The sequence below is a fragment of the Gigantopelta aegis genome, chromosome 8 (genome assembly GCF_016097555.1).
Source record: "Gigantopelta aegis isolate Gae_Host chromosome 8, Gae_host_genome, whole genome shotgun sequence".
Taxonomy (NCBI): domain Eukaryota; kingdom Metazoa; phylum Mollusca; class Gastropoda; order Neomphalida; family Peltospiridae; genus Gigantopelta; species Gigantopelta aegis.
In genome coordinates, this window is record NC_054706.1 from 74,804,350 (window position 1) to 74,876,438 (window position 72,089).

The 72,089-nt window shown below is 40.5% G+C and overlaps 1 protein-coding gene across 1 annotated transcript; it reads right to left on the reverse strand.

Annotated features, from left to right (window-relative positions):
• Positions 1–28,886: 28,886 nt before the first annotated feature.
• LOC121379253 (bone morphogenetic protein 3-like) lies at positions 28,887–45,471 on the reverse strand. Its single transcript, XM_041507775.1, has 2 exons — positions 44,510–45,471; positions 28,887–31,732 (listed from the first exon to the last, which is right to left on the reverse strand). The coding sequence occupies exons 1-2, from the start codon at positions 45,467–45,469 to the stop codon at positions 31,541–31,543; spliced, it is 1,152 nt and encodes a 383-aa protein (XP_041363709.1). The 5' UTR covers positions 45,470–45,471; the 3' UTR covers positions 28,887–31,540.
• Positions 45,472–72,089: the final 26,618 nt, after the last annotated feature.

Consider the following 72,089-nt stretch of genomic DNA (forward strand, 5'->3'; position numbering starts at 1 on the left):
TTGGTAACAAGATCCTGTCATAGTATATAAATCTTGAATTCAAAAATATTCTTTATGAAAACAAAAACTCATATTGTACATAATTACGAAAACAACGATTGAAGGTATTCTAAATTATGGTACTGAAAGCATAAATGATTTTATGTATAATTAATAATTTTCTCTCTCTCTCTCTCTCTCTCTTTCTCTCTCTCGCGCACACACACACACAAACACAAACACACATTCTATTTTCCTCCCTCTCTCTCTCTCTCTTCTATCTCTCTATCTTCTGTTTTTCTCTTTTTTCTTTTCGTTTTCCGATGACGTGACGATTGACATAGCCTAACTGAGCGGCGGTCACGGTTTACGTAACGCTCATTAACTGTGAGGAGGTCCTCATTGCCTCCCAGAAGAGAGAGAAAAATAATCTATTATGGGTTGTTTTGAGAGCCACGCTTTCCATCATCAATACACACCGAAACCGTGGTCTCACTCCATAATTACACGACAGCTATATTCACGTAAACGCTGACGAAGAATGTCAGACAATGATTGTCATAAAAGATGAATTATCCGGCAATGAAATCGCCCAGCATGAAATACAAAACAACCTGGATTGTCGTAGGTCGATACATTCTGCTGCCAGCACGCTTTCCCCGTCAATATAAGAAACAATTAAATAATGATGGCGATGATGTAAACACTTTCTCTCATTGGGGGGGTGACAACTACGGGTTGTTTTGTTTTGTCGTACTAAAGGCAAGTTCTCACGACAGTTTAATTACTAAAAGGCTCAACAAAGTATTATCTAAAAATACACACATTTAATTTGTCCATAAAAAGTATTTTATTCAATCAATTACGTAGTTATCATATCCTGCTTGTTATTTATCCGTTAATGTTTAACTGAATTATGGCTACGTAGCGATAAATCCGGGGGAAAAACTTCGTTAATTTTTAGCTTAAGCTAAGTCTTTACAAAACGACTCCTGGCTGCGAGCGTTAGCTGAAGAGAAACGTACACGTGTACTCAATGCAACTCTGATTTTAACAGTGAGCTGCCGTGGTGACGAATCTAAAATTATAACGCGTGATACGGAATGTATAGTTATAACGCGTGGTGCGGAATCTAAAGTTATAACGCATGGTGTGCAATCTAAAGTTATAACACACGTAATGTGCAATCTAAAGTTATAACACGAATAAAGCGCAGTCTACATTTATAACACGAGTGATGCACAGTCTGAAGTGTGATGTGCAATCTCATGTTATACCATGCATGATGCGCAGTCCAAAATTATAACACTCAAGATATGTCCCGGATTGGATATCTGGCTATCCAGATGCCGAACCCGGGACAGACGTGCTCGAAACTTTCGTTGTATATGAGCATGGTAAAAGTCACACACACACACACGCACACACGCACGCACGCACGCACGCGCATACAAACACTCAAGATACGTAATATTTACATTTCGTGTGTTACTCAAGCCTGGATCTAAGCAACAGAATCTGCCTTACATCAACAAACATCATTAAATCGCTTCTGTTCTAATCAAGCCCGGTTCTATCACTCGTATACTATTTTTTAATCAGAGTCTGTTAACTGCAACTATCCGATGTTAACGTGATTAATCAAAATTGAATTTTCTTGACGGTTGCTTCTTTTTTAACAATCATCATATTGGGCAATGTAACATGCATTGATTTACTTGTTTTTTCTAGTAGACTTTGATAAGAATGCAATCATGCTACACCCAACATGTATCTGCTGCAATTTGATCAGTGGGCGGGGTGATGGTATTAGTGTTTGAAAGTCAGCACCGAGGTTCACTTTGATTGTTTAGCTGTTCATAACACGGGAGGACTTCAAAGACTTCATTTGGCGGAGGCCGATTGTTGAGCAAATTCGACTGAGTGTATTTTATTGTAAAATCGATGGCGCTTAGCGAGAAATTTGGTTAAAAGAGATAAAATTCTGATTGATACAAGAAAAAAATACAAATAGCAAGCGAACTAGCTTGACACTAGACTGGTACTCAATGGGGTAACCAGGAATTGCTCACATTTTTTTTTTTTTTTTTTTTTAAATATACTGAACAGCAAAAGAAATGCATATTAATACATATGGTGGGTTTTCATGAAGCAATTAATTTGGTAAAGAGTCTTTCAAAATGGGCCCAAAATGTTCTCAATACATTGCTAATGTTGACAGACACAAACCTAATGGGATTCCAGCTAAATAATTTAAAATAAAATGAAAGAAAACTAAATTAATATTTGCGTTTCTCTTTCTTTTTTTTTTTATCAGTATACATAATACAGTAAAACATCTCTGGTGGTGAACGATTAAAATCCGGGACATGGTAAAGCTTCACCGGGGTGTGCTGGCCTCGGTGGCGTCGTGGTTAAGCCATCGGACTACAGACTGGTAGGTACAGGGTTCGCAGCCCGGTACCGGCTCCAACCCAGAGCGAGTTCTTAAGGGCTCAGTGGGTAGGTGTAAGGCCACTACACCCTCTTGTCTCTCTCACTAACCTACTAACAACTAACCCACTGTCCTGGACAGACAAACCATATAGCTGAGGTGTGTGCCGAAACTAAGTTGAAATGAAATGAATGAAATGCTGAGCACTGGGCGTTAGGTATTTTGGAGCGCTGTATTTCGTGTGCTTATATCCAATTAAGGTTCAAACACACACACACACACACACACACACACACACACACACACACACACACACACCTCAGCTATCTGCATTGTCCGTCAAGGTAATTGAGTTAGTATGTCACGGTCACTGAGTTAGTAGTTAGTTGTTAGTGGTTAGTGAGAGAGAAGTCGGTGTAGTGGCCTTGCTCTGGGTGGGAGCCAGTACTGGGCTGCGAACCCAGTACCTACCAGTATTAAGTCAGATAGTTCTACTACTACACCACTGAGGCTGTATGCATAGACACGTTCACACCCACGACACCACAGGCAGTAATATCTGCTATTCAGTCTTTCAGAAGATCATGTATACTTTGTTTAACAACACCACTAGAACACATTGGTTAATTTATCGCGTGCTGTCGGATGTCGAACATTTGGTAATGTATACTTTGTTTAACAACACCACTAGAACACATTGGTTAATTTATCGCGTGCTGTCGGATGTCGAACATTTGGTAATGTATACTTTGTTTAACAACACCACTAGAACACATTGGTTAATTTATCGCGTGCTGTCGGATGTCGAACATTTGGTAATGTATACTTTGTTTAACAACACCACTAGAACGCATTGGTTAATTTATCGCGTGCTGTCGGATGTCGAACATTTGGTAATGTATACTTTGTTTAACAACACCACTAGAACGCATTGGTTAATTTATCGCGTGCTGTCGGATGTCGAACATTTGGTAATGTATACTTTGTTTAACAACACCACTAGAACGCATTGGTTAATTTATCGCGTGCTGTCGGATGTCGAACATTTGGTAATGTATACTTTGTTTAACAACACCACTAGAACGCATTGGTTAATTTATCGCGTGCTATTGGATGTCGAACATTTGGTAATGCTCACATGTAGTGTCCAGAGGAAATCATTTACATTTTGCAATCAGCAGCAAGGGATCTTTTATATGCACATTCACATACACAGGACTCGTATACTAAAATACCCTGTACTCCTGATTGGCAAGAGTGACTTGTGTGGCAGAATCGTGTTTCTTCTCTCATTCTCTCGACCAAATGTTACAGTTACAAGTCAAACACACAACAGCCTGATTAGATGCTGGTACAGCGATGACGTCGTTTTCCACCGTGTTGTTTCGTTCTGTGTTGACAGTTCGGTGTAATGGTGCAATATTGATTGGTTTACCGCAGCTCTACACTCTGTTTCCATGCTGTTTTCGTCTTTTTGAAGATTTTGTTTTTGTTTTGGTATGTTGTGTTGATATGGGTCATTGTGTCCTTCATGAATGTCACTCTTTCACACCTGTTTACACTGGGCTTTATTGATTGCTTTATAATATACTTTTTTTTTATTGATATTCATTATCATATTCCTTTGTCTGACACCCAACACTGTTATTCTATGTGCTGGAGCTAGTTAAACATCCATTCATTCATTCATTCGTTTATTCGTTCGTTCGTTCGTTCGTCTGTCCGTCCGTTCGTGCGTTCGTTCATTCATTGCTTTTTTACTACGTCAGCTTAAATGTTATATCGCACAACCCTTATACATGTACATGTACTAGCAATATCACAGTTCTTTTCCTCACTCAATATATTTCAACTATATAAATATATTTAAAATAAACTATTCGGATTTATTATTATTACAAAATAACAACAAACAAACACATAAAAAACCCAACAACAACAACAACAAAAAACACCACCCAAAAATCCCACCAAAACAAAACAAAACAAAACAAACACCCTTCCCCCGACTTCTAGTACATAAAGAACTAAAAATAATTATTTTATTCTGTCATTATTATTGAAAGACGCAGTCAAAATCACTTAAAAAGCTGTAAATTCAAGATCCTTTATGGTTTATATCTAATCCAGTTGTGGTGGCGTATATTTCACAATGCTCGCATGGAAAGCTGGTTTTCACAAAAATCTGACGCAGATCGGCGACCGACGCAGACTGATTTTGACCAAAGAAATACGAAAGAGATCACAGTCGCACACCTTGTGTGTCAGACCATCTAATGTTAGCAAAGACAATTAGGATTTAAATAGATGAACAAGGTAGGAAGGTAGTGGTGGTTTATCTAACGACGAACTCAACACATTGTAATTAAGGTTATATTGTGGCGTTGGACACATACAGACATACAGACAGACAGACGGACAGACTGACAGACACAATCTTTATTTACGTCTCACCTTGTGTATAGATTCTTAAAAACAAGGCACATGGTCAAGGACCACACAGATATTAATAAACAAGATAAAAAAACTTGCCCAATGGGACCACCGACGGCAAACGACCCCACACTGATCGCGCATCACGCGAACGCCTTACCGCTGAGCTACGTACGTCCCGCCAACCAGACGCAAAGCAATGCAGATCTCTACGATAAAGGTGGAAACTAAAAGGAAATAACTCATCTTCCTCATATGAAGTGGTTTGCCGTTTTGTGTTGAAGTATTAGTTTTCTTGTCACTGTTCTCTGGGAGTCTACATAGCGCGGGCTGTGAGATGCTGCTAGGCACTGTCATCACGTATTGATTTTACACAATGTCGAGAACATATTTCATAGAGGTTACGGCGTATCGGTCCGGTCATAGCAATGGAATGCTGTCATATCTGTTCTACTCATTTGGCCGGGGTCATGTTTTATTCTTCTTAGATTAGAATAGCGTCTTAAGTCTTCTTAAGACACACTTGATGGTGGTAGGCAAGAGGTCAAACGTATATGATATATGACGCAATAAACTACATCATAAGAGATATCGTTAGAAAAAGTGATATTTCCGGACAAAAAGATATGGTTACAGTAAAGATTGGAGCACATTATCCTTGGCACACACTTCAGCTATATGGATTGTCTGTACAGGTTTTATTATTTAAAAAAAAATCAATATATTTTCGTGCTTATATCCAATTTAGGTTTCGAGCACGCTGTCCTTGGCACACACCTCAGCTATCTGAGTTGTCTGTACAGGACGGGGGGGGGGGGGGGGGGGGGGGTTAGTGAGAGAAAAGTCGGTGTGGTGGCCCTACACTGAGTCGTAAAGAAACGCTCTCTGGGTGAGAGCCGGTACCGGGGTGTGAACCCAATACCCACCAGCTTTAATTCCGGTGGCTTAGCCACTATGTTATCGAGGCCGATCTAAATGTCCTCAACAAAGGATAATGGTTACTGGTAACTAAAATAAAAAGATTTAAAAAGCCCAAATCAGAGAATGTGTCCGTCGAGGGGATTCGATCCTTCGACAGAAGCACTTCAGGCAATCGTTTTACCGACTGAGCTAGATCCTGCCCCCGGTAGCGGTATAGAGTGGTATAGCGAAGGAAGTCACCATCTACCAGCACTGAGCTCTATAACAGAGTTGGTTTAAGGTGCTTCTGTTCACGGTAGTTAGTGGGAATCCCCCCATCAGATCAGTTTCCAGAGCGCCGTGCATATGAGGGGCAATAAAAAGGGTTGTAGAACTAGGTACTGAAAGTGATGACAGACCAAATGTCTCAACGTTACATTTCAATAAAATCATCCTTGACCTCAATGTATTTGCCCCATTTATCTTTCAAGCCACTGATGCCAACAAAACAAAACTCATTGAGTTGGTCCATTAACCACCATTTTGCAGTCTTCAGACTTTCATAATCTTCAAAAAGGCAACCACGAAGGAAGGCTTCTAAATTGTCAACCAGAAAATAATCACTAGCCTTACGATTGTGAACTTCAGTGACGTTTTCACCTTCTTTGGTGAGAATCTAGAATACGACTCCTTTAATTCAAGGTTTCATGTGGGGTTGGGGTGGGGGTGTTAGACAATAATGTGTAATATAAAAACTAGAAGAGTAATGTTATTGCTTGGACAATTGTATGAAAGATCACGTTTTAAAAAAAAAACACCTCAAAGATGTGATGGTGTACCAAAGTGTCTAGTTCAACGAATGTTTTGACCGTCTCTCAGTAGAGAAAGATCTATGCATTAAAACTCGATAGCTAAACCTCTGTGGAATTAACACAGGACATCAACATCTCCATTGTTCTTTCTTTGTTTGTTTATACATGTACTGATTTCCGTACTTCTAAATCCAGTTAAGCTTTAAGCACGCTATTCTGGGCACACCTTAGTTGTCTGGACTTCACTGCTCTGGAGAGAGGGTTAGTGATGAGAGAGAGAGAGAGAGAGAGAGAGAGAGAGAGAGTCGGTGTAGTGGCCTTACATCTACCCACTGGGTTATTAAACTCGCTCTGGATGGGAGTCGGTATCAGGATACGAACCCAGTACCTGCCAGCCTTAAGTCCGGTGGCTTAACCACTACACCACTGAGGCCAGTTTCTCCATTGTAGCACCCTGGTCGTTCATGTATAAAACTCAACCTATGTACTGTTTCTCGCTTAGAATTATGATCATCAACTTACTGAAAGAGGAAAATCCTCCATTTGTGTGATAAGAACCAATGGAATTACGTATTTAGTGTAATCGGTTTATCTATCGCTGTAACAAACTTGGCAAACAGACACCGCACAACCCTTGTCGATTGACGCCAAGCCTGTCGTACAAGTTTGTCATCCTTGCACTTGTTTTATCTTTCAATTATGTTGGTCTGGAGAGGACAGAATGTCTTTCTTACGTCAGAATTACATCCTAAATCTTCTTACGACCCTCTTGATTGAGGTGAGCTAGATTGGATATTGATCCGCGCTCTCTCCTCAAGTGCTGCTAACGAAGCAGTGATGAAAAGGCGCACTCTGAACGACTCTATCACGTCTTTTCGGCCTCGGCAAATAACCCACAGTGTGGAAACAGTTACAATTTCTTTATCACAGGCAGGACGAATTTCCGGAGATAGGGTAGTAAATATTGGACTCAAGATTGCAGCTCGGGGGCGCTTCCAATACAAAATGGAGAGAGACAAGCCAACCGCACGCGAAATCTACCCCCAGGAGGAGAAACTCATATAATATTAGGAAATTGTTTGCTAACTTGGTTATATAGTTTCGTGCTTTTAATTACATATTCTAGCGTCATGTAGTCATGATGTAGACTGGTAGTGCCGTACTACCTGGTTTCAAAGTTCTGTTGCGCTCCATGCTGAGCAGAAGTACCATCTTGGTTTGAGTGTCAACTATTTATGTACCTATATGCAATTAAGGTTCAGGCTCGTCCATCCCAAGCCAAATTTCCGGCAAGGCCTGTGGTTGGGCTTAGGACAGAAGATTATTTACCGTTAAGGGACAATTTTGATTTTATTAACCCCAAAAATTAAGGGAAATCATTTAGAGTGTCAGCCAAAACATATAAGCTATAGTTGAATATAAACCTTGATGGTTATGATTTCAGAGGCATACCTAGCATGGCGTAGTGGTTAAGCCATCCGACAAAAAAGGCTGGTAGGTACTAAGTTCGCAGACCGGTACCGGCTCTCACCCAGAGCGAGTTTTAACGACTTAATAGTTAATTGTAAGACCACTACACCCTCTTCTCCCTCACTAACCACTAACAACTAACTCACTATCCTGGATATCTGAGGTGTGTGCCTAGGACAGCATGCTTTAAAAAAAAAACCAAAACAACACCATACACTTGGGGAACACCTTTATTACATATATGCCCCAATTCTTTTTATGCACCACCTCTCCCACCCCGACCCTTCAGTTATTTTACCCTAGGTAAGGACCTGAATTTACAATATGATGAAGAAAAAATTAAAGTGGTAATAACTGTATCGCGTTTTGTCGATATTGATCTTCCAGCAGCAGCCTTCGGCGTCATCAGTTGACGATAGACTAAAATGTTGATCTATTATTGTCCTCAGCCGATCAAGTATAGGGACCAATTAATCAGCCGGTTATATAAGTGTAATTAATTTATCATGAAGTAACCCCATCCCCAGCCACATGACAGCCTGGTGAAACATGTCAGCCAGTCCCATCGATGGCGATCCGGATATAGAACGTGATATTGGTAAACAGCGCTGCGGGAATATGTTAATTATGTCACCAGTGATTGGAAATATAACTTACGGGGCGCCAGTCAATTACAGAATTAACTCAATCATTTCCACCAGTCTACTATTCAGTGAGCGTGTCGAACTCAGTGATTAAGTATAGGTTTTCGGGTTCTGTTGGACCCAATGGATTCCCATTGCCGACAATGTTAACATGTTCTAATAAAACTGATAGCGGGACAGTGATTCGTGAGTGCATGTCATCGCAGCTGTACGTTCTCTAGTGCTAGTTTCCATTTAGTGGACTAGTCTGGGATTGACAGTCCGCTTTATGGCGATGCAAGAGGGGTGGAATCTCCAGTAAAGAATCTCCTCGGGAGTGGCTGTCCTCCTATAGACAAGGCACTAGATAGAGATTCATGGAGTGAACCACTATTTTGCCAAGCACCCATTCGACTCTGTATTGTGCAGAGATTACGGTTTTGTCGTTCAGATTCAGTGGCAAAACAAACTTTAGTGAAGAGTTTCGCGCTGTATTATATGTGTACTGTTTAGGCAGGTCACTATGCAGCTTGTATAGCAGGTTTATTAACGATATTATCAGTGGAAAATGAAAGCCAGAAACCCATACTGTCATCAATAATTGAATTTGTGCAGTGAATCCAGGAACGTAACCATCATTATCCTATAACGATTAGTATTTTTCTCCTGCAGAACAGTGTACACGGGTAATGTAATCGTTACTATCGTCGGAATTAATACCTGGCATGATGTGCTTCACATACACATCTACAAACACAATGATGGTGTTAATGGTGATGATGATGATCATCATCATGATGTTGATTTTGATGATAATGTTGATGTTGATGATGATGATGATCATGTTGATGATAATATTGATGATGATCATAATGACGACGATGGCGGCGACGACGATGATTTAATTAGTGTGTTTTTATTTCATTAAGGTGGTGGTTGTGGTGGTGGTGGTGGTGGTGGTGATGATGATGATGATGATGATGATAATGGTTGTGGTGGTGGTGGTGGTGGTGGTGGTGGTTGTGGTGGTGATGGCCGCGCGGGTGTAGTTTCTCCATGTATAGGACAGCATATATTTCCAGTAGTAAAACGCTTGCCTGATGCGCTGTCGGTCTAGGATCGATCCCGGTCGGTGGGCCCATTAGGCTATTTCTTATTCCAGCCAGTGCGCCTCGACTGGTATTTCAAAGGTCGTGGTGTATGTATCATTTCTGTGGGATGGTGGATATAAATATATAATATAAATTTAAATTAATATTGTCATAACTGGCAGGGACGGATGCAGGATGTTTTAAGGTAGAGGGTTCAACGATTTAAAAAAGGCATCTACAGTATTCAGCATGTATTATCTGTATAGTAATCATCCTCAGAAATATTAAGCTGAACATTGTAAACATGTTCCCCGCTAAAAACCTGTGACGGTACATGCTCTTAATTTCTTTTCGCCTGTGGCGATATTAATTGTTTTAGAAGGCCGTGTGCAGTTCCAAATACACTTAGTCCAGGTGGGCAACTTGTTACGTGATACCTTTGCGCGACGGTCATCGAGCTTTTCTAATACACACCCAGCGCAGGCGTGGAGGCCATGTGGCTAGTAGTTACGTAATATCTCCGGTAGTGCTGTTTATGGCCAGGGGATTGCTCGCGGTATGGCGACAGCCAGTCTGACGATCAGAGAAAAATATGCCGGCATGGTGGCTGTGGAAAATCCACATGATACGTGAGGTACCGCCTTGTACCCCCAGGCGATATTCGCTGTCTCTGAGAGTTTTGAATAAATAGCTAGGATTTTAGATATATCGACGAGAAACATTAGGAAGGCTCCAGGGGATCGCTGTCCGTCCACTGAACGATCTATATTAGTTCAGACGGGACTTTGGTAAATATATATTTTCTGCTTTGTGTATAACCTTGATGTGATTGATGTGACTTTAAATATTTTAATACTGTATTATACCAATATTATTTAGACGGTGCTGCCGGTCATCTAACGTAGTATTCTGTAGGCTCACCGTTCTGATATATATATATATAAAGCTTAGCCAGTCATCCTAGAGGACCTAGGTAAACTGTAGGTTATTGTCTTTATTGTGATAGGTACCAGTATTAATTCTGTATTACAAGGTTATTGAATGAGTAGTTAGGGTTAATTAAAAATTAACCAGTTAGGAATAGTGTTGTAATTCCTTTATTAATTGAGTTCCCCTGGAAGCGTTTCTCCATTATCGCACGTGTGTGTGTTAGCGTTTCTCAATTATCACACGTGAGGGTGTTGTGTCACGGTGAAGTGATTAGCATATTGTGTAAACTAGACACCTAGAGATTAACTAATTAAGTGATCAGTTCTGGGTTGTTATTATTGTTGTTATTAATTAACTACTGCGGCAGTACATTTGTCAGCGTAGGTTAATACAGATTCCAAAGTGTATTGTGTTTTTTTGTGTTTTCTAGTGAACTAAACGTGCTATAATAATATATACTTTATATAAGATCGTATCTCTGATCATACCTAGACGAGCCACACAGCGGGTAATACTGCTCGTTACAGAGATCTAATAGATATACAGTTAGGAGAGATATTTGGACAATCGTGTTTTATTCAATCAATGCAATATTATTTTCATCTGTTAAACACTGGACTTTTCGGGACACTTCGAATTTCGTTTGGGGGGTGGGGGGTGGGGGGTCCCTTCCAACACCTTCCTCTTGGATTAACGCTTGCAGTCCTTCAGGACAACATCTTATGCTTAAATTGATGCAACAAATTAAATTGAAATGAACTTAATTAATATAGCGAATATTTCTTTTATTCTTTATTAATATGTCTTTACCATAGTTTGACACCCAATAGCCGATGTAGCCTATTTTTCGTGCTTGGGTGTCGTTAAACTTTCATTCATTCATTATTAATATGTATTAGTATAGCCGGGGTGGGGTGGATGGGGACAATCACCCCTCTTTTTTCCCCAACATCTTTTATATTTACCTGTCGCCCCATAACACGACTCATACCCAGTGTGTGTTCTTCCTCCCAATGTGGGTGCCCCCCCCCCCCCCCCACACACACACATTAAAAAAAATACCTGCTACGCTAAAACCTACGCCCCCCACCCCACCCCCTACTTCATCATCAGTCCTGATAATGAAACAATAAAAACAATCAAACAATCACTTACCTCTATCGATATATCCATCAACATTTGCAGGAAATATTGGAACAGTAGTTAGATGTCATCATTAGGTAGTATTAGATCCATGCAGAGATATTTTACATTTATACACATTTAAAATAAATATGATTATAAATGTCAAACAGCGATCTTTTCGCACATTTCTGAAGTTAAACAAGATTCCGACGAATGTGCGTAGTATCGCTTTGACATCAATAAGCATAGTAAAACGTAAAAGCATTGTTGACGTCACGTCAAAGGAATGTTGACGTTTTTATGGTAACGTCTTCGGCAATTTTCGTAACTTAACGGAGCACCCTCTCACTGGATCCAATCCGCGCCAATCTAATTAAAATTAGCTCCACTATTACATGTGGATCTAAGACAAGCCAGTTGGAGCTCATGTCCACCAATCAAAACCTTACTTGCAGAATCCTGCCAGTGATTTAAAAATAATTGGAAAACATTCCGAATTATCCTGAGGGTATACGACATGTTTCGCGTGAATTACGAATGCCTTAAAACATGTTTTATTTTATAAAATAAATAATTTGTAATGTAAAACTGAAGACTGATTTAGTTTGGGTTTTTTTTATAAATAAATAAATAATTTTTAATGTAAAACTGAAGACTGATAACCCACCCCGTACGTATTGGTATGGTTCGCTGTACTGAGGCCACTAAAATAGACTCGCCCGATATTTTTAGAATTTGTATGCTCCCAAATAACGTTATAAAAGGCGAAGTGTGATTGGTCAATATTTAAATTATTATTTACAGACGAAATGTTACCTGGACATTGGGGACTACGCAGTGTTGTTAGCAATCCGATTAAAATTAGTTCTACTGGTCTAAATAAGGCATTCGTAATTCACATGAAACATATCGTATACCCTCAGGATAATTCGGAATGTTTTCCAATTATTTTTAAATCACTGGCAGGATTCTGCAAGTAAGGTTTTGATTGGTGGACATGAGCTCCAACTGGCTGGTGTTAGATCCACATGTAATAGTGGAGCTAATTTTAATTAGATTGAATCCGCGCCTGACAAGGAATAGAAGTAGCGAAGAACAATGTACAGTAATAATCCACTGCCCGTCACCGGCATGATTGAAGATGCAACAAATATTAAGTACAGTGGACTCTGTCCAAACCGGAATCTATCTAAACCGGATTTCTGTGTAAACCGGAACAGTTTTAAAGTCTCGGCCAGCTAGGCAGCTACCAATAATTTATTATGAATAAAACTCTGCCTAAATCGGATTCTGTCTATTCCGGATTTCAGATGTAAATTCAAGAACAAACGATGTTTATGTAGTAATTAGCTCTGTCTACACCGGCACGCGATCTTACCTCTGCTGTCTGCCTGTGGTCACCTCTTAAACAATGACGTGATGTGATGTCATATCTTAACCTGTCGGCCATCCTTATTGGAGGATTTAAAGGGACACACCCTAGTTACGGCTAGTCGTTAACCATTACGTCGTTGTTTTTCGCTATTAAACCCATTTTTTTCACAAATAAAATTGCACTTTACTTACCGTTTATTATTTAGAATATACATTTCCATTCACCTGAAGTGTTTTTTGGTAATCCTGGTTTTTGTAATACCACAAAATGCATTTTTCGTATTTCATAAAATGGCACGTGCCTCTGAGAAAAAACCGTTGAGCAGACAAGGTCTAATCTATTTTTAGAGGGGATATTTCCATTTCAATGTCACAGACGTTGGTATACCACGTGACGTTTGTCATTTTGGTTCGGTTTGTTTTCTCGTGCACGGTTCGCGCAATCAACATCCGATTTGTTGTTGTTCATTTGTGAGATTTTTCTTCACAGTTCGTGAACATTTTCAGTAACAATAAAGTTCAGACAAGTAAGTGTCTCAATACAAAACGTTACAAACCCTTAAAACCAATAATTTTGCTAAGTCTTACGATATCTGGAGAGGGGATACAACCAGGACAGAACAGTTGGAACATGTCCAGGAGAGGTGAAAGAAACGCACCCCAAGTCTGTGAAATTTGTCGTGACGTAGGCATTATTGTGCTTCGAGCGACATCTACCGGTGACATCAGAATACTAACTTTCAAAATTATTTCAAGCAATTGGGACATTGGGATTCCCATGGTATTTATCGATATAAAACCTGCTTTTTCACGTCATTTGATAAAAACGTGATCTAAGTGTGTTACAGGTTTGTAGATTAACCAAATTATAATTTATTTCCGCTGGATGGAACTAGGGTGTGCGGCTTTAATGATATATATATATATATATATATATATATATATATATATATAATAGTTGTACATAAAATTATTGAGATGTATTTTTATTTCTGTGTGTAGGATTGGGGTATTCACAAGAAAAATGAATAGCTTGGTCATTATGCAGCGCTAAGTGAATGTATTGTGAAGCTGCAATCTCTGGGTTTATATAGGCTATATATTATTCAACCATTTAAAATAGAGCTAGCTTTTCGTCCATATCGGCGAGATTATTTCTTATGAAATATACAAAGAAACAAACAGTAGATTTACCATAATTGTATGGTGGTGTTTGCTCAATTTGTTAAGCTTTGAAGGAAGGAAATGTTTTGTTTAACGACGCACTCAACAGATTTTTTTTTTTTACGATTATATGGCGTTATATGATTATAAGGACCACACAGATATTGAGAGGAAACCCGCTGTCGCCACTTCATGGGCTACTCTTTTCGATTAGCAGCAAGGGATCTTTTATATGCACCATCCCACGGACAGGATAGTACATACCACGGCCTTTGTTACACCAGTTGTGGAGCACTGGTTGTGTTAAGCTTTGAATAACGTACAGCATTTGTTTTAATGCAATATAATATTATATCGCTGCTGTGCAACACGAATGAAAAATATTTAGGGGTCACAAGCTTGTGACCTTTAACTTTCTCCAAAGGAGGGGACACGGGACCCCTGTGACACCTCCCCCCCCCCCCCAACCCGTTGGATCCGCCTCTGCAATGAATCTGGATGAAAATGGTGTACCACGTTGCATTTAAGAGATTTAAGGAATGTTTTGTTAGCCATCTTCATTTATGTAAACAAAAAATTAAATAATTTAAAAAAAAAACATTATTCGCAGGAACATTTTTTGCTATAGCAATATTGAATTCAATCTTTATACTAAATGACCGGCCTCGGTGGCGTCGTGGTAGGCCATCGGTCTACAGGCTGGTAGGTACTGGGTTCGGATCTCAGTCGAGGCATGGGATTTTTAATCCAGATACCGACTCCAAACCCTGAGTGAGTGCTCCACAAGGCTCAATGGGTAGGTGTAAACCACTTGCACCAACCAGTGATCCATAACTGGTTCAACAAAGGCCATGGTTTGTGCTATCCTGCCTGTGGGAAGCGCAAATAAAAGATCCCTTGCTGCTAATCGGAAGAGTAGCCCATATAGTGGCGACAGCGGGTTTCCTCTCAAAAAAATCTGTGTGGTCCTTAACCATATGTCTGACGCCATATAACCGTAAATAAAATGTGTTGAGTGCGTCGTTAAATAAAACATTTCTTTCTTTTTATACTAAATGATGTATAAATGTATTGGGAATAGATAATGGTAGCTGCACAAATAAAAACTGTCGCATATTACTACTAAGCAGAGTTAATCAGTGGCTTGTACCCTGTATACAGTGGACAGTGCACCTGCAACCATAACGTGTAAGTCCCTGATTTGATGCTAGGAAACTGGAAAACTGAGAACAGTACATGTTTTGACTTCTCTTGTATTTTATGTGAATGCATAGTTATCTCCCATGCATTGCATTGCTATCGGTTATATCCTTTGAATTCTGCATTATCGTGCTCGTTCCAAACAGTCCCCTCACCACCACCCCCAACTGATGATGAATTATTGATATATATAATATATATTTATACATTTAATAGACGAATAAAAGCAGCACAACTTTCCAGACAGTCAATACACCAGCCATATGAGAATAATGAAATGTGGTTGAAAATAATATAATATTTACAATTTTAATACCAAATAAACCGTTTGTGCGTTCAGGCACGGATGCAGGATTTCTGAAAGGGGGGGGGGGGGGGGGGGTGTCCAAATGTGAAGACTGATCTCTACTTTTACACAGCACACCTCTTACAGCTGAACAAATCATGCTCGAATTTACAAAGGGGGGGGGGGGGGGGTCTGGACCCCTGACCCACCCCACCCCCCGGATCCGCTACTGGCGTTACTCAGATCAGTATAGAGTACCCCGAAAATGGAAAGGAGATTATCATTAAAAATGATGCTTGCTGATTAAAAACATTGATTAAATGTTTTAAATGTCATGTGACACCCCCCCCCCCCCCCCCCCCCACCCCCATTTCCTTGCAGGTATAACAAATGTGAGGTTCTACATTTGTAACTGGTGTACTTCCTGCGTATGTTGATACGCTAGTTATATCAGCTTTATTAGTAAATGTTAACATTATCGGCAATAGAAATTGATTGGTCTAATTGAACTAATATTCCAACACAATTTGGGAATAACAAGGGATGTAAATCCTGCTGTTATAAATCGTTCACAGTTACGTCCCTTATACAAATTGTAGTAATAATCGGAAGATTTCGATTTGAATCGATATCGAAGAAAATATAAAATATTTTCGATTATTTCGGCTTGTAATATAGTTACGATTTTTTAATAATACAAATCACACAAATCACATAATCTGTTCCACTGAGCATTTACAGGACAAACTGCCGTCAAGGTTATATTTGGAAACTAGAAATAACTACCCGGACGGGATTTATCTCAATCGGTTGAGTGCTCGCTTGAGGTGCTTGCGTCGCAGGATCGAACCACCTCGGTGGAGCCATTCAACTGACTGGGTTTTTTTTCGTTCCAACCAGTGCACCACAACTACAACTGGTTAAACTCCGTGGTATGTGCTTTTCTGTCTGTGAGAAAGTGCATATAAAAGATCCCCTGTAGCGGGTTTCCTCAAATGACTACGTGCCAGAATTACAAAATGTTTGACATCCAATAGCCGATAATTTATTAATCAATGTGTTCTAGTGGTGTCGTTAAACAAAACAAACTTTAACTTGTCCCAGGGTAAAATGGTAGTTATTGTTCCGGAGAAAATGGTCTGTATGTAACGTCTGCGCCGAACAGAGGTAGATAGCTAACGAACATTCTTCCTATTCCATCAGATAATCTTTGTTTATGATTTTGGCGAGTTATTTCCGCCAACAGACAATATATCCCCAGCGATTGGCTCCCTAACACCTTCGGAGCAAATTACTAAAATTGCCAGACGAGTAATCCCTCCACATGTCGATAATTGTGAAAGTTTGAAATAAATACACATTTTAAAATCCGTATAAAGCCGTGGATGGACAATTAGGGTTTCACTGAGGGAGTCACTGACCTAACATTATCCACCTCTCTTCGAGGCGACAGAAAAACAGATTTAAATTATTTCAGAATGCATCTAAGAGCATTTATAATTAAAACATTTTAGAACGCAGCAACTTAAAAACAAATAAAAAGAGTTAACATTTTATAATGATGCGGATTTGTGCATATTTTCGTGCATCAGTTTGTAAGATGAGCTGGGGGCATGGCCCCCAAGACTTTCTCCCGGCCCCAGTGGCTTTCAAATAGTACGAATTAAACAAATGTATAAATGTGTTGCTTGTGTGGTACAAAATGTATGAAGGGCAATTACTGGAGTTTGGGAATCATTACTGTGTAGTTGAAAATCAAAGTCTGTCATCTCCATATTGGCATTATTAACCTTCTGGTAAAGAAAACGGCAGACCTTGGTGCTCTCTTGAGGTCGGATATATTCCTTCGTTTCCAGATCATTGATTCAAATTGTGAAAGACGACATAATGAAATAAACTCACTTTTGTGAGCTCCATTGAAAATCTATTTTTGTTTTTATACCGCGAGATTTAATTCCCGGCATGCAATGCTCCACGAATAAAAAGATCAGGATATCTGGCAGTACCGTGTGAAAACAAGGTCAGTTTTCTTTTCCAAACAGAGCGTAATTTGTTTTCCTCGTTTTAATTCCCCGTGGGTCTAGCTTTTATTTACTAATGTAATGAACTTCCGCGCTAACCTGGTTACCCTGCACTGTTCATGTTGAATGTGATGCGCATCGTAACGTGTCTTGAAATGCCACTCCATAGACTGGAGCTCGTGTGGATTGTAGGAGAGAGTATCATTAATACAGATGTCTCTCTGTGTGTGTGCGTGCGTGTGTGTGTGTGTGTGTGTGTGTGTGTGTGTGTGTAACATATATACATATGTATGTGTGTGTCCGTTATATATATATATATATATATATATATGTGTGTGTGTGTGTGTGTGTGTGTGTGTGTGTCCGTTATGTATGCATGTGCGTGTATATACACATAATTATGTGTGTTCGATATGTATGTGTGTGGTGGTGGTCATGGTGTGTGCGTGTGTGCAGATAAAAAAGGTTAGTTTGTTTTGTTTAACGACATCACTAGAGCACATTGATTGATTCATCATCGGCCATTGGATGTGAAATATTTTGTAATTCTAACATATAGAGAGGAAACCCGCCACATTTCCCCATTAGTAGCAAGGGATCTTTTATAACCACCATCCCACAGACAGAATACTACATACCACGACTATCAATACACAAGTCATGGTGCACGGGCTGGAACGAGAAATAGCCCAATGGGCCCACCGACAGGGATCGATATAGAGCAAGCGTGAATCAGGCGAGCTCTTTACCACTGGGATACGTCCCGCCCCAAACAACAACCCCCCCCCCCCCCACCAAAAAAAAACCAAGAAAAAAACAAAAAAAAAAACAAAACAAAAAACAATGAAACAAACAAAACAAACAAACAAACAAAAACATACAAACAAATTCAAACAAACAAACAAAAACAAGCAAAACAAAACCCCATTTTCTTCAAAAACAAAATACATCGAGGTAATGTATGGAAGTGTGGTAAAGAATACAATAATAATAATAATAATAATAATAATAATAATAATTAAAAGAAACCCATGCTGTGACCCTTGTACCACGATGAGAAACAGCACACGCAGGTCATGGTCCGGTGGGTTGGACTCAAGATAGACTGGGGTAGGTTTAGAGTGGGTGGAGGTATTATAGGTAGATTTTAGGATTCGTCAGGTGCACTGTTTAAAAGTCATACAGTTAACAGACAAGACAAACAGCCTTCTTTAGGTAGCGTTATTCCAAATAACACTTCGCCGGGTCCAAGTTCGCAGTGCCGTGAACTTTCATTACAGTATTTAATACTGGCATGCCTACTATTAGCGATATATAATATGACAGTTTGTTTTGTTTAACGATACCACAAGAACAATTGATTAATCAATCATCGGCTACTGAATGTCAAACATTTGGTAATTGTAATTCAGTCTTCACAGGAAAACCACATTTTCCGAATAGCAGCACATTCTCAAGGACAGGACAGCACATACCACGGCCTTGGATATGCCATTCATCGGACACTCATTGGGAATGGGGAAAAACAGTGGATCCGCCGAAGAGATTTGATCCTTAGACACAAGTACCGCGAACGAGGCTTTACCGATAAGATCATTTGCAATAAAATATTGTTTTATCTGGCCTGTTACAGCTGTATCTTTAGACACATATGTACTATTGTTGTTTGTGGGATTTCATTTGATGGTATGCACCCATTAATATGATCGTTAAATAATATATTAACTCTTATCTTCTAACGGGTGAAGGTTTTGAAACATTCTACTCAACGTATGTACTCAATCACGTTTGTGTATTCGGGTGTAAACCTAACACAGAGTAAACCAGCGTAAATCCACTAGTAAGGTACGGTGTGATGGAAACACATGAATGGATTTTTTTAATAAAAAATATATAAACCTGAGGGGGTCATTAAGTTTTGTAAAAAGACACAGTATTGGCTGCAAGGTCGACTTGTTTCATTCAGGCGGCCATTGTTGAGTCCTAACGTCCAATCCGACTCCCAGTTCATCTTGCTAAGCAGAGTTCCTCAAGTGGAAAATCAAAGTACGGTTAAAAACCTTCCAGGAGTTCATTTCTTCTCAGGCGAGTGTGTTTTCACAATATACGGAATACCAAATGACCGCACGGTATCGTAAAGCGCCGCCATTAACCGGGTTTAGCCTCCTTCTGGCAAACACCTGTCGCCATTACAAACTCGGCGAATACAAAAGACGAAGAAACAGAAAAACGGAATCTGATTTGTAATTAAAACGCAGATTGCTTTTCGTGTTCGGGATGTATTACTTTACCCTGGAGACACGCCACGTTTCGCAGAAATATCACTTCCTCCCTAAGCCATGTGCTTTTATGGACACGGCGCCGTCTTTAATGTACGTGTTTATAGATTTTTTACCTTCGTACTCTGTTTTACTTCGTATATTAAAACGAGAAAAAAATCAATACACCCTACTAGATTAAAGAAACATTGCCACATTAAAGGTTTTAGGAAATAATAGTTTATAAGATGATGAAATCGTGCATATGAATCTATACTTGCACAATAAAATCAATAAATGTCTTTATCAATTTTCCTTAAAAATCCCCTCGCAATTAGTCGAGCGGATATAGCGACTTGGTACGTACAAGGTACGTACACCACGACCTTACCGCTCTTGAGACTTCATTTCTCGTCACATTTTCATAAAACTTCATAATTCAAGGTCACTGTTACTAAAACAGAAACTAAGACGTCTTTGACCAGTTGTGGGGTACTGGATGGAACGAGGAAAAACCTCAATCAGTTGAATGGATCTACAGAATAGGTTCGATACTGCGATGCAAACACTTCAAGCGAACATTCAACCGACTGAGCTAAATACCATCCCCGAAAAATACCAAATCATCCCGTGGATAGCTTAGCCAGTTTTGTGAACAACTTGAGTTCAGACGATCACCGGCCTCGGTGGTGTCGTAGTTAAGTCATCGGACATAAGGCTGGTAGGTACATGGTTCGCAGTCCGGTACCGGCTCCCGCCGAAAGCGAGTTTTAACGACAATAAGACCACTACTGTAGTGGAGTCAGCATTCTTAGCCTAGACATTTTACAAGCAGAAAGCACATCAAGCATTTAACACGACGCTGAAACCAACAGCAACAACATGGCACAAATTATGAAATTGTTGGGGGTGGGGAATTGATGGGTTTACTGTACTTTAAAAACAATACAGTAAAAAAAATCCTGGGGAAAGGCCTGCACTACACCCTCATCTCTTTCACTAGCAACTAACAACTAACCCACTGAAATTATATTGCACTGAATGGAGTGATCAATGGTAGCGTGCAGTCTTAAACTGTGCGAAGGTCTAATCAAAGTAAACCTCCAAGGTAAGAAGTGACACTCTATTATATCCTCGGTGAGTACCACACAGTGTTTCTGAGGCGCATTAAACAGGTACGCCTGTCCTGTGGTATGAAAGGTGATGAAGATAAATCTACGAGATAACCATCTGCTATTTACTTGTCAAATTGCGAAATCCACGAGAGTAGCAAACATGCCCTGGTTCATGACTGGGAAGCTGACAGGTCGCAAACGATCATGAAATTGGTTCCAGACAGAATCTATAACAACAGACACTTACCTGTCCGCACTGGCCCGATCTCAACACGGATTCCGTCCAACATTCAGCAAGAGAATTCGTGTACCCTACGGAAACCAACGAACCGTCGCATTCTGCTGACCAAACTACAGCACGCGCGATGCACGTGCGGGATTTCAGCATCCTTCGTGTCGTCTGACTTTCCACATGAGTGAAAGTGAGAACAACCCGAACGGTTGTATTTGTAGTAAACGTCATTACACTTTCTGGACCTCCGTGCAGTGTAACAACAACTTGTATACGAGCGGAAAGGCCAAATATCTGACCATCAGCTAGTCCATATTCATCAGAATCAGAAGAAGAAATAGACGAAGAAGAAGAATTAGTCGAGGAAGAAGAAAATAATGATGTTAAGTTAGGAAGGAAATGTTTTTTATTTAACGACGCACTCAGCTCATTTTATTTACGGTTATATGGCGTCAGACATATGGTTAAGGACCACGCAGATATTGAGAGAGAAAACCCGCTGTCGCCACTTCATTGGCTACTCTTTTCGCTTAGCAGCAAGGGATATTTTATATGTACAATCCCACAGACAGGATAGTACATACGACGGCCTTTGTTACACCAGTTGTGGAGCACTGGCTGGAACGAGAAATAGCCAAATGGGTCCACCGATGGGGATCGATCCTAGACCGACCGCGCGTCAAGCGAACGCTTTACCACTGGGCTACGTCCTGCCCACTATTAAGATAGGAGAGAAAGCTAGGAAAATAACAGATAAAAATCAGTCTTAAAACTGGTTCACATCTGATGCATTACTGCTAATGGGAAAATGTAGCTGGATTCTTCTAAGACTACGTTTCCAAAAATGAGCAAATGTTTGCAGTCCAATAGCCGATGATTAATACATGAAAGAAAATGCTCTAGTTGCGTCTTTAAACAAAACTAACTTTAATTAAAGTGACAGACCTTAGTTTTTAAACACTATATCGTATATTTCTCTATTAGAGCAGTTTTTAATCATTGAAATCAGGCATTACTTAGATTTTGCTGTTTAGATTATCCATTTTCATACATGAGAAGTGTTTGGTCATCCAGGCGTTTTCAATACCAAAATTAAAAAAAATTTTTTTTAAAAACGTACGTCTTTCTGAGAAGTAACGGTTATGGAGACGATCTCTAGTCTACTTGGTATGGGTGTTTCAACGTCACACTCTTGTTTCACTGTATTGTAACTTTATCAAACTGTGTTACAGGAGTGTAAGTTAACCAAACTTAGTGTCCATTTTCACAGGTAGAAACTAGTGTCTGCAACTTTTACACATAATGCATTTTCAGATGGGTGGTCGCTTTCTAGACTGCTTTTTGCACCTAACGTTATATGAATGTGATATGATGAAAAGTGATGTTCCCAGTCTAATTGTTCGCGAGCGCTCGGCCTCCAACGCTATCACTATTTACAGGGGCGGATTATGGGGAGGGGGGATCCCAGTTGCACGGACCCCCCTCCCTGGCTACAAAAAACAAACCCCAACACGCAGATCTAAATTGATGTCCACGTAAAATTTATAATTTCAAATTATAAACATTTACATATCGTTTCGGAAACCCCCTTATCTTAAGCATAATCCGCCCCTGGTTTAGGAAGGTAGCCAGCCAGCCTCTTAGCTTATTAGGGTATAAAACATCGAAGAACATTTGAACATGTATGGTATGCTGTCACTGTCACCATCGTTGTGTATGATATTTTTGTCATATCACTACGTATGTCACTGTTTCTATGTACAATATCACAATGAAGTAATTTAGTGGTGTAGGAAGGTGCCAAAAAGTGGGGGAGTACACTTTTATATTTACACACTTTTACACTATTAAACAGCAAATATAAAGCAAAATATCTGAAAAGTGCTTCATACGCCAGTGGTTATAATACTTTTGTCAATATTGCTGCGCGTCACTATCATTGTCAATATATCGCCATGATATTTTTTATAACCTACATGAAGTTATGTGACGTAGAGTTTTTTTAAAAATTCAAAAACCCAGACTTCTTGATGAAGCCACTGTTTGCGTCTAATAACAGCACATTACAATTTCGATATTTTCAAATTAATTATACATCATTAGTTAATTAAGATTGTGTGTCGAATAGTCTAATGTGTAGTCAGGACGTACCCCAAAGGTTTAGCGCTCGCCTGATGCGCAGTCGGTCTAGGATCGATAAATTAGGCTATAGCTCGTTCCAGCCAGTGCGCCACGATTGGTATATGCTATCCTGTCTGTGGGATAGTGCATATAAAAAATATCTTGCTATTAATGAAAAGATGTAGCGGGTTTCCTCTCTAAGACTATATGTCAAAATTACCAAATGTTTGACATGCAATAGCCGATGATTAATAAATCAATGTGCTCTTGTGGTGTCGTTAAACAAAACAAACTCACAGTTCACTATTAAAATAGCAAAATGAAAAATGGTTCTGGTAACTACGAGAATGCACCTTTAAATTTGATTTATACTCTGAAATTACTGCGAGACAAACAACCCTGTGTGTTAATGCGCCACCTGGCCAGTAGGCGTGGTTTCAGTGACGTCATGATAGATGGTTTTATTTCAATGAAATGCGGCGCTAAGTCTTCACACCTGATGTCTGGTACACCTGTCTCGTGCTAATAATACCTGCTCCATCACCGGGCAACACTCGCATAGCAAGGCAGACACCATTTCTTCATTTCATTTCAACTTATCTTTCGTGCTTATATCAAGGTTCAAGCACGCTGTCCTGGGCACACACCTCAGCTATCTGGGCTGTTTGTCCAGGACAGGGGGTTAATTGTTAGTGGTTAGTGAAAGAGAAGAGGGTGTAGTGGCCTTACACCTACCCATTGAGTCGTTAAAGCTCGCTGATATCCAATTACTGTGTAAGTTCGCTAAGTTGGGCACACACACAGACACGCACACACACACAGTTAATGCACGAACTGTGGCGTACACGCGGGCGCGCGCAGACATACACCTCAGCTATCTGGACTTTCTGTCCAGAATAGTTGTTAATGATTAGCGAGAGAAGTCAGGTCAGGCCAGGTCATGGGATTTTATGTGCACATTCAGAGCAAGCTATTGTAGCGCACGCCTGTCATGGGCACAGGGGCCGGCCTTGGCCGACTCTTCTGTCCAGGACAGAAAAAGGGTTGGGGTGGGTGTGAGAGGGGTTTTATACCTCCCTATTGAAGTAGAACCTAGTACTGATATGCGAACCCAGTACCTACCAGTCTGAACTGCAGCACCATCTGGGTCGGTTATGTTGTGCCAAGGCCTTGGTATACTTGAATGGAGCCAATGAATGTTATTAAAGGAAGGTCTGTGTGTGTGTGTGTGTGTGTGTGTGTGTGTGTGTGTGTGTGTGTGTGTGTGTGTGTGTGTGTGTGTGTGTGTGTGTGTGTGTGTCTCTCTCTCTCTCTCTCTCTTTCCCTCTGTCTCTCCCTCCCTCTCTGTCTCTCTCCATTTTTCTCTCTCCCTCCCTCTCTTTCCATACATCTCTCTGTCTCTCTCGCTTTCTCTCTCCCCTCATCTCAGTCTTTCTGCCCCCCCCCCCCCCCCCCTCTCTCTCGTTGAAATAGCCACGTTAGATATTAGATAAAAGATTAGTTTGCAATGTGCTAACAATATATCTTTCTTTCTTTATTTAACAGTCTCTCTCTTTTTTACACAACAAACACCTGCAAATCTCACACATAAATAAACAACAAAACATAATTTAACTATATGTACACAATTTAATCATATAACGTCACAAATATTCATACAATAGTATCGTGTAATATAATTCTAATTTCTCAACGACAAAACAAACTCGACAATAGTTGATAATGATAATATTATAATCTAAATTCAACAATACAATCAACGGCTTGTCAACTAAAACACTTGCCATTAGGGGAAGCACGGTAACACAACGCTCAAGACAATAATATTATATATTCCAGTCGACTAGGTAAAACAGATTCTAGCTGCACATAAATTCATACTTTCAGATTATGTAAGGTTTTATTTTATTTTATTTTAATTTTTATAAATACATTTTTTTTATTTTTTTTTATAATGAAAATGTACCTGTGTATAGCTAGATTCGTTATTCATGACTGTGGAATAGTTTCCTCACAAAACCTGAAAATTAAAGATCCACGCCTGAACTAGCAGATAAATCAGCTGTGGTATTCAAGAGTTGACTGTTTGGACGGTAGCACGGGACGATAGTGGAGTATCCACCGTCTAAATACATGTAAATCATGATATAACAGTTCTGTACCGAGACTGACACACAGATGTCACAGAGAGGCCCCGCCCACCCCATTGTCTTTTGGCAACTAAGTACGTGCGGAGTTCTATTCGTGCGGCAACATACTTGTAGAGAATAATACACGAGTACCCGTTAAAGACGATTTACCTCACAACCAGTAATTGTCAAATGTCAGGCACATATTATTGGTAGTACATCTCAAGGCATTCCCCCCGAACCCCTTGTAACTCGGGCACTTTGCGCCTTCGATCTTAGTGCCCCCCCCCCTCCCCTCCCCCCCCCCCCCCCCCCTCCACTCCCCCCACTGTCTACTTGTTTCCGCCGTGCAAGAATGTATGTAACAAGCGAAAGTGAGTCAGATACACTGTATATAGTTTTGGGAACCACGAGTTGTAATAAGATAAATCGTCAACAATGGGCACAAGTCTATTACTCTATTTCTTACAAAAATGCCTCAACATTAGGTTGAAAGTGAATAAGTTAATGTCGTCATAGATATAATGATGTTTTAAAATGATGGCCTCCGTTTACGGTTACCGTTACTCGGGACATTTGGGTCATGACCTCAGAACAGCCAATCACAAGACTCAGAAGTGATCTCCAACATATATACTGGTGTGTAAAACATTGACGGCACTCACCGGCCTCGGCGGCGTCGTGGTTAAGCCATCGGGCTACAGGTTGGTAGGTACAGGGTTCGCAGCCCGGCACCGGCTCCAACCCAGAGCGAGTTCTTAAAGGCTCAGTGGATAGGTGTAAGGTCATTACACCCTCTTTTCTCAGACAGCCCAGATAGCTGAGGTGTGTTCCCAGGACAGCGTGCTTGAACCTTAATTGGATATAAGCACGAAAATAAGTTGAAATGAATGACGCCACTCATCATCTGTAAGTGGACTGGATGACGCGTTTGAGGCCTACGCTGTAATGTGACAATACATTTGCCATTATTATTATTATTATTATTATTATTATTTAATTTGGAGAATTCGAGGAATCCCTTCAGCCACATGCCATTGGGGCCCGGCCTTTTAAATGGATTTTTTGGATCCGCCACTGAGGCTAATATAAAATAAATCCTACATTTTCAACCCTGCCTGCCCGAGGATAAAGGCCCGTCTACGGGTTTTGTTGGTTTTGTTGTTTTTTGTTGTTGTTTCTTTCTTTCCTTTCTTTTCCCCATTCTTTTTTTCATTTTTTTTTGTCTTTTAAATATATCATGCTCGATGTGCGTTATTTTCTGTTATGAAAATATAAAATTATAAAATAAAATTTCACACACCCCGCCTCCCATTTGAAAAAAACCCCAGGTATGAAAATATAGCACTTAATTTATAATGGCCTTACTGAAATTAAACGTGAAATTGTGTTGGACCGGTCTTTTACAGGTAATAGCGGCGACGACGGGGACGGTAGATTGAGTGACAAGGGAGCCGTTCGCGAAGGAAGCCCTGCACACAGGATCAAACAACGTCGTCCTGTCGTTAGGGCCATTATAAATTAAATCCTAGAATTCCATCCCCGTCCGCCCCAGTGATAAACTATTGATGACCTAACCTGGTTACTGCAAATATGAGTTCGTTTTAGTAAAATTTAGCGAATGCCGAAATATCTGCGCATCCCAAAACATTGTTTTCAATTTTATCTTGCCCTCAAATATTGTGAGAAACAATGTTTATTATATGGCATATACTTCTTCCAGTCTTTTGTTTTTCAAGATATTTTGTCCCCTCAAGTTAAGGAAAAGGTCGTTTGTCGCATATTGTAACTAATACGTCACAGCTTACATATAGACATCAGTGGATCAAATAGATTCATCGTAAGGCAGCTACCAACGTATAATGGAAATAAATATATTTGTCATAAGTTTCCTACAAAAACTAATCTTTTTCAAATTACTGGTGACGTCCACTATCTTGACATGTCTAATTACTCGTGTACTTATTACATACACACGTGTATGGATTACACTGATTTATACACACGTGTATGTAATTGAAATATATTTTTTACGACTTTTCAAATATTTATAAACATCTTCTACAATCGCATTCACGCTGCACGTGGTAACATACACGCAATTAATGTTGTTTAATCTAACGGGGTAAAATGGGTATATATATTTATTTATTTATATATAAGTAAACAGCAGTATAGATACGAAGGTTAGAGGGGTTTCTCAACTACACAATTACTGTTACGGATACCCACAGTGAGCCACATTTACAAAGCCTATTTATGTGTTACACGCGTGTAACTACATTTACAATGTTTAAACATCTGCGATTAAGAAAAACAGGCTTCGTAAATTCCACCCACTATGATTCGGTAACCGTACTAATCGTTGAGCTACTTTTGCAGATCGGCAAGGTCAGTGACTAAAAGATGGTGGAATTCTCAAAAGTTACATTTTAAAATGTATTTATTTATTTGTTTTTGTTTTGGGTGGGTTTTTTAAAAATATATATATTCGTCAAGAAATTTACTATATGTAGCATGCCTATTAATCGTACAGAGCGGGAAACAAATTGTTGTGACGTCCCAACTATACCCAAATGGTGATCTATCACTATCCGTAACAGTAACGTTGTGGTTGCGAAATTTCTCTATTTTAAAGGCATACTGTCACGGATTTAAGGACCTTATTTCTCCAAAAGTGGATAATCAATTAAAATTATATCAATGTTTGGAAACCAAATCTGGCTATTGAATCACCTTAACTGAACCACGATGGAGTGAAATCCATGTCAACCCTCTTGGCAATATTGGTTTTTAAATTATGGACCATTGCCATAATTCAATTATTTTTTACAAAATAACATTAATAAGTGGAGTATGATAGTTACGTAGATTGTTGAATAAAGTACATTTAAAGACTAATCAAATACATATATTTCACGTAATACTTTGTTAGGCCATTTAATTGGTCAGTGGTCTGTGACAATACGCCTTCAAGGTAAAAACAATAATATATGATCGTTGTTATAAAAATTATTGACAACTGAATCCAACACAAAATTGTACTGACACTGTTGGATATCAATCTATTCCAATCAAACTTTGATAAACTACACCAACATTGAAGTGCTCAAAATGCTAATTTGTACTAAGAACAAAGGTTTTGGATGTGTTTTCATATCTTCATAGTCATATATTTAGCGATAAGCACATTTTAATTATAAATGAAAATAAATAATAATATTAACAATAATATTCTACGTATTTGCCTATTCATATCACTGCTCTAAAGAAATGACAGCAGACCGTAAAATAAGAGCAAACAAAAACAAATAAACAATCACAATTTATATATAATTATAATAGATATTTTTTTCACAAATGCCCATCGCCAGAATATAGTCTTCTTGTCTTAGTAAAACGTACATATGAAAATACGTTAAACTGAGCAAAACATTTTTTAAACATTTGTGTGAATGGAAGAGAGATGTTGACATGTCGATTTGTCTTTTCAACGTATACACGGTTTAAGTACTGGCTCAAAATGTATCCACGTTTTAGGCGAAACTATATCCACGTTATGGACAAAACTATATCCACACAATGAACATCGTTATATTCACGTGACAGATAAAACTATATCCACGTTATGGACAAAACTATATCCACACGATGGACAGAATATCATCCAGGCAATGGACATGATTATATTCACGTGTTAAACAAAACTATATTCATGTGATGAACAAAAGTATATCCATGTGAAAGATTAAACAATATCCACGCGATAGACAAAATCATTTCCACGTGATGGACAAATCTATATCCATGCGATGGATAAAACTATATCCGCGTAATAGACAAAACTATATCCACACGATGGACAACAACATTTCCACGTAATGGACAAAAGTATATCCACGTGATAGACAAAACTACATCCATGATATGGACAAACTATATCCACACGATGAACAAAACTATATCCACATAATGGACGAAATAGAGGTAGATCTGCGACAGGTTTTTATGATCACTGTCTCGAACAAACAACACCCGTATACAAACCGCACACCACGGACAGACAGACAGACATATGTACATAAAACGGGTGCCATTTTAACCAGTTTATCGTTTTGCCCTAGAGCTGACTCCCAATTTTTTGTTGTTGATTTTTTAAAACATGCGTTCTTTGTCAATTTTGTCACGCAAAGAAAACCTACAGCATTACGTAAAGCATTACGTTACAATCGTCATTACGTCATCAGCACACAACACGTGACATACATTATTACGTAATTGGTGTACGTCACCTATACCATATGATTATCTAACGTGATCTATATATACAAACACTACATATACAACTTAATAGTTGTTTAAATACATCTTTTTTGTACACGATCGATATAACCAATCACTTATATAAACAGATGTTTAGTGTTTTCAAACCACTCTATTCAGTTTTCTAACATTCAATACAAGTAGGAATTATGCCGTACTGTAAACAAATAATGAGGTATACACTGCATAAATTATTTGAATATTATTCACCACAAACGTTTAATAAACTATACTACTTGGTACTACTAACTACACGCAAGTTCCTCGTGTGTCGTTAATCAACGGCATGTGAGAGTAACACACTTTTTTATAATATATATCCTGATGGTGATCGAACGGGGTGGCGATATACAGCTTAGATCTTCACTACACGCTTAGATTTTCACTACACAGTTCATCTGCTAATGCAATCACTATTAAATTGCTCAACTCCAATTGTAAATTGCTAATAGAATGGCATCTCGATGGCACTAGCGACATATATCAATGGGAAGATATATTATATCTGCATATATTTCCACTCCTTACTTTACGTCTCTATGTGTTGCTTTACGACCCAGTATGTCCGTACAGGTGGTGCAGGAACCGATTCAACTGAACTAAAAGTGAATATGTGAACCACAACATGTGCCACAGTTTGGAACTATCGTTGACCGCTATGAATGAATTTTTATCCATAAGTGAATTGTGTAGTGAGATCTTATGTTATAAAAAACAAATAGCACGTTTACCAGCTTTCGTGCTTATTCATTTTAAGTGTTAAGTAGCATAATGGATGTGTGCACCATATATAGGATTTAATGCACAATATTTTATTTGGAAAAAAACCCAACACAAACCCACCACCCCTCCTCAAAACAAAATATCTATAAAAACCCACACACCTCCCCGCCCCTCCAAAAAAAAAAAAGAACAAAAAAAAAATATAAATAAATAAAAAATAAAAAAACCCCATTGATTATTAACTCCTTGTATTGCCATATATCGCCACCTGTTGGTATGGCATTATTCGACGTCAAAGAATGCTGCTTGTCCATTATCGGTAAATGTGACGTCATACTGATTGTTAGACATTTACCGCGCGGGGATTTCACCATTTAAACATGACATAGATACCAAACCTAAACCGTTAAACAATTTCAGTTCGTCTTCATATATTAACTACTAAAATGTTCATATCATCCGACACTGGCTCACGAAGATCTCTCTACTCCATCGAATGTTGAATTTTGTATCGTCATAAGCAAACACCATATTACGTTATTACGTCACACCTTTATTACGTCATACGATAAAACCCACAATCTCTTAATACCAGTTTTCTGCATCCATGGTAAAACACTGGTTTGGGAATCGACGTTGTTATTTTCCTTTTTTGTTTGTTTGGATATCTTCTTTTTTTTCCCTGTTCATCCAGAATGGCATATTGTATTTTGCGAATTTTTTTGGCACAACACGATAGCCTCGTTTTCGTTTCAGGTATGTTTTGGGTGTCACGTGCACCCGGTGTGTGTCGACTGTTAGCGACACGCGCACGTCTGTACCGTCATTCCGGGGTAGTTCTTGAGGACGACGTTCCTGTCCTCGTCGAAGTAAAGCAGCGTCACCGACGACATCACGTCAGGGATGCAGCACGGCGCGGGGACGTTGGAGTAGATGCCGATGGCATGCACGATGCTCTGGATGGTGGCGTGGTTCGACGGACGAAGACGCTGCAAATATAATAAACGTATAATGAGTACTAAGTAATACTTCTAAAAAACCTAAACAAACAACAATAACAAAATAAACATTAAAACACAAAAAAACATAAATAATAACAACAACAATAACAACAAACAACAAAAGAGTAACACTATTGTTTAACATAGACTTTACGGTATCGCATGCCAAGTCATGTTTCTCAAGTCTCGAAATAACTCGTATTTAAAGTTTGACTATTTGAAATCACCAGTTCTGTGGTGTTTCTTTTAAATAACAACAATAACGACAACAACAACAATAACAACAACAACAATCATAAAACCGAACTCGTATGAGTGGAGCGTCTACGTCAATCTATCGGTCCAAATAATGGATAAATAATCAACGCCATACGGACACCCGCACACACATATTTATTTCTTTATTTTATTTGTTTATTACAGCAAGTAAACGTTGTTATCTCTGTGTTACAGGGACTGAACCAAGAAGATCGAGATATCGGTGGTTCAAAATAAACAACATTTTCAATAAAAATTAAAGAAGAATGTCTCCATCTCAAGATATGCAAGGATTTCGAGTTTACGGAGTTCGATATAGCGATGTTTGAATACATATGTACATGTATATGCACTTTTAAGTCGAGACCTGCATTAGTCAGCAATATTAGCAAGGTATCGTTCACTTGAACTTCAACACGAACACTCACAGATACCATTGAAGTAAAACACGTTAAAGAACTGATGAAGGGCAGATATGGTTTTTTAAACAATCTGTTTTACAGAACATGTGATACCCTTCTCACACATGCGGCCACCTAATCACTTACCAACGCATAGTGAGCCTACAGGCGAAACGCGTCGAGAAGATGAAAATAAATGCACGTGGTTATGACCTCTGACAAATGGCGATACACCCGTAATCCGGATATCGCGTTAAACACGCGACAATACCTCGATAGTGAGACGTCCTAGGGTTCCCTCCTTTGTCACACGTACAAACTGAAGTCTTACGAACAGATATACAACAGATAATGGATGTTCAGCTAACGCGGGCACCACCCGCATTGCTTACCCTTTGTCGGGTACATATCGGTGTGAGGACAAGGGGTAGAGTTGCCATCCCAGAAAAAAGGACCTTTTTTCATCTAGTTGAACTCCAGAACAAAAAATTTAAAATGAAAATTTGATCTTTTTTATCTAGTTGGAGAAGGCTTTATATATACTGCTGTTCAAAACAAACTTTTTACAAGGCTTGAAATTGTGGTTTGTAAATTGGTTCTCTTCGATTAGCAACAATATTTATCAAATTATCCAATTATTTAAATTTTATGTTTGTAAAGTTTCTTTTGGACGTCCGTACATTATTGAGTACTCATTATTTCTTTACTGCTCCTAGCCTCTTGCCTATAAAACGTTTAATCTAGACTAAAGACAAATAGTCTCGAACTTTAACGTCATGGCAACGCCATACGAGCTGAATACATGTGATGTCATTGGATATTTGTCTAGACTACAGTTTTATAATGACGGACATTCTGGGTAGTGGTACACCAAACAGTATCTGAGCGGGTCAAAGCTACTTTTGATTGAACAGTTAAAGCTACCAGTCCTGTCATTGGTGATAAACTTGACAGTGTTTGTTGTCATAAAATGTTCACAGTTGTTTTATCTGACCAGTAAATTCGTGTGGTTTAATTTGAAATAGTGTCACTGTACCATATCGTCTTTGAACCATGTGCGGGGCCCTACTAAACATCGGGTGACAATGTTTGTGTCAAAGACCCGGAGAAAGTCACTGGCTATCCAGAGACAGGCCCCGGGACGGACATGCTCGAAACTCTAGTGGTATATGAGCATGTTAAAATTATTCGCACTCGCACTCAAAGACACTTCCCATTATGTCTGAAATAAAACTGCTTAACTCCCTTTTTTCTCTCATTTAATAGAGTAATAGGTAGTGTGTAAATATGTTGATTTTCTTATTTACTTTAAGAGTAATAGGTAGTGTGTAAATATGTTGATTTTCTAATTTACTTTAAGAGTAATAGGTAGTGTGTAAATATGTTGATTTTCTGATTTACTTTAAGAGTAATAGGTAGTGTGTATATGTTGATTTTCTGATTTACTTTAAGAGTAATAGGTAGTGTGTATATGTTGATTTTCTGATTTACTTTAAAGCCGCACACCCTAGTTCCATCCAGCGAAAATAAATTATAATTTGGTTAATCTACAAACCTGTAACACACTTAGATCACGTTTTTATCAAATGGAGTGAAAAAGCAGGTTTTATATCGATAAATACCATGGGAATCCCCATGTCCCAATTGCTTGAAATAATTTTGAAAGTTAGTATTCTGATGTCACCGGTAGATGTCGCTCGAAGCACAACAATGCCTACGTCACGACAAATTTCACAGACTTGGGGTGCGTTCGTTTCACCTCTCCTGGACATGTTCCAACTGTTCTGTCCTGGTTGTATCCCCTCTCCAGATATCGTAAGACTTAGCAAAATTATTGGTTTTAAGGGTTTGTAACGTTTTGTATTGAGACACTTACTTGTCTGAACTTTATTGTTACTGAAAATGTTCACGAACTGTGAAGAAAAATCTCACAAATGAACAACAACAAATCGGATGTTGATTGCGCGAACCGTGCACAAGAAAACAAACCGAACCAAAATGATAACGGTCACGTGATATACCAACGTCTGTGATATTGAAATGGAAATATCCCCTCTAAAAATAGATTGGACCTCGCTTGCTTAACGGTTTTTTCTCGACAACACGTCTTGTGAAAAAATGCAAAAATGCATTTCGTGGTTTTACAAACATCAGGATTACCAAAAAGCACTTCAGGTGAATGGAAATGTGTATTCTAAATAATAAAATGTAAGTAAAGTGCAATTTTATTTGTGAAAAATGGGGTTTAATAGCGAAAAACAACGCCGTAATGGTTAACAAATAAACGTAACTAGGGTGTGTCCCTTTAAGAGTAATAGGTAGTGTGTATATGTTGATTTTCTAATTTACTTTAAGAGTAATAGATAGTGTGTAAATATGTTGATTTTCTGATTTACTTTAAGAGTAATAGGTAGTGTGTATATGTTGATTTTCTAATTTACTTTAAGAGTAATAGGTAGTGTGTATATGTTGATTTTCTGATTTACTTTAAGAGTAATAGGTAGTGTGTAAATATGGTGATTTTTTTCATTTACTTTAAGAGTAATAGGTAGTGTGTATATGTTGATTTTCTTATTTACTTTAAGAGTAATAGGTAGTTTGTATATGTTGATTTTCTGATTTACTTTAAGAGTAATAGGTAGGTTGTATATGTTGATTTTCTGATTTACTTTAAGATTGATAGTAAGTGTATATATGTTGATTGAAACGCTGGGTGAAGCAGGTTTTTGTTTCATATATGCTACATTATCGTCTATGTGATTTGATTTGTTAGCATTATATACCCCATGTAGTGATTTTTGGGATAAAATCTGAACGACAAAACCGCAATACATGTATGTGATCAGGGTTGTATCTCTGCACAATGCAGTCGAATAGGCATTTGGTAAAATAGTGGTTGATTCCATGACTCTCTGTCTAGTGCCTCGTCTATAGGAAGACAGCCACTCCCGAGGAAATCCTTTACTGGATATTTCACCCTTTTAGCACCGCCACAAACAGGACCATAGGATTGGAACCATGGACCCTGTGTATGAGTCTAGAGCTCTACCGCTCTAGGAGGATTTTACACCAATAGTACTACATATTATCCCTCGTGTTAAGCTAAGTCCCGGAGCTGTGGACCAAGGGCAGCTGATCTGTTACGGGTCCTGACTGGGTTATAAATATATTCTTGTGTTAAAAACACATCCAGCCCAAACGTCGGTTCCAAATTTAATAAATAAATCAACTTTCACTGACGAGGATTCGAACCACAGGCGATCTGTATGAGAGCCCAGCGCTCTAACAACTGAGCTAATTGGGGAATTCCCATTAGCTAGTACTATCAGGACACGGTTATTCCCACAGTACTACAGTGTATCGCTGACACCAACACTTAATCTCACACTGAACACGAACAACTAACAAATTATTAAGTCAATCAATTCAAACTCGGTAAATATACAATGCATATCGCAATTATTTCCAAAACACATATTACGAAATTCAACTACTAGTATTCATTAATAACCTTGATTAGATACTTATCAGACAATGTAATACAACGAAAAATTATAGAAGTGGGTTTTTTCATTCATGACAGAATGTAGAGTTTTATAGCATTATATTTTTATTTTATTTTGTTCTTCCCGCCTGTTGTTTCACTGTGAGGACTGTTTCATATTTATAGGGGGTGTCTCAAAGGTCACTAACATTTATGCTGGGTCGTAATTTTAACAGCGAGGGGTTATGGGTAATAACGTTGAACACGCCTGTTAAAGGTGATATCCCTGAAGTGAGTTTAATGTTAGTTTAGAGGCTCTTCAGTTGAGATTGTAATAAAATTACAAACATGTGCACACACCGATCTTTAAAATCATCTCGAAATGTCGTAAAACTAACTCGACAGCATGGGTCACGATTTATGGCACTTTGCTCTTGAGAAGGTAATGGCTCAGACGTAATCGTGTGACAGCCAATCGTAACGTCTGACGTAATCACATAACAACCAATGGTAATTCGTGACACAGAGTCAGCCATTGGCACATGTCTTGTTGACTAACGAATTAAATAGTAATGTAAGTGGTTTTCTGAATAATAATTCACTGAAATGAGCTATTCGTTGAAATGCTCTCTCTCTCTCGCTCTCGCTCTCTCTCTCTCTCTCTCTCTCTCTCTCTCTCTCTCTCTCTCTCTCTCTCTCTCTCTCTCTCTCTCTCTCTCGCTTTACATATCTATCTATTTGTCTATTTAACTATTAACATCACGCATGCACGCTCGTACGCATAAAAACGGAAGTACTCGCGTGCGCGTCCGACTTCTTGAAACAGCAAGATTACAAAATAAATTCATTTGAAATTGAATGACACTTATATGTTTCGCGGACTTTCCAAAAAAAAAAATATATATATAACTTTTCTCACTGACACTGTCCATTGTGGTTTGTCTTAAGTGACAATTTGTACTGAATTTCTTAATTGTGACACTCGGGGTGTGTGTACTTTGAAAACCGAACTTTCACCGAGTGTTTGTCTTCATCTTGAATTAGACGAATCCTTCGCTAATGTAGTGTTTGACAAATGTACTTTAAACACGTCGCAGCACAGTCCTGGCTGCTTGGGCCAGAGATTACCAGCGGGTTAAAATATTTATTTAACATTTTAAAGGCCATCACGCTGATGACGATAACTGGGTTTTGATGATAGCAACAAACAGTGTCCTGGGCGCATCCGCCATTAAACATCCGGGTCACCAATAACATCCCGGCTACCGGGCTGCTTTCTGGCATGTCGTTAACTAGGACCAGAAAAATGCGTGTAATTTGCTATAAACCATTTAACACGTTTTTGAGCGTATAGAATGTGGGAGGATTAATATGTCTTATATTTAAACCATTATCAGCTGTTTGCAATCATAACTGTATCGTAACTGTCAAATTATAAACTCATTGCTCTATCGCAAATGGTTTCTAATTATTAGTAAATATTATAATTGGAGTGTACACTAAGAAGAAACATATTATGCAGCTTTGTTTTATGACACCTTAGAACATTTTACAACTGGTTTTGCTGTCTTAACATGAGTATGTTCACACATGGAATGAGAAAGGGATCTTGTTTATTACGCACTTTCCCGTAGACAGAAGAATACATACCACGGACTTTGATGGTCGATCGAGGGAGATCGATCCCACCAACCTATCGCACCTTAGACGAACACCTTACCACTTAGCTACATCCAGTCTCCATATCAAAATAAAGTGGTACAGCGCTCGCCTGATGTGCGATCGATCTGGGATCGATTCCCGTCGGTGGGCCCATTGGGCTATTTCTCGTTCCAGCCAGTGTCCCACAACTATCCTTTCTGTGGGATGGTGCATATAAAAAGATCTCTTGCTGCTAATCGAAAAGAGTAGCCCATGAAGTGGCGACAGCGGGTTTTCTCTCTCAATATCTGTGTGGTCCTTAACCATATGTCCGACGCCATATAACCGTAAATAAAATGTGTTGAGCGCGTCGATAAATAAAACATTTCCTTCCGTCCTTCCTTCCTTTCATATCAAAATAAATGTTACACACAAAATGTAATCTTAATGAGAGCAATCTGTTTGAAAGAACGGCTATAGCTATACTGTACCAAGTCGGATAAGACAGAACAAAATAATACCAGTACTCTAATACGGATTGTCTGTGCACTATCATATAGAAATATAGAAATACACAGGTAATAGTCTAACGATATTGACTGTGTTTCTTCGTGTAAAATAATAGTCATGTAAAATAACAGTCGACTAAATGTGTATACACTGATTGTGTTTTTCGTATAAAATAACAATCTAATATTATAATGACTGTGTTTCTTAGTCAAATATAATTATATTGGTTGGACATCTTTATACAAAAATACAGTGTAACATGTACTGATTTTTGTGGGCGTTAGCTTGGGGATATAGGTGTCTAGAGAAAATGTTAAAACAAGCTTAAAGCTTCGCTTGGTTCATATTCGACCCCCCGACCCCCCCCCCCCCCCCCCACACCCCACACACACACACACTTCCGCCGGTCCATACCACTACACTCCTATGTCTTAGTCTCCCATCCAGAAAAGATATATTTTTATTTTAAGTTAATGACAGTGTTTATTTACACTTACATACGAGTATACTATATTTACTACACAAGTAATCGACTAGTAAAATGTTTATTCCTGTTAGTTGACGGTAATTACACAAATTGTTTTCCAATCTGTGAACGGGGTTAGGGTGGACACAATCATAAACACTGTCCGGATGAGACTGAATCCAACATATGTAGTTGACGCATGCCAAGACATTGGTGATGACAACTTAACTACCGTGTGGTTAGGGTGGAACTCTTCCGATAGGAGGCTCATTTGTCAACGGTCGGAAATTAGCGGTAGACATTTTTCATGTCAGAAAGTGGCAGTGACATCCAAACAAATAATTGGGACAGTTATACTATACTGTGATACATTACGGTATGGTGTATATTGTGATATATTGCATTGTATTGGTATTACAGTGTACCTCAATAAGAGCATAACGTACGGGATCCCATTTTTGTAAAGGGGGGGGGGGGGGGGGGGGGAGCAGGCTGGCGTTTGACCGAATTAAACAAAAATGCCTGAATCTGGATAACAACATTTATTCATATTAACATTACTACCAACAGCTATATAGGGTTGAAAACGAATCATTACGCATTTGTACATGGATTACAACTAATTTTTATAGTAGAATGATGGAAATACATGGTAAAAAGGTCTCAAATTAGCACATTTTGCCCGAATATCTCTGTCATTTGTGCCCCAATTTAAGGCTTTGCTCCAGCATTAGCGGGGGGGAGGGGAGTTTCCCCATTACTCTGTCCCCTGTCTTGTACGCTTATGAAAAAGAGAAATAAATAATGTTCTGTTTAATAATAATTAATAATTAGCTAACGATATTATCAACGTATGATATGTAAATGATAATGAAGTTATGTAAAGATACGACTGTCGATATGCTAATGTCTTTACTGGTGTGCTTGAAAGATATACTTATTACGTCGATAGCAAGAAAAAAAAGAAAAAAAAGTTTTATTTAACGACGCACTCAACACATTTTATTTACGGTTATATGGCGTCAGACATGGTTAAGGACCACACAGATATTGAGAGAGGAAACCCGCTGTCGCCACTTCATGGGCTACTCTTTTCGATTAGCAGCAAGGGATCTTTTATATGCACCATCCCACAGACAGGATAGCACATACCACGGCCTTTGATATACCAGTCGTGGTGCACTGGCTGGAACGAGAAATAGCCCAATGGGCCCATCGACGGGGATCGATCCCACACCGACCGCGCATCGAGCGAGCGCTGTACCACTGGGCTACGTCTCGCAAGTCGCAAGTTTATAAACAACAGTGTATTAATTATATAATAATAGTATATTTTAAGACGCGAGTTTATAGACACAAGCAACATATTTGTGTACTACTTAAGCAAATCTGAACGACAAAATCATTAGCGCATTCAAAATCCTATATCTGCACAACGAAGAGCCCAAAGGAGGTTTTGACACGGTCTAACTGCTCTCATTGTAATATTCGTTATTTATAGAGCTGTCACTCCTCAGGACAATACGTTTGACAGGAGGAAAATAATCCCAGTTTTGTGTCCAGGAGGACGATATATCATACATTTGACTGTAGGAGGAGGATACATCATACATTTGACTGTAGGAGGATGATACATCCTACATGTGTCTATATGAGGACGATAGATTGTGCATTTTGACTGTAGGAGGACCATATATCTTAGTTTTGTCTACAAGAGGACAACATATTCTAGTTTTGTCTGTAGAACAATAATATATCCTATATGTGGCTACAGGAGGATGATACATCCTACATTTAACTGTATGAGGACTATACACCCTAAGTTTTGTCTATAGGAGGATGATACATCCTATATTCGACTGTAGGAGGATGATACATCCTACATTTAACTGTATGAGGACTATACACCCTAAGTTTTGTCTATAGGAGGACGATACATCCTATATTCGACTGTAGGAGGATGATACATCATACATTTGACTGCAGGAGGGTTATACACCCTACGTTTTGTCTATATGATGATGATGCATTCTACATTTGACTGAATGAGAACGATATGTCCTAGTTTTGTCTTTAGCAGGACGATACATCCTATATTTAACCGTAGTGACGACGATATATTCCAGTATTGTCTTTAGGAGGATGATACATCCTACATGTGACTGTAGGACGACGATATATCTTGTTTGACTGTAGGACGATATATCATACTTTTGTCTGTAGGACGATACATTACAGTTTTGACCATACGAGAACTGCTACACCCAAGGCTGGTTTGACAAATCTAAACCTGCACAAAACAGAGGTCAATGGATGTGTAGATGTTCGGGATGACATGCACGTATAAATCATTGCCAAAACCGTAATGATATGAGTTGTTTCGCGAAATATGACCTTATCCTGCTCCACCAGGAAACATTAATGTGTAGAAATTCATATGCACACACACACGCACACAAACACGCATGCACGCACGCACACTAACGAGAAAAAAACTGATTTAGCATATCAAGACGGTTTTGTTTGAGAACGGCGACGCCCAGTGTCATAAACTGGACGTGAACAAAAGTCGAATGAAGAAATAAAAACACAAACCACTTATTCCGTGATTTATGGCGCTCTTTAGACCCGAGATTACTTTCCGTTTGTTATCCGAGATACACGTCAGTCAACAGAACCGATTCCAGTTAGACGCCACGTTTTATATATGACCATTCGTAAATCAACGTCGCCATAGAGACCGAAAAACAATTTCTTAATAGATCATTTGCACTGACAAGTAATGGTCGTTTACGTCTTAAAATAACGAGACTCCAATTTCCGCCTAATTAGGTCCGATCGTTGGTTGTTTTATCATTACCCGACATGCAACAGCGCGCAGCAAATGAAAGACGTTAAGGTCAGAGGTTAAATAAAAGATCAATCGAAGTCTCGTACCTTGTGGCATAAATGTCAGAAGATATTAATACGAGACGGCGGCTGTTTGCTCAGAGTCCGACAATAAAAAGCTTAATACGGATCTGACGATGTTAGTAAATCAGTGACGTAACAAGACGAAGACGGATTCACATAAAACACACTGAACCGTCTGATCCCAGGGGTGATCGCGAGCACTAAAGGTTGCACACCACCATTAATTACTCCATGCAGTTCCATGAAATTTCTGTCAGAATACATTCTGTGAAAAACACATCAATATCGAGAGGGACGCTTGACTGCTAATTTTAGCGAATACTCCCTCTTGCCTTCCTCAGAATGCACAATAATCTCGCTGATAATCAATTTCACAAGCAGGGTTTGCTTTCCATCTTATTTTTGACATTCCACATTTTCAGGAATGATAATATAAACCATAAACTTTTATCTGCATTTTTCTAAAGTTTTCCACATTGCTGTTGAAAAAGGTGACACTAAGTCGATTAACGAGTTTTGTAGAATTGTTTCCAAATAAACATTTAAGAAGCAAAGTTTGCTTCCAACTCTACAAAATGAGGCGGGAGGTACCATAATTACTATTTAATGCCTGCTGGATCTGCTGCAAGTTTGTTCTTCATACGTACTTTGTTTCTAATATTTCAATATACTTACCATTTGTGACACCCAATAGCCGATATGTATTTTTGTGCTGGGGTGTCGTTAAACAAACATTCATTAAATCACGTACTTTGTTTCAATAACATTTAGTTTTGTGTCTGCGGGTGTACACAAATATTGCATCAAACCCCTCTCCCCATGTCATTCTGGAACAGTCCTAACGGATTTTTTGTTTAACTTTGTTAGTCGATCTGCTAACAAATAATAGGATATGCCACTTTGGTTTCGTGCAGTTTTAATATATATTATACTAGAGCCGCTTCATGGCTATTATTGTGTAGTCAAGGTTGAGTCGCAGGCTGACGGAACAGAAATCGCCATACATTACGAAACAGAAATCGTCATACATCGTCATGTATTACGGAAAACAATGATTCACCCATTGCTTTCAATACAATTATTTAGTTTTACACTATATAGGATATTTAACCACTTGCTCCAACGTAAATCGACTATCCTGCAGACTACATATTTCAGAGGACATAAAGGACGATATATATCCAGGCCCGTCGGAGAGATTTAATTAGATGATGGTAATAGTGGTGGAGTGTAGTATAAATAACGATTAATGTTCACAATATAATATCGTGAGTTACCATGGAGGATATTTTAACTGACATCGCAAATCCAATTGCATAAATAAATGCTGTAATTTGTCGTTTCAGACAATAATTATATACTCTTCAAAAGAAGAAATGCAAAACCACATTGTCGTAACATTTGGAGAATTGATTTAATTATTGAATGGTGAGTCCGATAATTACCAAATGTTGCAGGATTGTTCACAATTCACTCTAGTCCATTGTGAGTAAGTGATAGGACACACCACCAAGGTCAAGGTCATCTCGAGTCAATACCGGGTGTGGCCTCCGCGTGTGTTGACAACTGCCTGGCACCGCCTGCCCATTGAAGCAACCAGAGTACGGATGACGTCCCGGGGGATGGTGGCCCACTCGGCCTGCAAGGCTGCTGCCAGCTCGGGCAGGGTCTGGGGCTGTGGTTGTCGCTGTCGGTCCAACTCGTCCCATAGATGCTCAATTGGGTTCAAATCCGGTGATATCGATGGCCAAGGAAGGACATTAATGTTGTTGTTCTGTAGGAAAGCCGTTGTGAGACGTGCTGTGTGAGGCCTGGCGTTGTCATGTTGGAACACTGCGTTGGCGTTGGCCATAACTGGAACGATGTGTGGCCGGAGGATCTGGTCAATGTAGCCCTGTGCATTCAGGTTGCCCTGCACGTGGACCAGGTCAGTTCTGCCAGTGTGCGAGATGGCTGCCCACACCATGACACTACCCCCCGCCGAATCTGTCCACTTCCTGCACGCAGTTTGCCGCATAACGTTCACCACGACGCCTATACACGCGACATCTTCCATCATGACGTCGGAGCAGAAATCGGGACTCGTCACTGAACCACACTTGTCTCCATCGCAGTTGAGGCCATTGTCGATGAATCTGGCACCACTGCAGTCGGAGTCGACGGTGTTGTGGTGTTAAGATGACACCTCGAACTGGACGTCTGGCACGAATTCCTACCTCACGTAGGCGGTTCCGTACGGTCTGGTCGGATATCCTGCGCAAACCTGGTATTGCTGCGGCTGTGGAGGTGGCAGTAGTCAATCGTTCCCGAAGGTGGCGTATCCGGATGTAGCGGTCCTGCCCGGGGGTAGTGACCCGTGGTCGACCGGATCTAGGGAGGTCACGTGTTGATCCATGTTGCTGGTAACGGTCCCACAGTCTGGAGATGGTGCTTGTGGACACATGGAATGCCCTGGCAACGGCCGTTCTGGATTCGCCTGCGTCTAGTCGGCCGATGGCATTGTTTCTCTGCGGTTCACTGAGACGTGGCATGTCCTGGATTGTCAACTGTCGGCCAGATACAGAGGCCAGGCAAGCGAACACCCTGCACTTTTATACTGTCGGTGTTCATGTTGCACGTGCAGACAACGCACGTGCAGTGGTGACATGGTTTGCACGTGGCTGCGTTTTTGCGAATATTCACATTTTGGAACTTTATTGTACAGTAGCTGCGTTTTATCGAATGTAACCGTGGGAATGTGTTTGGGACATGCAATGACCTTATATTCACAAAGCATGAACCGGTAGGAAACATAAAATCGGAGTTATAACCCATTTGTACCCTTTTGCGTTTCTTTTTTTGAAGAGTATATAATGCAATTCCGCATTCCATATAACAGCCCGAACTTGGACCTGTTTCATAGTTTATATATTGAGAATGCTAGAAGAGGAAAGTCACTATGCGTTACTTTTATGAGTCTATCATGTCGTCTTATCTAGAACGGATTCTATCGATCATCTGATTAATGAATAAACATTCTGCAACGAAATACTAAAACAATAAACAACCATTGTTTGTCTGCACTTAGGCAGCATTCTACATCTCGGTCTTACCTTTGTCAAAGGAAATGGGCAACTTCCCGCGCAGAAGTGGGCTTCGAACGACTTCGGTGAAATTATCCATTCTCCCCAGCCAATATCAGCAAAATCAACAACGAGTTTTCTTTTAGCGCACAGATCACTGGGATTGTTGTTTAGCGTGGCCAGGTTCTCACGAACATCGTCCCACTCGTCGGGAAACTTGAGGCGCTTGCTGCTCTTGCGACCTTTCTTCCGGTTCCGGCGGCGGTGCTTCCGCTTCCGTTTTCTCTTTTCCGCCGGATAAGGAATCAGTTGTATATCCGAGATCTTAGTCCTCGATTCCTTTCTCGCCTGTAAAATGCCCGGATGTGTCTGTGGAATGTTGAACCTGTAGTGAAATCGGTCGTAATCCGCCGGGTCCTCCGGAATCTCGTTCGTGAAGATGGATCTCTTAGACCGCAGCGAATGTTCTTTGGTCCTCTTCCTCCTCCTTTCACTGTCGCTCCTGCTCGTGACGAGACTGTTGTCTGAAGAACTGTCTGGCGAGTCTGTCGTCTGCTTCGCCAGGTTCTGTAGTTTGATTTTCTCGGCCAGTTTGTCCAGCTGATCCAGATTCACGTTCTCCGTCTCGTTGGAATACACTATGAGAAACGGCATCGAGTGGTGGCGCACGAACTTCTTCAGCGCCACCGTCTTCACCTTGCCGTCTGCCTTCTCGGCCTTGAAGGTCAAGGCCAAAAGATGAGGGTGAAAGCGGCCCGTGGCCACGCAGCTGAGCACGGCGTTCGTCACGGAGTACCACTGCCAGCCGTGCGAGGCGTGCGGCAGAGTTATCTTCCCGATCTCGCTCATGTAATGTGGCGCCACCTCGAACAACGACACCTCCACGTCCGTACGTCTGTGCCAAGGTTTTGATTTTCGTTTATGTAAATGTACCTCCGCACGTAACACTTTTTCTGTCTGTGAAACTGATGACAAATTAAAGATGAACATGGCTTCCCCATTTACCTGCCCTAAAAAAAATAACAGAAAAAAACATATTTTCAATCAACACGATAAAAATACAATTCAAAATCAACCTGTTTAAGATGTGAATTAGGCAACAAAAATAAAACTCCACTCATTCTGTGAACCTATGGGTTCATTATATAATGTAATATGTCAGCAACAATGTGATAGTGGGAGGTATAAAATGTGATAGTGGGAGGTATAAAACCTAACTAGATAATTAATATAACAACAACTATCTTGACGATATACAATATTAAGATATCAATATGACTATAGAGAAAGTGTACTCAAATACAAGCATGTGAATTGTGAAAGGACATCTATCTGACCATATAACATTTATCTGACCACTTAAAGACACAGCGAAGTATTCTAGTGGGCGACATAGGTTACTGTACTGCTCGGACGTCATGCCATTATTGTTTTAGCCAGTTCTCTCTGAGAACACCTGGTATGAACTAGCACCTGAAGTAAGCAAAACCTTACTATTGGACTCCTGGAATATGACTAGGTGCTGGTCAAGGATTCAAGAGAACTGTAACAAATATTGCCAGTGACAATCCTGATCTCTACGAGTTGAACAATCGACAGACGTGACAAAATGGTTAGTGACACCCTTGGACACTAGACATAACTGTGACAAATGAGGTTATAGACTCTAGAAAAAAAGAGAGAAATCTGTGACATATACTGTTATTGTACTTCATCACCATGCACATTTCCTTTGTGGGAACATATTTGTTTTAACCAAGTAATACTTAAAATAGTATATTATAAAGGTAATCACGTATGACATAAAATGAAAATACTGCTGAAGAACAAGTCATCCTTTATAGGATTGGGACTGGGCCTTCATAAACCTTTCCCCTGCGCGTGCTGTAACCTCGCCGTGGTGCAGGGGTGTAACATTCTCTTTGAGAATGGCCAATACAGCACAAATTGAAGTTTAGAGTAAAATTCGGTGTCCGTAAAATTCTGTGATATTTGTATTTGTATTTTTGCACAGTTCTTTACACTGTTTTTGTTTAAACCTTGAATTTTTATATTGATGTTGATCATCACTTTATTTATTTGCATTACCATAGTTTGACACCCAATAGCCGATGTATTTTTCGTGCTGGGGTGTCGTTAAATATTCATTCATTCATTCATTCATTCATTCATTCATAAACCTTCAAACAGCGACATAATATTAAAAAGAAGTTGGATGGTGATTGGTCAATCGTCGGTTGGTTAGTTTTCTAATTCGATTTGTGTTTTCGTTCACGCCTACTTGCTCTTACTTTATTATATCACAGTTTGTTTCTGTCATCTACTAAATAAAAGTCATATGAAAACTTACACGTAGAAAATCGGTCAGTTATCCCCATCATGTTAATAAAAATGTATAAACTCGTCCAGTGAGTGAAAACAACACTCTCAACTACGTGCCTACAGTGCAAGTATACCTTTCACATACTCCAGCTAACTGTAGACACAATTCTGTATCGCGTGACTGGAAGATGAGAAACCCGTCGGAACGCGGACCACAAATTCTTGAATTTCTCATCTCGCGCGCGTTCCAGAGACCAGTGACGCCATTTTAATTAACCCTGCCGAATGCACTCGTCACGTTTTACGTATCCCTCCGCGGTTTTACATTTTCCTTTTTCATTTTGAGAGATTGGAGCAGAAAAATGGAACATTGCACGGCGGCGTATCAGCGGTGTGGGTAATTATTACATTATTAGTGTGGTAAACGAGTTAAGGACGGCACGGCGCGGCGTGCACGGGGCCAGAACACAATGTGCTGGACGGGTTTGTTGGGCGGACTAATCGGCATCTGGTGACGCCCCATTACGACCGTGATTACTCGCGGCGGCCGGCCTTTCATCCGGGCACGAGACACGGTTATCTTGTATGGATCACGTTAGCGTCTTCCAGAGCCGGTGTGTGTCTGTGTGTGTATGTATGTGTGTGTGTATGTATGTGTGTGTATGTGTGTGTGTGTGTGTGTGTGTATGTGTGTGTATGTGTATGTGTATGTGTGTGTATGTATGTATGTGTGTGTCTGTGTGTGTGTGTATGTGTGTGTGTCTGTGTGTGTATGTGTCTGTCTCGGTTTGTGTGTCTGTCTGTCGGTGTGTGTATATCTGTATGTGTGTCTATGTGTGTGTATGTCTGTATGTGTGTGTGTGTGTGCGCGCGCGCGCGCGCGCGTCTCTGTGTATGTGTCTCTGTGTCTGTGTGTGTGTGTATTGTGTGTCTGTGTCTGTGTGTGTGCGCGCGTGTGGCTCTGTGTGCGTGTATGTGTGTCTGTGTGTGTGTATATTGTGTGTCTGTGTGTGTATGTATGTGTGTGTGTGTGTGTGTGTATGTATGTGTGTGTGTGTGTGTGTGTGGTCTCTCTCTCTCTCTCTCTCTCTCTCTCTCTCTCTCTCTCTCTCTCTCTCTCTCTCTCTCTCTCTCTGTGTGTGTGTGTGTGTGTGTATGTGTGTGTGCAGATAATGTAGGGTCGATGCTTCAGTGGGGGTTGTTCCAAATTGATGAAACCAGGGGAGGGGGTGGCGGAGAGGAACAGTAAATATTATTTTATGTATTGTGGGTCTTTTTTCTCTGTGTATATTTGATTTAAATTAAATTTTAATTTGTAGGTGTTGGGTAAGCAAACATATTGCCTGCCACGCCCATCCACATACCCCTTGGCATTATTTTGGGACAACCCTCAGTATTACAAGTCACAAGATTAGTTCTGCGGTCGCTAGATATAACGATTACTGTATGTTATTATGCACTGAAGTCAGACCCTCAGTATTACAAGTCACAAGATTAGTTCTGCGGTGGCTAGATATAACGATTACTGTATGTTATTATGCACTGAAGTCAGACCAATCTCTGTAGCGCTGCCCAAGATGCTGCAGTGTGTTACACGTACTCGCCGTGTCGTTCATCTTATTAGCTCAGCTTATTTCTAAATTCAACACAATAAGTCGCGTTTTAATGTGGATTAACAATAAATATATGTTCAAATTGAGGAATAGGCCTACGGACTAACAATAGAGACAATATTTTCGCATTTCTAATGGATTTCTGAAACGTCAAATGGTTGCCTTTCGTAGATAGATAATCTGAAACGGACTATAAAAGCGCATTATTGGTACATTTACAACTGTTGATAATATTATTACAAGTAGTTTAGCATAGTCTTGAATTACAAAGTGTAATTTCTATGGAATGTGACTATCTATGTTTACTTTCGTATTACAGTGTTACTATAACCGACTCGTAAACCTAGTCACTAGCACACGATGAGACTGACATTCTAAGAGTCTGTGTTCATGTATGTAGTAAAAATTAACATGTGTTTTAAGTCATGTCACCGTCATGGCGGCCACACGTACAACCTGTTAACCTGGCGACCAATCAATTCCTCTATAGTGTGCTGATGAAACCCACGTGGCACGTGCAGTCTGTGCGACACGTGTTGGTTTTAAACCTGCACACGGTTAGGACGACGTTTCATGTGAGGCTGTGTTTGGCATTGCATTGTGACAATAACAACACGTGTAGCGCTGGCAGATGTAGATGGTAGAAACAAGTATTGGCACTTATGGCGACAGGTGGTCGTAGTCAGTCGGTGCACCAACACCGAACACGCAACACAACATGTAGACGTTAAGACGCACAACATAGACGAATATAAAACAACATGTATATGGATGGAAAGAAATATGGAAACATATTAACACTGAGTGCAACAAAAGCTTTCATCCAAAGTATCTTCCCCAAGTTCAGCCTGCTAACGTTCGCGAACTTTTTGATTGGTACCCAACATGGCCATTTGGTTTAACGTGAGGCGCCTAAACCAGTCTAGCGGACGTTTTTTCTGCTCGGTCTGGCTGAACGCAGCCCAGGGCCCATATTTTTGAAGCAATGTTAGCCTACCAAATCGTAAAATTATCGTAACCTATGACGTCACTATGGCGTGTGCTGTAGTGACGTCACACCCTACGATGGTTTTACTATTTCGTAGCACTAAGAGAGCTTCGGAAATATGGGCCCAGGAGGTTAACCATTCTGACATCCAGTTCCACATTACATCTGTGTAGTTTATACAGGCACAACTATTCTAGCAATGAAATAAATAAATGAAGTTTGTTTTGTTTAACGACACTATTAGAGCACATTGATTTATTAATCATCGGCTATTGGATATCAAACATTTGGTAATTTTGACTCGTAGTCAGAGGAAACCCGCTACATTTTCCTAATACAGCAAGGGATCTTTTATATGCACTTTCCCCACAGACAGGAAAGCACATACCACGGCCTTTAATCAGTTGTGGTGCACTGGCTGGAACGAGAACAAAAATCAGTTAAATGGATCCCAACCGACTGAGCTAAATCCCGCCCATTCTAGAAATGAAATACATTTCGTCTCAAATACCGGGGTTTCTTTTTTCTGTATTAACCTCAACAGTATATGTAGTGACTGTTACTTTGAATTATATCAAGATCTGGCCCTATTGGAAGAGCGTACGCCTAAAATGCTCGGGTCAGATGATCGAATCCCCTTGGTGGACCCATTCTCTCACTATTTTTTTTCTTTCTCGTTCCTGCTTGTTACCGACAAGTGGTGTATCAAAAATGTAGCATCTTTCCTCTAAGACTGTTAGAATTACCAAATGTTTGACATCCTATAGCCGATGATTAATTAATCAATGTGCTGAAGTGGTATCATTGAAACGAAAACTCACGTAGTTACTTTTACCTGCCTCAGTGGTGTAGATGTTAAGTGAAAAGTTAAAGTGTGTTTTGTTTAACGATACCACTAGAGCACATTGATTAATAAATCATCGACTTTTAGATGTCAAACATTTGGTAACTCTGGCATGTAGTCATCAGAGGAAACCCGCTACATTTTGTCATTAATAGCAAGGGATCTCTTACATGCACTTTCCCACAGACAGGAAAGCACATACCACGGCCTTTCACTAATTATGGTACACTGGTTGGAACGAGATAAAAAATCAATTGAATGATCCACCGAGGTGGTTCGATAAGTGTCCGGCTAGTAGGCGATGGCCTCGCGTGGAGGTACCGGCTCCCACCCAGTTAGAGGTTTAACAACATTGATTTCTCTCTCAATGACGACCGGACTCGGTGGCGTCGTGGTTAGGCCATCGGTCTACAGGCTGGTAGGTACTGGTTTCGGATCTCAGTCGAGGCATGGGATTTGTAATCCAGATACCGACTCCAAACCCTGAATGAGTGCTCCGCAAGGCTCAATGGGTAGGTGTAAACCACTTGCATCGACCAGTGATTCATAACTGGTTCAACAAAGGCAATGGTTTGTGTTATCCTGCCTGTGGGAAGCACAAATAAAAGATCCCTTGCTGCCTGTCGTAAAAGAATAGCCTATGTGGCAACAGCGGGTTTCCTCTAAAAAAACAGTGTCAGAATGACCATATGTTTGACGCCCAATAGCCGATGATAAGATAACAAAAATCAATGTGCTCTAGTGGCGTCGTTAAATAAAACAAACTTTACTCTCAATAACGATGGTGCATACAAAAGATCCCTTGCTACTAACGGGAAAATGTAGCGGGTTTCCTTTCTTAGACTATATGTCATAATTACCAAATGTTTGACATCCAACTGCCGATGACTAATAAATCAATGTGCTCTAGAGGTGTCGTTAAACAAAACAAACTTCTTCTTCTCTCACTAACCACCAAAAACTAACCATCAACATTTGTCCTAGACAGTCCAGAGGGACCAGGACAGCGTGATTGTACTCTTAATTAGATAAACCCATAAAAATCTAATTAAAATTAATAATCAATCAATCAATCAATTGCATTCACGGAATATTGTCTTTATAGATGACACTGTCTAGTTGGTATTATTTCACGTTTTATAATTTACGTCAAATATTGCAACAACTTGATACCATTGGCGTAGCAACATTTTTTAAATTGTCGGGCTACCCACGCAGTCTATAAGTCGTGATATGGGTAGTGAGAAAAAGAAAGTGATATTGGTAATGACATACATGCATTACCCACCGACCCCCCCCCCCCCCCCCCCATTCCCCGACACTACTCCAGTGCCTGATACCAGTTGGCAGTGGAAGTTAATGCTGTTGGTTAGAGGAGGTAAGATTACGATGGAAGGAAATGTTTTATTTAACGACGCATTCAACACATTTTATTTACGGATATATAGCGTTAAGTATCACAATGTACGATGGTTCACACATTTACAACATCGTGTAGTCGGTATTGTGTGTGTCCTAGTGTAATCGTTCGTTCGGTGATTGTACACGCTAGTTCTCTATTCTGAGTTCGTCACAGATCCTGCAGATCTACTAGTACTTTATCATATTAGCAGAATCAGGCAGTAATACAGATAACTAACAAGGCTGCGAGTTTCCATTGAATTTTTATCTCCAAAGTCAACCCACAAATCAGTTTATAACAATTTGACTTCTCCTCTGCCGACTTGCGCTAATACAGGTTTATTGAGAGAAAAATCCACACTTTAATTCGCGGCCTTAGTGCCGGAGATTATTCGTGAAATGTTGGAAACATCAAAGAGGCTAAAAGAGTCGTGAACATGTCACGGCAAATCTCGCGGGATCAGCATAAATCGTGAGATGTGACTTCCGCGCAGACGAGTCCATCTGCACTGCGCCTGTGCGAGATTGTAAAGGCCGGCTCTAAACACACACTATTAATGTTGTAGCGCAAACATGTCCGACAAGAAGAATTGAAAATCGTAAATCCTTCACAAATATTGTGTTCGAGCTAATTGATTTACCATATCTAAATCTTATCCTTTGACGACCGATCTGGCGACAGGAAGCGAGTATAGTGAGTGACAGGATCTGAACGACAAAAACATTCACATTACATTTTGTAAAATCGTATCTAAAGTTAACCGATAACTAAAAACTGGCTCTAATGTAAAATTAAACAGACACTGAGTCCATAACTGAGAATAATCTATAATAAAACGTTTAATATGTGCACGGGTTTAGGATTAATAACAATACTGACACGGATTGTGTACTTTGTTTGACGACACCATTAGAGCACATTTATTCATCATCGGCTGTTGAATGTCAAACATTTGATAATTTTAACACAGTCTCCACCGGAAAACCCCTACATCTTCACATTAGCAGCAATGGATCTTTTACATGCATTTTTGTCAGAGACAGGACAGCACCTACCACGGCCTTTAGATACACCAATCGTGTGTTACTGCTATCGGATAGGAAGGGATCCAATCACAAAATGGTTCCTCCGAGGGGATTCGATCCTTCCATCTGAGCACCCCAAGCAGGCGTTCTACCAACCTAGCTTCAACAATGTGACAGCTCTCGTGAATCACACTTAAGTGTCTTGCCTATATGAGGACTGCCACTAACAGAATATCTTTCCTACTATACACATAGGACTGCCACAATGATATCTTTCCTGCTATAAATATATATATGTAGGAGGACTGCCATATTTATATATTTCCTAATATACATGTATATGAGGACTGCCATTGTCATAATGATACGTTTTCCCTATTATATGTATAGGACCGCGATTGGCATAATGATAAATCTTCCCTGTTGCATATAGGAAGACTGCTACTGCCAGAAAGATACATCTTCTCTGTTGTAAAATGTAGGAGGACTGCCACTGTTGGAATAATAATTTCCCCTAAGCACGTAGGAGGACTGCCAGTGCCAGAATGATATATCTTCCCTACTATACATATAGAACTGTCACCGGCAGAATGATACATCTTTCTTCCTATACACGAATAGCATCTAATGTAGGCGCGTGTGCGGGAATTTTAGCAGGTGGGTCTAAACTTTGGCGACCAAAGTTGATGGGGGGGGGGGGGGGGGGGAGGTCGAGTCATGCTCCCACGTAAAATATATTGAAAACAAAAAACAAAAACAACTTGCTTGAGCTGATGAGAGGGAGTTCTACCCCCGAAACCCACCCCCTGCACACGCGCCTGTGATGAAGATGTCACCTGGAGAGAAACACGTGACGGTGTAGGTATGTACACGGCTGCATAGATATGTACACGGCGGTATAGGAACGTACACGGCTGTATAGGTATGTACACGGCTATATAGTTATGTACATGGCTATATAGGTATGTACACGGCGGTATTGGTAAGTACACGGCGGTATAGGTATGTACACGGCGGTATAGGTATGTACATGGCTGTACAGGAATGTAGTACTATGTACACGGCTGTATACGTATGTACACGGCGGTATAGGTATTTACACGGCTGTATAGTTATGTACACGGATGTATAGCTATGTACACGGATGTATAGGTATGTACACGGCGGTATAGGTAAGTACACGGCGGTATAGGAATGTAGTACTATGTACACGGCTGTATACGTATGTACACGGCGGTATAGGTATGTACACGGCGGTATAGGTATTTACACGGCTGTATAGTTATGTACACGGATGTATAGGTATGTACACGGCGGTATAGGTATTTACACGGATGTATAGGTATGTACACGGATGTATAGGTATGTACACAGCCGACGCGAGTGACTTGCGGGACTGGCAGTTTATCTCCGATCAGATGAGAGGCGAGGCGGCGTGTCAACCAGGGCGCCAGTCCCGCGGGCGGGCGACCATATTTCAACTGGCTTTCCCAAACACGCTTTGTGCGCCTCCATTGAGGGGAGTTCATAATGTGACCCACCAGATCACATCAAAGACGAACCAACAACCACCGACTGTATAGTCTCACACACGACATCTGGTCGGTCGCCCGCGCCCCTCCGTCTTGTTAATTCTTAATTTACGACCTCTTTTCCTCTCGAGTCCTGCTCTCGACATACTTTATGTACCACTTAATAAAAGTGTTTTCTAGTCTTACTGTATTCTTTAGTCTTAGTTTTATCGTACTTTAAGTGCAACATTATCTAGTTTCTTCCTGTTGTATTTGTTACATTCATGCTTGAAATGTACTTGTCATATTTACGTTCCACGTACTTTTAGTCTTTTGTAGAAAGATCTAAAACGTATACACATTTATTTAGCTTTACAGTTGACTGGAAATGCAAGTAGTTTTACGGCCGATCTAAATATTACATATACAATTTTGCAGTTGATCTAACTATCACATGATGGTTTATAGCTGATCTAAGCGTAGCCTGTATACATGTATATACGTAAACATAACAGTTATGAAGTTTCACAGTTGATCTAAGCATTATATGCAAATTTACAGTTGTCTAAACACCACACAGGGTTATAGATTTTCAGTTGATCAACATATTACGTAAGAACTTCGATTTACACTGATTTAAACAGTGCATACATTTTTACTGTTATCAAAACAGTACATACAGTTTCAAAGCTGGAACAAACAATTAAAGGAGTCCCGTTTTATAACATGACTTCAGACTAGCAATGGCTACGCTATGCTATGTAGATACGTCTGTCGGTCTGTGTCTGTCATGAACAAAGATGTATATCGGCCTATATAAAGTAACTGGCATGTACAGAGCTGTAGATACGTTTTATGTTTTAAAGACTCATAACGTACTTGATTCTGTCAAGATTCATACTTAAACGTCCGCTGGTCTGAACGTTTAATGGCGGCCTCGTCTGCTCGCGCTAATGACGTCAGATGATAGGCATCGGCAGCGCGGAGCCCCGCCATAAGACACATTATTATTTCATTATGAACGTTATGCACCACAAGAATTAATTTATCTGCCTAATTTTCGTCAATCAATCAAACTCGCTTAGACCAGAAGTGTAATTTGACGCTGAAGAATGTTCCGTGAACCGTGACGGAGACTAAAGAAAAAACACAGACCCCGAGTCTTGTCGAGAAGTTAGACGATTAACACGTACGTGTTAATGGTGGAGTGAGACCTCACCGTGCGCCGAAGTACTGATGCGCTGCTTCGTCTGGCACAGACGCGATACAGTTTGGAGTATTCACACGGGACCCGTTCAAAGACGAAAGGATATAATATGAATATTTACTTAGAATCAGCATCCATAAGCAGTGAATAGTCATAGAACTGGCTATTTCATGATTTGAAAGAAAGAAATGTTTTATATAACGACGGTTATATGGCGTCAGCCATATGGTTAAGGACCACACAGATATTGAGAGAGGAAACCCGCTGTCGCCACTTCATGGGCTACCTTTTTCGATTAGCAGCAAGGGATCTTTTATATGCACCATCCCACAGACAGGGTAGTACATACCACGGCCTTTGATATACCAGTCGTGGTGCACTGGCTGGAACGAGAAATAGCCCAATGGGCCCACACCGACGGGGATCGATCCCAGGTCCCAGATCGACCGCGCACCGAGTGAGCGCTTTACCAGTGGGCTACGTCCCGCCCCTTCATGATTTGGAAGAAATATGTGAAATATAGCTGGGTGATATTGTTCTCTTAGTTATAAATAGTAAAAGTAAATGTATGCCCTATAAATGTTATATTAAAGTTAAACTTTGTTTTCTTCAACGACACCACTAGGGCACATTGATGTATTCATCACTAAGTACTAGGTGTTAAGCACAACGTAACATTGATGTATTCATCACTAAGTACTGGGTGTTAAACATAACGTAACATTGATGTATTCATCACTAAGTACTGGGTGTTAAGCATAACGTAATTTTGACATACAGTCTTAGAGGAAATCTGCTACATTTTACCATTAGCAAAAGGGATCTTTTATATGCATTTTTCTATTGACAGGACAGCACATATCACGGTTTTTGGGACAGAAAATTAAAATCAAAGAATGGGTCCACTGAGGTGGTTCGACCCTGCAGCCACACACAAGTAGTTGTAAATATTAATAATAAATATATTCCATATGAATGTTATATTAATATAAAATATTAAAATCTACATTTCTGTAGTGCTGTAAAATACTATATGTATCGGTTGGAAAGAAAAAGTGAATGAATGATTATAATATTCAATAGTGTGTATCTTGTCTTCTGCGTTGTCCCGATATATACATAAGTTCGAGCCAATGTCTTGATGTGATCATCTGGCGCACCACAATTGTGATGATACTCAGTTAAGTATTTCTCAGTTGAGGAATACATCCCACTGACTTACCAGACGCTGTGGCGATCCAAAACCTCCAGCTGATTCTGAACACGGGAATTTTCATCAGCAGATAACATTAAAACATTTTGTGTTGTGAAGTACTAGACGGTTTTGTACACCTGATTATACACTCATTATCTGGGATACATTTCAGAAGACCAAGACGTTCAGAAATGTTACACTAAAATACTATGCTTTGATGTAAGGACCAAGTACTTTTAATTCTAGTGCGGTCGTGAACAAGCTTCGTGCTGTCAAGCTAGTCCTGGGAGAGTGGCAGTCCTCCTATAGGCAGTGCAGGAAGGATGAAATTGTGTCGTGCTCGCATCGGTCATACATATTTGGCCCATTCATTTATCTTGAAGAAGGATCCTCCACCGCAGTGCGAGCACTGTCAGTGTACTCTGGTGGTGTGACATATTTTGATGGATTGTAAGCATCTCAAGGAAACTCAAAAAGCTATGTTTGGACGAAGAAATGTGGAAATGTGGAATCATTTCAATTCCATCCAGAACTTTTATTACAATTATTCGAGACACTGACTTTTATTCTAAATTTTAATTTTACCTATCTGTGATATTTGTATTTTTCCACAGTCCTTTACACTGTTTTAATTTAACTGTTGAATTTTTATATCGATGTTGACATTTACTACATTTTTGCAATTACCATAGTTTGACACCCAATAGCCGATGTATTTGTTTCGTTCTGGGGTGGCGTTAAACATGTAATCTATTCTATTTAATTCTAGACAGTGTACACTAAAATAAATACCGGTTAATGTCGAAGATTGTGTGTACTGTAATACGTAGATTGTGTGTACTGTAATACGTAGTGGTTAATGTCGAAGACTGTGTGTACTGTAATAAAGGGGCCGTAGTTAGCGGGGGGGGGGGGGGGGGGGGAGGCAAGAAAACAAATCCGGAAAGCATTATAAAAACTTAAAGAAAATTCTCGTCTTAACTGTTTAAGGAGTTTTAGACTATTAACTACTGCCCTTCCAAACAAAAAAACCTAGCTACGGCCCTGAATACGTAGTGGTTAATGTCGAAGATTGTGTGTACTGTAATACGTAGTGGTTAATGTCGAAGATTGTGTGTACTGTAATACGTAGTGGTTAATGCCGAAGATTGCATGAATGAATGAATGTTTAACGACACCCCAGCACGAAATATACATCGGCTATTGGGTGTCAAACTATGGTAAATGCAAACAGTAAGTATGTCGAAGATTGGTGCACACGTGTTTATGTAATAGAGATAGTATTTTCTGTAGTATTTATTATAATGAAATAGATAGTACTGTCATATAATATATATTGTAATCCAAATCGTTTACCGAATATCTGGGTTTCCCTTTTACGTTTCCAGTTTCTTATCTTGTTATTATCTTCATCAGATGTATTGATAGCTCGGGAGTCCTCTAGCCTCTAGTAGATATAGTGCCGTTTATTATATGTGAAAATACGGTCAGAGGATACTCAGTCTACTATACTTATTATAAATTAATGTCAGTAAATTAGGACAGGTCCGCAAATGGAGTTAAATAAAACTGTTATCGAAGTCTCAAAGTCACAAATCTACAAACAAACTATTATATTTGTGTTTTATTGGCATTACAGCTCTGAGAAACAGACCACGAGTATGTATAATGGTTACACAATTTAATAGTTTCTCATTATAAAAACATTTGTAATATTAAAATTAAAAAACAATAATAATAATCGGGTTTGACGGCACATGTTTTAACTACGCTAACCCGGCATACATGATAGTAATCCCCACCAACACTTTCAATTATTTCACCGCTTTCCTTGACAGTTTGGCTAAGAAGTAGCTACTGTATGTGGATAATAAACCGTATAGCTACCATTATACGTGGCTGGTGTAGTAAAGTACAGTAGTAATATCACACACACTGTCTGTTCAGACGCTTTCACAGACGTGGATTCTGTTTGCGGCATCTCGCCGTGTTTTGTTTATATGTTGTCGGCATCTTCGCGTGGGTATGCGTGACACGGCGACTTGGCCCATACCGAACACATACATAATGAGTGTGTCGTTTGAACACAATGTTTACTTTCATTTCACCGGCAAACCCCGCTAATCCGCGCCGTCTCACTGCCAAGCGAAAGTCAAGGCGGTGCGCGCCATGTTGCTGCAATTGACGTAGTGGCGCGAACTCAGCTTCCGTGTCTTGCGTACCGCAGTAATAGCAATATCCGTTGGTTGATAGATATAGCGACGCGCTGCCGACGACCAGTGTCGTACACCGACTAGTTTAAAACGCGGACTACTATACCAATGTTTTAATTTTTTATTTAATTTTTTTTTTTAAACACGACTCTGTTACGGGGTCGTTGTACGAGTGGGAAGAAGACGATTAGGGATCGGAGTGAAGGAAGAGGCGGCGCCAGAGCGCGGCGAGAATTAGTGGTTATCTCCCGCTGAGATTGGGGTATCTGGGATGACCCTCGCGCACAATGGACGACACGACTCGAGTACACTCGTGAGCGGAATCGCTTGGTCTCACGGGGTCTCAAGAATCACTCCATGTCTGTCACACGCTCGTGGGATGCTCCGCTCGTGGTCCCATCACACAGACAAGAAGTGGTTCAACCGCGTATCTATCGGTGTATTTATCAAGTCCCATTCAATATACTCACCATATCTGTACGTATATTTACTATCATGTTTATAATTCACTGATCCTGCTTTCTATATTCACTATCATATCTATGACGCATCAGGTCTGTAATCTGTGTTTACTAACATATTATCTTTGTCCATTATCCACTAATTTTGCGATCTGTATTTTAATATTTACAAACCCGTGCTGCTCCAATAACCGACGGTTAATTAATATTATCCAGTGCTGTCGTTAAACAACAAACTTTAAATTATATAGTGGCGCAGTTTCAAGCACGCTGTCCTTGGCACACAACTATACGAGCTGTCCGTTCGAGTCAGCGGTTAATGGTTAGTGAGAGAGGTTGGTGTAATGGTCCTATTCAGCTGTGCACTTCCTCTGGCTTCTGGGAAAGGAAAGGAATGTTTGTTAACAATGTCTCAGCACACTTTAACTAACCAACGGCTATTTGTTATCTTAGCATATGGTTATTTCGACACTTGGCAGAGCAAAAAGACAGAATATTCGGTACCGCGAAATAGCTAAGTCAAATGTCGTATTCAGACAGCTCCCTATCGAAAAAGCAGCGCTCAAAGGATATTTCGTACGTGCACTTACCATGGTCTTTGATATACCTGTTTTGAAGATCTCGTCGAGACGGGGTCGGGGACGAGGGAAAACTCAAAGTCCATGGATGGCGACTGATTTTACGATCCATTGTTACTATTCCACTAAGACAGAGGTTAATAGTTAGTGAGAGAAGTGGCTGTAGTGGCGTTACCCTGCCCTGTTCGGAAACGATATCTGAAGTGGGGACGGGTGTGTGTGTGTGTGTGTGTGTGTGTGTATGTGAATACAATCTCTTATGCGTCGAGCCACAGTCTTGGGAGGGAGCCAGCCACAAGCCAGATTTATAGATTAATATATTTATAAATACAAATTGACAAAAAATGTACATTTTCGTCTTCGAATGTGGGGTGTCACAGGCACCAACTCCCCCTCCCCCTGATTGCTACGGGTTTCGTTATACGGCCCCATTCAGCTGTACACCCGCTCTCGTTGGAACCATTACCAAGATATGAACCCAGTAGCTACCAGCGTTACATCCTACGGCTTAGCGACCACAGGAGGTGGGTCCCGCCTAGTCTACAAACAGCGCTCGGTGTAATCCCCACGACACCGTGTCTCGAGTGTACGACGTACACACTTGCCCCTTTACCGCCAGTCAGTCGAAAGTATTCCTCCGCGCGGTCCGCCTAATCGGGCCTGCCGGGCACAAACAGCTGATCGACCCTCGAGCTGTTAACCCGAGTGCCATAAAACATCGTAATTGATTTTAAACAGTTATTGACCTTTGTAACTGAACCAGATGAGCCTGATTTATCGCTTTAATTGATATGGGCACGAAGATTGGCGACGCTCACTGCAGCCTTTATGCATAGGCCAGCTTACAACAGGATAACAGATTGCCTTCCATTGATTTAGTCAGCAGTTGGAAAAATAAAATAAACCACAAAAAGTACAAAATCTTAGGCATACGTGGATCTTTACGGTTAAGTCCCATTAAAAAATAAATATGCTTAGTTATCGATTTGTGAGAAGTTCTTTATGATTATATTCCAACACACTTTCCTAACCTAATTTGGGGAAGGGGTGCTTAATACAGAAACAAAATATGTCCGCCACCCGAAACAATATGGTTGGTCAAAATTGCAAAAATAAAATGACAGTAAACGCAATTTGGATTTTATCGAAAATACATTGTATTCAAGTATAATAGTGTATCACAGTATATTTATTTATGTATGTCTAATTACTTCTTTGGGGTTGTATCAAATCACCTTTCCTAACCATATTTATAGATCCTGAATAATAATTTTAAAACTCCCTCGAAAAACCAAAACGTGTTGTTATATATGCATTCAACGTATTTCAGACACAATCTTAATTTCGAAAATGATCTCTGTTTTATGATCGGCTAAATATAATTTTACAGATGGCTAATATTGTTATTTGCATTCAGCAACATCAAATTAGGTATGTTTTCAAAGAGGGAATCAACTTTAAAATAAATATTTAAAAAAAAAGCTATTTTGAGTAATTAATAAGCCAATAAGAAATGAAATTAGTGGACACGTAATAAGTATAATATCAGGGATGACTTAATGAGGGACAAGAACACAAGAAGCGAATACTAGCTGGTGTTGTTTTCACTGTCACGGTTTGTTGCTGCGAGCTGTCGCATCACGCACGAGGCACTATGACAAGCGGGTGCTCGGCGACATGCCACGAACATCTGACATTAATACCATGTCGTACATACCCGAATATTAAGCCCCTGGGTCAGCGTGCCACCCCGAGCCGTCCCTCTAATGGAAATCTGCTATATAAAATTGTGACACGCGTCAAAGTTATTATATGAATATCCGACCCGCGCTTGTATGTCGGGGATCTCTCGTTCAAAACCTGGCCGCTGTTTACACAGTGAGAATACTGAATGAAGAATTGGTTTTAACTTTTCTTACTTTTCACTATTTGTTGAGGGTTTTTGTGCCCGCGGTATGACTGTAACAATAGTTTACCACGTGTCAGCCACGCAAAAGAGACTAATTTCAGATACACACCATAACTGTAGTTATGAATTAGGTGGGGTTTTGATTTTACTTTCATATTTTTCACCATTTTTTTTTTCTTTTGAACAAATATTTTCGGATAACAATAGGTATAAAGAATACAGTGTCTGTATTTACTGTTTGTGTTTACACGTTAAAATGTGAACATTGGGAAATGACAGACGAACACGAAAAACAAATCAAGTGTCATAATGTTCTTTTGTAACACTTATCTATATTACATTCATGTTTACATGACAGCTTTTGTTGGTTTTTGAAGATTTCTTTTATATATATTTTTTAAATCCCAATTATAGTCCGTTTGCGTCAAAAAGGCGCCGATACCTAGTCGCATAACATATTTTTAAAATTCCATTATAAATAGAAAATGGCTTGACAAATTAAATCTCCTTATGGAAGTAAAACTGCATACTATGGCTGTTGCATCATTTTGTCATCACCGCAGTATTTAATCGAGCTCTAATCGTATACACTTTGATAGTAAATTGTCAAGAAACATTTGTTTTTACATATAAATTTTCTTTAAAAATTTGTTACGAGCGTCCATATGGGTTTAAAACGGAATATGTTTTTAGCAATATTTAGTATATAGATATTTTGCAATGCTCAGGTTTCCATTTCGCGCAAACGGTCTATAGATCTCTTTGATATCAGTCTTACGAGCTAAGTTTTGCAAATTTTACAGTCAAAGTTTGTACTTATGAAGGGTATTGATGTAAGATAGAATTAGTTTACTTTTCGTATCGTATCTGATGTCACCACTGTTTTCAAAGTGATTCATGAGTAGACATACAAGATGGATATCCTTCAAACCCTTTCTTCTTCAAATATCTGATTTTCAACATAATAATTATCTTGACTATAAAATATTTTTATTACACTATTTAAACTTTGTTAGTTCATTGGAACTAACCCCGTAACCATCGCGAATTTTGACTTTAAAACCTACTCGATATCTCTCTACGCCAAGTGTGTGATCATTTCATAATTTAAGATATTTCATTCCTATACTAGACTAGTACGTCAAAAGAAAGCTCAAACTTTTTAATAACAAACATCTCATAAACTCTGCAATAAAATCTATTCATTTATTTCGCAATAACGTCGGTGTTAATAAAAACGAAGTGTACGTGCACTTTATTCAAAGCTGTCATTCATATCTGTCATCAAATACGTTACGTGTGCCATTCTGTCAGGTGGATATTCATTATATCTCCAACATATTAAATAACATAGTTTTGTTGTAGATAAGCCAACCTACCGCAGTCTGCCTCATTTTCTTATTCATACTCATATTATAACTCGAGGGCTGGGCAATAAAAGCCAGACCGTGTTCACATAAAATACACGTGGACATCAACATAATCAAATACGTTTTTGCGCGGGGAATTTGTTCAGCAGTACATTACATGTATATTAGTCTTCTTTTTTTAGAATGGCGATTAATTTGGATTTTATACTTTGTATCCTTTAATAAATTACAAGATCATTCTTGTATTCATACCCACTTTCTATTGCCGGTGTAATAATGTACAGTTATTCAAGAAACATGTTGACGAATACACTGATAGTACGTGAACGCATGACTCAAAGTAAATATTAAGTACAAAAGCAAATAATAAAACTAAAAATTAAATATACAGCCATTAGGTGAGCACCATGATTTTTAACCTGGATGTTTCATTAGTTGAACTGAATTCAAGGTTATTTTTTTATAATGCGTAGTGATATGAAAATATTGAAAGATGCAAACAAACAGGACATGGGGATTTTTCTATGAAAGACTTTCTGACAAAGGCGGAGAGAGAGAGAGAGAGAGAGAGAGAGAGAGAGAGAGAGAGAGAGAGAGAGAGAGAGAGAGAGAGAGAGAGAGAGAGAGAGAGAGAGAGAGAGAGAGAGAGACAGAGAGACAGACAGATAGACAGATAGCAGAAGGAGTTGGGTTAGAATAGAAGTAAGATATTATGTTTAGAGACCGTTAGTTTGATGTTGACAAATTGCTAACCATTTAAGTAAAGGCAAACATGAAAGAAAATTGAATGTGAAAAGATGACTTTATCAGGATACAAGCAACATGTAGCGCGATTGGATAATGCGTTGGCGTATTGTGACATGTAACAGCTGTCGCTATTGGCTGGCGTTATCAAGATATCAACATGGTGGTTCTGCTAGCTTCACGTTCTACGGATTCTTGCACGCCGTGGCCCCCGGTTCAAAGGGGTTAACATTTGATAAACAATCATTACAATGAGGACAAAACTCCGACACATGTCTGCGATATAATCAGGGTTCCCCTTGCCATGTATCTCTCTCCTCTATCGCTACTCCACACCAACCTCTGACCGGCGATATTCCATCCGTCACGCAGTCTCTTACAGCTCATACACAAACAGAACCAACTAACAAACAAACAGACAAGACTAACATACTCAAATATACCTCATACCAGCAAACATTTTAATACGGTTTACGGAATATATTGATCAATGTTTTCACAATTTGCAAATGATAATAGAAAATGTTTGCTATTTGCAAAACAGTTTTCCGTTTCTTTTTATATGAAGCCAAATTGAAGTTATTGGCAAAAAACCCCACAACAACACAAACAAACTACAACAACATCCCCCACCCCCATCCCCCACCCCCATCCCCATCCCCAGATGACAATATTTAAAAATCTTAGATAACCGGAAGTCAGTTCACGTGCATTTTACTTAAGTAACCAATTGTTCGGTTACATGAATATAGTTCTCATAATCAATGAGTTAGGCCTACTTAATCCTAAAACACTTGAACTACGGTTCTGTGCTATATTGGTGGTTCAAATGTATTTAAAAACAAACAGATTTTATGTTTCATTAATGATATATGGTACTTTTAACTAATAAACTCGACTAGTTCGCGCCGCTAACAGAACATTCAAGTAACATCCTCGTGGAATCAACTAACGGACTCGACTAGAGAACTCATCTAACGAACTCGACTAGAGGACTCAACTAACGAACTCGACTAGAGGACTCATCTAACGAACTCGACTAGAGGACTCATCTAACGAACTCGACTACAGAACTCATCTAACGAACTCGACTAGAGGACTCATCTAACGAACTCGACTACAGAACTCATCTAACGAACTCGACTAGAGGACTCAACTAACGAACTCGACTAGAGGACTCATCTAACGAACTCGACTAGAGGACTCATCTAACGAACTCGACTAGAGAACTCATCTAACGAACTCGACTACAGAACTCATCTAACGAACTCGACTAGAGGACTCATCTAACGAACTCGACTACAGAACTCATCTAACGAACTCGACTAGAGGACTCAACTAACGAACTCGACTAGAGGACTCAACTAACGAACTCGACTAGAGGACTCATCTAACGAACTCGACTAGAGGACTCAACTAACGAACTCGACTAGAAGACTCAACTAACGAACTCGACTAGAGGACTCATCTAACGAACTCGACTAGAGGACTCAACTAACGAACTCGACTAGAGGACTCAACTAACGAACTCGACTAGAGGACTCAACTAACGAACTCGACTAGAGGACTCATCTAACGAACTCGACTAGAGGACTCATCTAACGAACTCGACTAGAGGACTCAACTAACGAACTCGACTAGAGGACTTAACTAACTCACGTATTAAGCCTGATTGATTCACTCGATTATCTGCGGACTGTCTGCTTAGAAGAAATGAGTTTTGGTACAAAAAGGTAACATACATTAACACATAATATTTAAATCAGGACATCTACAGGAAGGGCGACATTAAACCGTTTAGAGGGATTATCCTGCACCCAGGAATCAGTTTGTATCCAAGTTACTACACCACGCCTGTGTCGGCATCAACTCGGACACTCCTATTTCTCATTATTAGCAATTCTTCGCCATTTACATTTTTATACTACGGGTTCTTCCTTATTACTATGTATTGATATGTTTGTTTTTAGTTTGGAATTATGTAGCTTAGAACAGTGCTGAGTATCTTGACTGATATGACCCTCAACAGAAAAAAGACATTTGATACTGGATTGACACTCAACGGAACGTGAGTATCTCACACTGACTAGAGTTGAAACTCAACGGACATTGAGTATCTCACACTGACTAGAGTTGACACTCAACGGAACGTGAGTGTCTCACACTGACTAGAGTTGACACTCAACGGAAAGTGAGAGTCTCACACTGACTAAAGTTGACACTCAACGGAAAGTGATTATCACACACTGACTAGAGTTGACACTCAACGGAACGCGAGAGTCTCACACTGATTAGAGTTGACACTCAACGGAATGTGGGAGTCTCACACTGATTAAAGTTGACACTCAACGGAACGTCAGAGTCTCACACTGACTAGAGTTGACACTCAACGGAACGTGAGTTTCTCACACTGACTAGAGTTGACACTCAAAGGAACGTGAGTATCTCACACTGACTAGAGTTGACACTCAACGGAAAGTGAGTATCTCACACTGAGTAGAGTTGACACTCAACGGAAAGTGAGTATCTCACACTGAGTAGAGTTGACACTCAACGGAAAGTGACTATCTCATACTGACTAGAGTTGACACTCAACGGAAAGTGAGTATCTCACACTGACTAGAGTTGACACTCAACGGAAAGTGAGTATCTCACACTGACTAGAGTTAACACTCAACGGAAAGTGAGTATCTCACACTGACTAGAGTTGACACTCAACGGAAAGTATCTGACACTGAGCATCTTAAATTGACTTGAGTTGGTACTCGGAAGACAGAAAGTGAGCATCTCAGATTGGCTTGAAGCCACGCCCAGTGGAAAGTGCTAAAGTTTTTCTTGCTGCCTGGGTAATACTAAAATAATATCTACCATTTCCTAGTGTCTCCGACACGCAATACCTGCGATCTGTAATGACGTGTGTGTGTGTGTGGGGGGGGGGGTGTTGACCTCCTAGCTGCCGTATTGTATGTACATTCGGGTGGGGGGGGGGGGTCGGGGTTTGGAGGTGATAAGAATTACGTGGAAATTATCATGTTTAGGACAAATACTGACATTGCATAATATTATATGTCATTATCTTCGTTTCATTATGTACCATGCACAACTGTATACACTTAACCCACCACACCTTACTAGTGAACTATATTTTAAAATGCATACAATCTCTGAAAGAGAAGTAATTTGTTCACTTCTGCTCAAGATTGCGCGTAAATAACAGAGCTAATTTTACTGCTGACAAGTGACAGTTATTGAAAAAGTTAAGTGACACTCAGTGACTCGAGCACAATTTTTTTTGGAAAATGTCAAAGGTTCACTTGAAATGTATGTCATTTAAATATTTCCGCTTGACTTGAGCCTGTCAAGACTCATTACCAGTCTACTTGTAGATAACTGCTACGTCTCCATTGATGACATATTAATGATCTCGTTGTTTTCAGGTTTGTACGTTGCGTGTTTTCACCATCAGCTGGCGCACCGCAGTGATACAACAATTGGCGTGACAGATTTCTCTTATTAATTTGGTTTGTTGTTTGCTTTATATAACAGTAAAAATCATGGCTTGCTTCCTCACTTGTTTGTGTTAGTATTTTCCCGTTCTAGTCAGTGGTCCACGACTGGGATATCAAAGACCGTGATATGTGCTATCCAGATTGTAGGAAAGTTAATATAAAAGACCAATGGCTGCTAATCGGTTTTTTTTCTCACTCTCTCCAGACCAAGTGTAACAATTATCATGTTCAATTGACAAGGCTTAATTTGTCTGTGTATCTGTCTGTCTGTCTGTATGTATGTATGTAAGGTCGGTTGCACGCACGCTCGCAGGCACACATGCACGCATTTACGTACATTTTCAATTTTGTTAGTAATAGATAATTCATTAATTTGTAAAGACAACCTACCATATACTGTTAAATTGTTATTTAATATGTTTATTAATTTGTGGACACTGTCCCAGATATTAATGGTATCAAGTTTCAGATATGTTCGTTCAAAACTGTAGAAGATAGACTTTTAAATGTCCAATGTTAAATTTCTATTTAAAACATTTAAAATTTAATACAAATTCAAAACGTCCAAACTTCCAAAATCTCTATATTAGTTTGTGAAGACTGCCTGAAAATATTTATACTAAGTTTCAGAAGTATCCAATTAAAACTCTAGGAGAAGATAGACTTAAATTTTTAATATTAAATTTCTATTTAAAATATTTAAATTTAATAAAAATTCAAAATTTCCTGACTGACTGACTGACTGACTGACCTCGAGAATCATAGTACCAAGTTTCAGAATTATCCGATCACAATTCAAGAAGATGTTAGACTTTCAAATTTTGAATTTAGATTTTAAAACGTTAAATATAAAAATTCTAACTTTACAAAATATTTCTATATTAGTTTGTGGATGGTGTCCTAGAGAATCTTTGTACCAAGTTTTAGAACAATACAGTCAAAACTGTAAGAGAAGATAGACTTCAAAGGAAAAGTTGACGGACAGACGGACGGATAAACGCCGAAAAATCGACATTAGAAAAGCTCCGTTGCTGAACGTCATAGCGGAACTAAAAACCAGACGTGGGTTACGCATGCTATATTATAATTATATAAGGATGTAAGATGTTGTAACAGGCACATAGCAAACCAAGCTACGTTTGTATCAACAAGTCGCTGACATCAATTGTCAACCTCTGCAACCTCTACAGATGAAGACAATAAAGTGTGGAAGAATCTCCACCACGTGGTTTACGATTAAATATAAACTTTAACTACTTCTCTATATGACTATACAATATTAACTAGGAATATTAACTCTTTAAGTGCGAATATTTACTCTATAAACGTGTGACTACTGTACACCGTTAAAATTCTTAGAATATTTGAGTAAATATTTTATGTCTGTAATTTGGTTATATTTTTCGTATGAAACAAATGAGTTAATCTCTTTGTTACAAAGCCCGGAAATGAGTTTTCTCTTTTATTGCATTTGACACAATTTACGCTGGCAGTTATGGATCAATAAAAAGAGAGATAATTTTGATTAGACGTGATGTGTGTTACCAAGATCAGGTTCCGTTTAGAAGAAACTGTATGCCACGTGCTACGGAGCTAATATGAACGTCAAAAAAATCGTTACTGTAAATAAATAAATAAATAAATATAATAATAATAAATAAATAATAAATAAACAGGGGCCGCGGAATAGGGGCCCGTAGGGGTTATGTCTCCTCCACCCAAATCGTTTCCTTGTTATTTGGTGTAGAATTCTGGGAATGCCGTATCTGAACACCTGAAAATCACAATGTCTCAGGGAGCATGTCCCCGAACCCCCACTAACCAGTCTGAGTCTATCAGGCCCTTACAATTATCTCCCCAGGGCCCTTACAATTATCTCCCCAGGGCCGCCGGACTACGGTCTTTGACATACCAGCCATGAGGCAGTGGTTGGGACCTCCCCAGGGCCGCCGGACTACGGTCTTTGACATACCAGCCATGAGGCAGTGGTTGGGACGGGGGGGGGGGGGGCCTTACAATTATCTCCCCAGGGCCGCCGGACTACGGTCTTTGACATACCAGCCATGAGGCAGTGGTTGGGACGGGGGGGGGGGGGGGGGGGGGGGGGGGGGGGGGGGGCCTTACAATTCTCTCCTAAGGGCCGCCGGACTACGGTCTTTGACATACCAGCCATGAGGCAGTGGTTGGGACAGGGGGGGGGGGGGGCCGGACTACGGTCTTTGACATACCAGCCATGAGGCAGTGGTTGGGACGGGGGGGGGGGGCCATTACAATTATCTCCCCAGGGCCGCCGGACTACGGTCTTACAATTATCTCCCCAGGGCCGCCGGACTACGGTCTTTGACATACCAGCCATGAGGCAGTGGTTGGGACGGGGGGGGGGGGGGCCGCCGGACTACGGTCTGACATACCAGCCATGGGCCGCCGGACTACGGTCTTTGACATACCAGCCATGAGGCAGTGGTTGGGACGGGGGGGGGGGGGGGGCTTACAATTATCTCCCCAGGGCCGCCGGACTACGGTCTTTGACATACCAGCCATGAGGCAGTGGTTGACGGACGGGGGGGGGGGGGGGCCGCCGGACTACGGTTACAATTATCTCCTCAGGGCCGCCGGACTACGGTCTTTGACATACCAGCCATGAGGCAGTGGTTGGGACGGGGGGGGGGGGGGCCGCCGGACTACGGTTACAATTATCTCCCCAGGGCCGCCGGACTACGGTCTTTGACATACCAGCCATGAGGCATGGTTGCCATGACGGCCCTTACAATTATCTCCCCAGGCAGTGGTTGGGACGGGGGGGGGGGGGGCCGCCGGACTACGGTCCTTACAATTATCTCCCCAGGGCCGCCGGACTACGGTCTGACATACCAGCCATGAGGCAGTGGTTGGGACGGGGGGGGGGGGGCCCTTACAATTATCTCCCCAGGGCCGCCGGACTACGGTCTTTGACATACCAGCCATGAGGCAGTGGTTGGGACGGGGGGGGGGGGGGGGCCGCCGGACTGGCCTTACAATTATCTCCCCAGGGCCGCCGGACTACGGTCTTTGACATACCAGCCATGAGGCAGTGGTTGGGACGGGGGGGGGGGGGGGGCCCTTACAATTATCTCCCCAGACGGGGGGGGGGGGGGGGGGGGGCCTTACAATTATCTCCCCAGGGCCGCCGGACTACGGTCTTTGACATACCAGCCATGAGGCAGTGGTTGGGACGGGGGGGGGGGGGGGCCCTTACAATTATCTCCCCAGGGCCGCCGGACTACGGTCTTTGACATACCAGCCATGAGGCAGTGGTTGGGACGGGGGGGGGGGGGGGGGCCGGACTACGGTCTTTGACATACCAGCCATGAGGCAGTGGTTGGGACCTTACAATTATCTCCCCAGGGCCGCCGGACTACGGTCTTTGACATACCAGCCATGAGGCAGTGGTTGGGACGGGGGGGGGGGGGGGCCTTACAATTATCTCCTCAGGGCCGCCGGACTACGGTCTTTGACATACCAGCCATGAGGCAGTGGTTGGGACGGGGGGGGGGGGCTTACAATTATCTCCCCAGGGCCGCCGGACTACGGTCTTTGACATACCAGCCATGAGGCAGTGGTTGGGACGGGGGGGGGGGGGGCCTTACAATTATCTCCCCAGGGCCGCCGGACTACGGTCTTTGACATACCAGCCATGAGGCAGTGGTTCGGACGGGGGGGGGGGGGCTTACAATTATCTCCCCAGGGCCGCCGGACTACGGTCTTTGACATACCATCCATGAGGCAGTGGTTGGGACAGGGGGGGGGGGGGGGACCTTACAATTATCTCCCCAGGGCCGCCGGACTACGGTCTTTGACATACCAGCCATGAGGCAGTGGTTGGGACGGGGGGGGGGGGGGCCTTACAATTATCTCCCCAGGGCCGCCGGACTACTTACAATTATCTCCCCAGGGCCGCCGGACTACGGTCTTTGACATACCAGCCATGAGGCAGTGGTTGGGACGGGGGGGGGGGGGGGGGGGCCATTACAATTATCTCCCCAGGGCCGCCGGACTACGGTCTTTGACATACCAGCCATGAGGCAGTGGTTGGGACGGGGGGGGGGGGGGGCCTTACAATTATCTCCCCAGGGCCGCCGGACTACGGTCTTTGACATACCAGCCATGAGGCAGTGGTTCGGACGGGGGGGGGGGGGGGGGGGCTTACAATTATCTCCCCAGGGCCGCCGGACTACGGTCTTTGACATACCAGCCCCATGAGGCAGTGGTTGGGACGGGGGGGGGGGGGGGGGGGGCTTACAATTATTTCCCCAGGGCCGCCGGACTACGGTCTTTGACATACCAGCCATGAGGCAGTGGTTGGGACGGGGGGGGGGGGGCGGGGGGCCTTACAATTATCTCCCCAGGGCCGCCGGACTACGGTCTTTGACATACCAGCCATGAGGCAGTGGTTGGGACGGGGGGGGGGGGGCAATGGGGGTTTAAGAATAATACGAAATATGATTATATTTTACAACTGTTAAGTCACACGACGGACTTGCGTTGACCCAACTGACAAACTAAAATTCTCACTTCACTTGAAGGGTAAGCAGGGACACGCGAGTCAAGTGATTCACTGGCTGTGGTACACATATGAATAAAATTACACACTCAGTGGATATCACGTTAGCCAATTTATTCATTTGTTAGTGGAAATCGCGTGAATCAATTCATACATTTATTGGATGTTATCACGTGAAT

Coding starts and splice junctions, on each gene's coding strand:
- LOC121379253 (XM_041507775.1), bottom strand. CDS start 45,469: ATGTTCATCTTTAATTTGTCATCAGTTTCACAGACAGAAAAAGTGTTA. Junction 31,733..44,509: donor GCCCATTTCCTTTGACAAAG/GTAAGACCGAGA, acceptor TTATATTTGCAG/CGTCTTCGTCCGTCGAACCA.